Here is a 72,089-nt window from a genome sequence, read left to right as displayed (position 1 = left end):
AAAAAATTTTGAAAGGTAAGTGTCTTATCCAAGATCACACAGGACTGGAAACCTGAATTTGTTACTCAAAATTCTGGTTCCTTTTCTGGTATGACACAAATAGAACAGTGGGATTTGTGAGTAATTTCTCATAAAGAAGGAACAGAGGAGAGAGCCACACCAGAGTGTAGTGACTTGGGATTTCCAATTCCATAGGAAAAGAATTTAGCTATAGGTCATAAATTGTGTCAATGTGAGTGGGAATTGTTTGATTTGGCCAAATCTGCTCAACCTCAATCTACAAAGGTATCTGTGAAGTAGGGACTGGAGGCCCTGGGTCTCTGGTACCTAAGCCTACCGTATATGGAAGATGATGGATTTCTTTGTCCCATTCAAATTATTTACACAAAAATGGTATAATGAATTCCATGTACCTATCACCCAACCTGAACAGTTATCACTATTTTGCCATTCTTGCTTCATGGATCTTTTTAAAAGTAGAAATTGTAGGGCCCTGTCCCAAGTCTCATTAATAAGTGGGGTTCTGGAATCTATATATGGGTATTTTCAAAGCTCTCCAGGTGATTCTAAGGTGCTGCCGGGTCAGTATTGCCAAACTCTTGATTCTGCACCTGCCTGAAGGAAATAAGAAGGCTTCTCTGGTGCAGGTGGCATGGTCCTCCATGACTTATAGAAAAGTCTCGAACATGCAGAAGTTTATTGGTAGGGGACAGGCAGGAAATAATTCATGCCAGATGATTTGAATGGAGAGGCTGTAATGACAGGATGGAGGTGAGGGCAGGTTTAAGGAAAAGTTAAGGAGGTTGAGGCACTCAGAGAGTAGCAATGAGAGGAGGCCATTCCCAGCCGTAGGGTACAGAACCCAGGGGAGGAAATAGAGTTCCTACAGTCTAATGAGAGCTGGAACTCTAGATTCAGGGCTGCTTGGCAGGAGCTGTAATCTGGAGTACTGGGCACAGCTACTTCTACAGAAGCACAGGGCTTGGAAGATATACTCTTCCCACACTCTGACCTGGGTCTCTCATTGGCCAAACTTCACTGGGAGCCACCTGACAAGCCAGGAGATATACTATAGGGGTCATCCTCCTGGGGCCGAGAGCAGGGCAGAGAAAGGCAGAGAAAACATCCAGGAAGCAGAACGAGGTAGAAAATGGGAGCCGAGAATAATCAGCCAGGAGAACAAGTCAAGCCTTCCAAATTCTGACATAAGGGGAGATGGTGGATTCTTGCTGGAATAAGTCTGATGCTTTTCAGAGCTAGAAGAAGCCAAGTCTAAGAGCCAAGGGGTTGCCTGATTCTTGATAATATCAGCCACAAAACCTTGTCCTGGTGGCATTGATTATGCTTTGGTGTAACAGCCTGGCCCCAATTCATGTGTCCTTCCCGCAAAGTCAAGCTGTAGGGGGTGGAGGAGGACAGGGTGAGAAGCAAAAGTTCAAGGACCATAATCATTGCCTATTTTAGTTGTCACAGTATAAAAACCTGGATTAATTTTTGTATAAGCTAACATTATTTACTGGTCAAAGGGACATCAGTTCTCAGTGAAATGTAGTTAGAGGCGATTACTTTCTGTTTACCATTTATACTCAGTTTACCAACTAAAAGGGGAATTCAGGGGTTCCTCTCCTAGAATTTTATGAAGCCTATTTTCCCTTCTATTATTTGCAAGTTACTTAAAACCTGGCATTTCAGTTTTCAAAGCTACAAACACATGTATTTTTCCAGTTAAAGAGCAGGAAAAGAACAACTCCCCATGTCAAAGATAATCTTTTCAACTCTTTCTCCCCAAGGGATATATGCAAACTTGCACCTCTAGACTCAGGCAACATATCGAGCAATGTAATCCACAGATTTAAGCAACTGTAAAACACCTGAGCATTCAAAATATGCAGAAGAGCCCAGGAAGTAAGGTGAAAATCTGAAGCATCTCCTTTGAATTGACCAACAGGAGCATGTCCAAAAGAAGGGGTGGCCAGAATGACAATGGTCTTTGAGGGGCTCAGATTGTTGTCTTCAAGTTTCTGAAGAAATGGAATGGCTGATTATATGGTTTCAATTGGCAGAATAGAGCCAGCAATGGAAAACCACTTTTACCCAATAAGAAAGAAGTTGATAATTGTCTGATTGGCTCACCGCTCCAGGGCTTGACATATAAAGGGCATCCAATACTATTTGTTAAATGAATGGTAATCCCTGATACTGATCAATAGTGAAACTTGCTACTGTCAAGCTAGAGAGCTGTCACTAAATAAAGTCCCATGAGTACTTGTAGGGGACACTGTAAAGGGTATACCATATCAGATAGAAAATTGTGTTTATTTAATTTTTAGAATTAATAAATTCTGAAACTAATACGGCTGAGTTAGACTAGGATTTGGTTGGAGGTGGAGGGTTAAGAAAGTTATCAGGGCAATTCTTGGGGTAAATTAGGAGTAGAAGATAAATCACGCAAATTCCCCCAATGTGGGGTATAAAGGTGGCCTCTGACAATAGAGAAATAAAAATCTGATGTGACTCAAAATATAAGGACATATAATCCAATTAAAAATTGGCCAAATACCTTAATAGATACCTCACCAAAGAAGTAATGCATGGATGGCAAATAAGCACATGAAAAGATGCTCTGCATCCTTTGTCATCAGGGAAATACAAATTAAAACAACAAAGGTACTACTACTCACCTGTTAGAATGGCCAAAATCGAAGACACTGACAACACCAAATACTGACAAGGATGTGGAGCAACAGGAACTCTCACGCATTGCAGAATGCAGATACAGCCACTTTGGAAGACAGTTTGATTGGTTCTTACAATACTGAACAAAATCTTACCATACAATCCAGCAGATTCAAAAGAGTTGGAAACTTACATCCACACAAAAACCTGCACACAGATGTTTATAGCAACTTTATTCACAGTTAACAAAACCTGGAAGCAACAGAGATGTCCTCCCGTAGGTGAAAGGGTAAATAAACTGTGGTCCGTCCAGACAATGGAATATTGTGTACTGCTAAAAAATAAATGTGCTATGCAGACATGAAAAGACATGAAGGAACCTTAAATACATATTACTAAGTGATAGAAACCAATCTGAAGAGGCTACATACTGTATGGTTCCCACTGTGTGACACTTTGGAAAAGGCAAAACTATGGAGGCAGTAAATAGTTCAGTGGTTGCCTGGGGATGGGGGGAGGGAAGGATGAACAGGTGAAGCACAGAGGATTTTTAGGGCAGTGAAAATACTCCGTATGATACCATAATGATGGATACAAGTCATTATACATTTGTCCAAACCCATACAATGTATGACACCAAGAGTGTATCTTAATGTAAACTATGGACTTTGGGTGATTATGATGCATTGATGTAGGTTCATCAGTTATAAAAAATGTACCATTTTGGTGGTGTTGGTGGAGGTTATAATGGGGGAAGCCATGCTTATGGATATAGAGGATATATGGGAAATCTCTGTACCGTCCACTCAATTTGTGAACTAAAAACTACTCTAAAAAAATAAAGTCTTAATTTAAAAAAATATACTATGGGGCTCCCTGAGAAGGCTTCTGAATGTTTTCATTTGGTAGAGAAAAGGAAATCAGGAGTTGAGTTCACTACAGCCTGTCCCAGGAGTCAGATTTCATGAGACAGAGCAAAAGGTGATTTTGTAAGGTGCAGGCACAGGAAAGCCAAGAGGATTGTTTGGAAGTTGATCTTTCAGCGCCCAAAACGAAATCAGTCCTCCAAACTTCTAAGGGTAATGACACAGAAGAAACTGAATCCATTATTTAACACCAGCCATCATTACACATGCCTGTGATTATCTCTCTCCACCCCGTCTACCACCAAGTTTACACCTTTAAATATCCTCCTGATTTTGCACACAGATAATTAAAGAATGCAGTCTGATTGCTCATCTAATCTGTTCTATAGTTGTGAGTCAATGTATGGAATTTACACTCTGGCTGTGGTTCATCTCTGAGCATTCAAGTTAGCAGGGAAATTTTCCTTTTCTCTTTCTACTTGGGGTCCTAGCTCTTTAAATTCTAACCTTATTGGCAGGCTGTTGTCATGGAGAAAAATAACTTTAAGTAGCTCTTTGAAAAGCTTTGAGTTGCTGTTCTCTGCTATTTAAAGATCCCTCAATAAAGCAAAAAGTACACTCTGCTTCCATATAAGGCTCTGCCACTCCAAGACAACAGTGTCACTGGGGCTGGGTTCCACGTGCTCATAGCAGAACAAGACATGTCCTGAGAATCCGAGGGTCACATTTACTAAGTATGTCTGCCCAGCTTAGGAAGGCAAAAGAAAATCAGAAATCAGAACTCCTCTCTCTGAAATCTATTGACAACGAGGCCCCCGAGTCATTATGAGCTGAAGTAAATAAGACAAACCAAATTTTCCAATCCCCGTCTATGTACCACCCACATGGAAGGTCTGCTCTATGTGGCCTTAGACCTAATTGCCATCTTCCATTTCCTTGCCATCCCCTAGTCAAGTACTCAGTATCAAAACCTTCTTCATTTCAAGTCACAAGCATTTACTGGACACTTAGAATATGTTTAGCTCTTGGTTGGACACTGTAGGGGATATTAAAGTATAAAACAAAGTCTCAAAGGAGTAAGATCTGAGAGATAAGACAACACACGTGAAATAAATGAAACACCAAACACAGATGAAACATCAAGTGATATAGAATATTAGTGACTCCCAACTTTAGGGGCAGAATCAGCAAGATTCTGTCCTAAGTACCTGACTGAGTTCTGTAAGACCTCTGATATGAATAGCTTCTCCCTAATCCTCGATTTTCTCATCTGTAAAAAAAAGAGAGGTGATTTAGATAGACTCTGAAGTTTTCTTTTCTCTGACACTCTATGATTTTATTTAAAGTACCAATATGCATGGGTTAGCTGGTAATCAATACAAAAAGTCAGAGGGCTTCGTGGATAATGTGGGACTTTGGAGGACCACAGGACATTCCAATGAGTGCACAATGGCTTCGGCCATGGACTTTGGAATCAGACATCCTTGGATTTGAATCTCGGTTCAGTAACATGCTGGCTGGATGACCTTAGCCGCATAATTTTAGCCCTCTGATTATCCTATCTGTAAGTTGTTAGTAGGATTCAAAAAGACAATGTATATAAAGCATATAGTAACTGCTCAATGGTTATTATGAGCATTGTTTTCCTTTTTATTGGTGAAGAGAAGAGAATAAGAAATTCCAGCTGGAGCAAAAGATCTTGGGCAAATGCATATAGGCTGTAAGGAGCATGACACGTTGGGCGGAGAGGAAGAAACTGGCTTGACTCTGTTGGGAGGAGAGAGATAAGTTTGGATAGCACGGGTGGGGTTAGTTTCTCCAGTTTGTTGTGCAAACCATTTGGCTAAAGAAGACCTCTTCACTCCCTCCAAACAGATGCTTCCTCACTTCTCTGTAACCACACACTATTGAAATGGATGCCCCAATAGCAGCTGTTTAAGCAAGAGCTTTCTCTCGTCCTGCACAGAAAGAATCTAGATGGTGCCTTCTTATACAGTTGATCTGGTTATGCCAGGGTGCACCATATACAGCACGACCTACTTCAGCAGAGCAGGAAAACACACATCTCTGTACCACAGCTTTAAAGGAAGTGAGACCGTGTCTGGCATGGAGATGATTCAGCCTTCCACTGGGGTCAGAAATGCAGGGTGACAGCCACTTCCAAGAGAAATCTGTGCTCACCATTGTGTTTGCTGTAGATAAGTTCTATCCCTGTCCAGAAAGTGAACTCATTCTTCAATGAACCAGTGGCCAAATCTGGTTATGCCCAAGTTCTGGGTAGGAGTACATGGGAAAGAGTAGCACAGAGAAGTAGTCAGGAATATTTAAGGGGTTGGGGACGTAGAATATTTCGTCTTCATTTCTGAGTACCCAAGTATTTTAAAAGAAATCTGATTCTTGATTTCAATCTATTTACATTTGAGACCGAGGGAATCATTTAAACATTTTGTCTTCTTGGTTATCAAAGAAAATATTTTGCTCATTTGAAAAGGGGATTTTCTAATTTTTAAATGAAATATTGTGCTTCATCCAATACATATTAGGTTTTATAGGAATGACTTTAGAGATTGGATCTGACTTTGAGCTGTTGCTCTATCTTTGTATCACTTATTTATTCATTCTGTTACTTACTGAAAGTCTAATATATACAAAGAACTCTGCTAGGCACTGGGCCGTGATTCACGAGTGAGTAAAATCATGGGTTTCTGGGCTGCTTTGCAGAAATTTTCTTTCTATTGTTTTGGAGTGCGACCCAGGTATGTGAATTTTAGCAAAGCTCTAGTTGATTCTGAATGGTCAGACTACGCTTTTAGAAACACTAGTTAGTATAGAAGATGCAAAGATGAATAAGGCAATAATTCTGCTTCACGCAATTTACAGTGATCCATCGCCTACCCTTCAAGCAACCAAATACATTGTCCTGCTTCCCATTTCCATTCCCTCTGTGCTACCCCGCACCCCTACTTATTCATCCATTGTCTGTATATATCTGTATAGGCACAGACCTGGATTGTAGATAGGAAGATGAAAAAGAAAGGCCTTTGCCCTCTGGAAGCATGTATTTATGAAGCTCAAAATCATTCAACTTTGCCCTGGCAAAGTGAGCATGAGCTACCCTCTGACAAATATGCGTCTTATATAACAGACCTATGTAGGGAAAAGTTCCTTATACCAATTCGGTAGTCTCTTAAATGAGTATATGAGATTAATTTCAAAAAGTTCATTTGATGGGGGAGAAAGTGGAGAGGGGACAAAGAAAAAACACGGAGATTGCACATATTTATTTAGCCACTACTCTGTATCGAGCACTGGGCCAAGTTCTCAGAAGTATCAAAATTATAAGTGAGATGACATTTTCAAGGGATTGTAATATGCAGATTGTGTTGGTTAGGCTCCATTTGGCTCCCGAGAACAGTATAATAAAATAATAGTGATGTAAATAATAAAGGCATTAAATTAAACAATATAACAAGAAGCCGGGTGATGATCATTATAGAGCTGGTTCATCAGCTCTACATTGTCAAGAGCACTGGGTTGGCATCTCTAAGAGTTTCCTGGGCTTCCCATTTTGTTCACAAGATGGTTGTGCAGATTCAGACATTACATCCTTCATAACCTCATCCAAAGGAAGGGCAAAGGAAGAGCCAAGGCCATAAGAGGGCCTCCACATATATCTCTTCCCTTTGTCTTGGAGAAAATACGTTTCTCATAAGATACCAGTATATTTCCCCTTACAACTCATTGGCTACATCTGGGTCACTTGTCTCATCCCTAGCTGCAAGCGAGACTGGGAAAAGGAGAGATTGTTGGGTAGCCAATCAACATTTTTTTCAACAGAGATGAAATGATTATAAAATCCTAAGAACATATTATTTAACCAATTGCTCAAATACATGAGTGCTTCTGGAATAAAGAAAATGAAGGAATACACATGGTATGCAGGGGAATTTAAAGAGAGATAGAGAAGCAGAGACTGAGAAACCCATTAGAAGATGAAAGATGAGGTAGACTTAAATTGATGGAGAATAAAGGGGGCGGGTCTTTCAGGTAAAAAAATAAATCAAGAAAATAGGAAATGGTATTAAACAATCAATAATGACTAGAAAACATGCCACCTCAATAGCACCTAAGTTAGTCTTTTTTATATTTATATCAACGCTAGGATAATTTTCTTATTTTCCACGCTAGATAATTTTAACTTTAAATTAGTTATTTTATGTGTGTGTGTGAGAGAGAGAGAGAGGGAGAGAGAGAGAGAGAGAGAGAGAGAGAGAGAGAGAGAGAGAGAGACAGATTTCTCAAGAAGTGCACCAACTATTTAGACAAAAGTGGATGCAAGTTAGCCAGTTACATTACTGAAGTTTCCATTCTGTAATGCGGAATGGAAAGAGACAAGCATATCCCTTCCATTTGATGCCTCTCTTAATGAAGTTTTGCAAGTATCTATGAGAGGTGTACTGAGGTGAGGTGTTAGTGCTAAATATCAGTGATATTTCAAGTTTCGAAGGCACCAAAATGCTGAGTTATGGGAACTTTGCCAAAATCTATACAAGTGGAAAACAACCAAAGTAGGGGATATAATGTGTCTCTGAAATTTGCTGGTTAGATGGAGGCTAGCACAGCCTTCGGTAAAGTAACACTTGATCTAATGTAGTGTCTCTTTTCTAACTCCCTCTATTCTATATCTCATCCCCATATTTCTTTCCTTTATCTGTCTGGTTAAAGCTCACGATCATTTTATTGATGTGTTTGTTTACCTGGCTTTTGTTATCTTTCCCCTTACAAGAAAACCTCCCTGTGGGCACATATGTTCTTGTTTACCATTGTATCCCCAGTGTCAGTCACAGGGCCTGTGGACTCACAATATTTATTAAATAAATGCACGAGAGAATAAATGTTCCTATCCGTTAATTAATTTTCCAGACAGTTACTTGAAATCTTCAAAGTTGTCCAGCACTAGAGGTTCTTCTCTAAGGCCCATATTGTGTAACACAAGAGGAATGATATTTGGTGTGGAGCATGTTCAGCAAACAAAATACCTCACACCAAACATCACCAGGCAATCAATAAAAGAAGAAACAGTACGCTGGTACCAACCAAACTACGCCAGTGGTTAGGCTCACAGAAAGGGAAGCTGATTCATTATCAGTTGTCACCCCCTAGTGGTAACGATTATACTTATCAGGGCTCCACATTTCAGGTCCATTTCAAAAGGGAGAAACTCAGAGGCTTTTGCAGAAAAGAGCTTTTGCTACCAATTTCACAATCTTTGAATTACCTATAACACATACACACACACGTACTATGCATTGCACCTTCCTTTCATATTTTGGCTGTTTTGTTAACTCACTGGAAAACCTGTCTGGACGTGAAAACGTGCTTAAAATTCCCTTTGCTCCTTGTCTGCTTCTCATTTCACTTGCTTATGGAACCGTTTCCCAAGAAAGATTTAAAATAGCTATTTATTGTCAAAGTGTGTTATAGAATAATGTTGATTTCCTATATAAAATTTGACATGACATGAATAGATCCTCCAGAAAGCAAGAAAACAATGATGAAGTTACCCTAATGTTCGATATACATCAATTTTTTAGATGCATTTCAGCAAACTACATGTTTTTAAAAATACCTTAAATTCATCCAAATCACTACTTACAAATTAGTTGCAAAACAGCCGGTTGTTTAACTGAATTCAACATTCCCCTGCCTCTACCCAATCCTAGCCCCCAAAACACCCACAGAAACCTATATTTGTATCTATGCGTATAGATTGAGGAAAGCTTTTTAAAATAAACTATCCAAAATGATCTCTAATTCTGAGAACATTATGAGAGCATAAAACACATTTTTTTTCATACATGCATTTCAATTTAGTATTTCACTTTCCCTCTTAGTTCAAGAAAGTTTATGAGAGAGTTTAAAGAGAAAAGATCATCTGCTTATAGTACTTGTTTAAAATCCTTGCAGAGGGTGTGTGTGTGTGTGTGTGTGTGTGTGTGTGTGTGTGTGTGTGTGTGTATGTGTACGCGCGCGCATGCGTGGAAGCAAGCAAGCAAGCAAGCAAAATTTTTTTGAGCATAGGTTATACCATACATTGAACTTGGCATATAATGCCCCTAACGAAACTATAAAATAGACATTATTATTATCACCATTTTACAGATCAGCCTGCTCAGATATATTAAATCCGTGGCACAAGGTTACCGACTGTGGAGACTAGATCTTTCTAGATTCCAGTTAGTTATCTTTTTAACAATGCCTAATCAGTTAATTGGTACTATTCAACAAGTAGGAACCTAGTTAAGTGCAATGACATTGGTCATTGAGGGTGCAAGGCAGGATTCAAAAGGCTTCAGGAAATACTTATCTCCTACTGACTAAAAACTGATTGATGAAAATCATTCTGCCTTAAGTAGAAAACCTTAAGTAGAATACTTTAGTAGATTAACGACTAAAGTATTATAGGGCATCAAAATTGTTCTTCTTAATTTACATATTTTATGTGCTATTATTTGATAACCTGAACATATTCTAGAATTTTATGTAACCAAATCTCAGTTATTACTTCTTTTGTTGCCACTTGTTTTTATTTTCCCTAAATAAAAAGGATAGTGCCCTGTGCCGCTTTTTCAATCGCAAAAAAAAAACCAAACACATTTTAATTAAGGATTGTAGTTACTTTAGTATCAGTTAACCAAGATTTTATTCTATTAAATTTGTTTGGCCACTGGAACTTTCCCATCTTCCTACAGGAAAATTCCCATGGTCTGGAAAATTGGCTGTTTGCCTCCTGGCGTTACAAGTAACATGCTAATTGTAATATCTTCTGTAATACACCAGATGGCGGTGGCTCCTTTATTTGTATATAACTGAAGCTCACAAAGGTGTTCAGACTAGTGTATCAGTTAGGCTGGTAAAGAAAGGAAAGTTAGTCTTCTAGTATTACAATATAGAAAACCAAACACCAAAGAGGTAATACTTTTTATGAGCCTCCAGTGTAAAATCCTACCTTCCAAGCATCAAGGAAAAAGAAGCCCAAAATGCCAGAGGACTATCAGAATGGCTAGATTATCTTGTAACAATGCTAAAAAATCATTTTGATACAACTCATCTTTTGTTAAAAATTTCAGAAATGGCATCATATCTGAGCATGCCATTCATGCACTTGGCTTATGGGAAACAAAACAGGGTAGACTGAGTCAATACATGTTAAAAGAAATCAGTTTCCTTGTTTTTTTTTGCAGTGGAAGGATTCAAGAATTGCCAGGTGTCTGGTGGCTATAAAGGTCCACGGTAAAAATAACTTCCATGTAAGTTAACAGAATGGATGAGCATTGGGGCTGGTTTTATTTCTGGTGATTAGACTATTCTAGATCTCCTCGACTGGGCACAAACCATCTTCCCATAGCCTTTGTCAGGTGAGGTTAAAAGCCTACAGTACCACAATAGTTCTGGCTCCTGTTGTCCCTTAATCTTTTGAAAATAGGCTACTAAAATTCCTCAGCACTTAGGTTGGCAAGCCTTACACCGTTCCAGATCTCTAAACCTATTTCAGCACTTAACTCCAGCAAGCAACAAATACAAAAGGACTCAGAGAAATGCATCCAAGGCATCTGTGAGGCAAAAATAATACCTCTTCATTGGGAGTAACATTAAGAAGATTAAGTTCATCAGAAAAAAAGTTACCTCCAGACACTAGGAAACCTGCATTCTAGTCTCACCTTTACCTGAGTAAGTCCTTTGTTCTTAGAGGACCTCCGTTATTTCACTCACAAAGAGACACACACTCATCTCATGTCTAACAGTCAGTTCTTCCTGAATCTCCTTAGCAGGGCCTGTGGAGTACATAACTTACCCCCACCTAGCCCTGCACAATCACTCTCGAAGACAATGTATCTATTGTTTTTCCATCATATCACTTACCACCCTCTGAAGTGGTCTTAATTTATGTGTTACTGTCTATCGCCCCTTGGCAGGAGAGGAAAATCAAACTCATCCTTTTTCCTCTTTGGTTCTACACCTGGGGTCCTGGAAATAAATTGGCAAAAGACAAAGTAACAGGAGAAAAAAAAAAGCTTTATTTCATATGCATATGAAAGGGCCTCAAGAAATGAAATGAAAATCCCAAAAAGCATTTAGATCCAGGGGTTTACATACCATTTTAACAAAGAGCAATACATTTGTCGGACAATGACAAAACAAAGGAAAGGGGGTTTAAAAGTCTAGGAGCTGTAAATTGTGGGAAGGTAGATATATGGGGGAAACTAATGGAAGGTAAGAATTATTTTAGTAAAGTCTGTTATGCAAGTTCATCTTGGCAGTCTCCATCTCAGGTGATAAAGGTGTTTTGCTCTTCCTGGTATAGGAGAAGAGAGAGGGAACAATTTTACAAAGGGAATTTTATTTTCTGCCTTTAAACAGGTGGGGAAGGGTAGAGAGCTTTTACCTGCATCTGCTGTTTCTTAATTCAGCTCAAAACAACCTTTATGCCAAAGTGGCATATTTGGGGGTAGCATATTCTGATCTCCTTCACCTTCTAGAATACAAGCTCTGGACCATCTTCTAGAATGCACTCAGGAACTCATCTTGTTCACTGCTAAATCCAGAGTATCTACAACAGAGCCTGGTACATAGGAGGACTCAATAGTAATGTTGACTACATGAAGAGATGAATTTCCCCAATAAATAATGCTGAACACATGAAAGAATGAATTCATGATTTATGAATTTTTGCTCTCCTAAAAAAGTTTGCTCCAATGGATCTTGTTAGCAGATGGATTTATGAGAAGAGATTAAAACTGCTCAAGGGGGCTATCCGGAATTTGTGGTCTGCAATGGTGACACTAATTTTGTTCTGATTTCTGCTATACTTCTTGCTTGGGTGATCAACGTCCTATTGCACAGTCCTGGAACGGATGCAGACTCTCCTGCTTCATGTGAGACCAGCTCAGGGCAGTGTTCGGAGTAGATAAGGTCATTGTCTACTTTGGGTGTTTTTCCGGCTTGCTGACATTCTTGATGCCTCCATTCCACTGGCTTCCACTGTTGTTAATATACAAGAGAGAAAATTCAAGGTGACTCTTGAGCTATTTAAACTCCAGGGTAGATGAATTGATCAGGCCTTTCCTGAGAGGTCTTATTTAGAGCAGGAACAACACACAGTCCTTGATTATCTAAGGTTTACTGTACCCAAGACAATCTTCCTATGCGTTATAATTTAGTGGCAGACCAGCCCCACCAATGCCCTCCACCCACAACCTAACTTCTTTTGTTTCCCATTTGATTCTTGCTTCCCCAATTTGGAGGGAGGAAAAAGAAAATAAGATTTGGTGTTCTGACGGATCATTTGAGCAATCTTAGAGCTGAAAACTATCTGACTGATCGTCAAATACAGTGTTTCCTAAACTTGTCTGAGCATAAGAGTCACCCAAGGTGCTGGTTAAAAAAACAATTCTCAGGCCTCACCCTGCTGATTTGGATTCAATAGGATGAGGTGAGGCAAGGGATATCTGTATTTTTAACAAGTGCCGCAGGTGATCCACATGTTCAAGCAAGTTTGAAACACCAATCTAACACAACCCTTCCAATTACCAGATGAAGAAACTGAGGCTCAGAAAGGCCTGGGTGTTCGTCTGGTCACATGGCTCAAGAATCTTCATGTTCCTTGATCTGGATTCTCTCTTATGTCAACCTGCCTCCATCTCCCTAAAACAAAACAAAACAAAACAAAACAAAACCCAACTATTAAAGCCCACACAACAGGAGAATTGAGCACTCAAAAATGCTTCCCTAGTATTTCCAAAAAAAAAATGTTAGCTGACTTCTTTCAGTAATCCTTCATTGTGAAACATCTTTAAAAAACAAACAAACAAAAAACCCCAAACTCTCTACTTATAATGTACGTGTGGTCCAGATTAGCACAGAGACTTTAAAAGCAAGCTCTGCAAATGACATCTCAGGATGTTCTCTGACTTGGTCTTCTGGCTCTGTTGTGTCAGCCATCCATGTCTTCAATCCTAACCTGGATCCTCATCGAGTGTCACTTGGCTTATCTGGTGAGTAAAGAATCCACTAAGGTAGGTAAGTGTTCAGAGCAGTTTTTTCATCATCAGGAACTTAAAACAATTACTAATCTGCTTTCACTAATGGAATCCATCTGTGCATGAGCAATTTGTGTGGTTTTTCCTAAGAAGAACATCATATTCTCCATATACTTAAATGCTTAATACTTGCAATCCAAGAGACGGAAATATCCAGCCAGCCCCAGTTCTTATAAAACAGAGCTGAAAGCAGGTGATTCAGCTGACGTTAGATGACTCAGCCTGCCTTGGTGGCCAAAGTTGGTGAGTCATCTGTCTGCTCTCTCAGGAAATTCATTTCAGGAACCCCATTTCCAGGGACCTCCTTTAATTAAGCTCATTAAATTCATTAGCAACTCATTGGTTATTTTTGAATTATCATAGCCTTTTCCTTCATCCTCAGCTTTTATCCTCCTCAAAGAAATCCAAGGTGAAGTTGGAGATATCAAACAGTAAGTTCTACAAGGAACATCCCACATCTAGGGTGAACTTGTATTTCCTTTTGGTTTAATTTCCCTGGTAATCTGGGCTTTCAGGGGAAACCCAAAGTATGAAGCGGTTTTGCCTGGGGACAGATCCTTAGATTTGCTAAACCTCATGATGAATGAAAAGTGAGTTGAATAAATGCCTAGTTTGGGTTTACTGGGCAAGAGTTTAATGTAAATTTTAGAAGTTATAATAAAATATTCTGCGGACTGAAAAATTTTTATACTATTTGACATAAAGAAGTTATGTTTTCTATCTGGATTCTCTTCAATGTTATTGATATATCTGAAAGTCTTTCAGGCCCTGAACCTTATCTTAATTGGCTATTGCAAAATTGTTCATCTTCTGTCATTATAATAGTAGTAGTTGTTACTGTTGTTTATTGAGCATTTACTTTTTACCCACCATTGAGCTAAGTTGAAAATATGGAGGTACTAATTTGTTCCCAATGGTCTAAAAAGACAGAGGTCTTTTAAGAAATTTTAAAACATTAATTATTTGTTTAAGGCAGGGATTTAGAAAGAGAGCCCAGAAAAATGTTAATGGTCAATCTTTCTGTGCTAGATTTGTGAATACTAAAGCACTGATTTTAGTGAAATACTTTTGGAAACCAGACTCCAAGATGGAAAAGATGGAAGTTGCTCAAACCATTAGAGCAATACTGACAAACCATCATCCCTTAAGATTGCTCCTTACTAATGATTGAAAACATTCTCTGAGGGTTGAGTCAAGTAGCACATTGGCTCAAATTCCTCCTGGAACTGATGAGCACATGTCTGGGGCCAAATGACTGAGACAATATGGGAAACAAAAAAAAACATTCTCCTAAAATATCTTCTATTTCCCCTCAGCACCCATCACTGCTAATCTGGGCAAAGGCTGAACTCCTTGCCTACAGAACCCATTTTCAGAGAACTATGACTTCCAGCTTCGACCAGCACTCACTCACAAGCAATACTACTAGAAGCCCTAAGTGGCAAACAAATCACATGAAACCATTCTAAAACCATTTTAAACCATTCTTAAAGATTTCCCCAAACTTTCTCTTTGCAGATGGCAAAGTTGAGATTAGACAAGATGATCTGATGAAGATCAAGTATATTTTTGTGACGAACCATAACATGACCTCAGGTCTCCCATTCTTTCCTCTATATTCAAATCATTTTTTTTTTTAATGCCATCTTTGGATCTCAATACCATGATTGGAGTCTCTGTCTGCACTGGGTTTTTTTGTTTGTTTGTCTGTTTTTTAAGCAAACAACAGAAGAACAAATACTACTTAAGCCTTTAGCTAAAACAGCAGAATGGAAAGTTTATCAGATGGTTCTTTTTATGAAATCATCCTTAAAATATTACCCATTATTGGGTAGGTGGTTGGCTAAGTGGTTAGAGTGCAGTGCTCATAACACCAAGGTTGCCAGTTCGATTCCCACATGGGTCAGTGAGCTGCGCCCTCCACAACTAGATTGAAAACAACTTGAGATGGAGCTGATGGGTCATAGAAAGACACACTGTTCCCCAATATTCACCAATAAAAAATGATATTATCCATTATTACCTCATTTTTATACCCAGAAGATCATTCTCTATTTTGCTTTGTCCTCATTGAAAGATTATTTTATTGCATATAATCTTTGACCTAGAACTTCATCATAGACATACTTTCCCAAAATTATACTGGGCCCTACATAGTGGCAATGATTGAAAACATCAAAAACAGGAGACTTCTTTTTTAAAAATTACCTTAGAGACATACATAGACTATGTTGTTGTTCAAAAAAGAGAAGAAGAAAAGATCCCTACTTATTGATATAAGGAGATGTTCAGGATATGTTGTAAAGTGAACCAAGAATGTATGTAGGATGACTCCACATGGGTTTGTTTTATGTATATATCTTTATTTCTACATAGAAAATTCTGGAAGTATACCCAAGAGCAGTACTATTTTCACTATTCACACTATTACTTGATAATAATTTCATAAGTAATACCAAAGAGCAAGTGGGGGAAGGCTATCGTGTTTTTCTAAATCTGGGGCTGTTGGCCAAAATCAATAGATTTGACTTATTTGTAAAAAGAAGTTAATCTCCCAGGCAGGGCTGCTAGAACTGCAACCAGGGAAATGAGATAGAGACAGATGGTGAAACAATTGACTTTTATCAACTGCTTTGGTTTTCCCCTTTGGCCAAATACATTAAGAGCCATTTAAAAGGGAAACACTATAATTACACCTACATGATAAATAAAAACAGCAGCAAAATGATAGGATTAGACTCTTAATCCTTATTACCACCTCCTTAGAAGACAGGTGTGACAGCCACTCATTCAGGAATACACCTGAGGCCACACCTTGTGTGTCATATTACATCTTGTTTGTCAGATACCTTGTGCTTGGTATCACAGCAGAAAGAAAAATAACCAAAGAAATTCCACCCAACAAGATATCTAGGTGAGCTGAGCATTTGCATAGGCCCAGAAATTATGCCAATGTCTCTTTTGCCTTCCTATCTTGGCAGCTTGCACTTTGGTGAGGCCTGATGAACGATTGTTTATAAAGTATCACCAAACTAGCATTTCCTGTTTTCTCTAGAGTTCTAGCTTTTTGGCATATAAAGTTAAGGTTAAAAACCTCACAAGGGTCCATTCCATTCTATTTACATATTATTAATCTTAAACTGAGGAGGGTTTTCACCCTCCTCTTTTTAGGAAGATAGGAATTCATGGAAATACAATCTTTTAAATCCTTTCTTAAAAGCAATTTCAGGTCTATAAAACAAGAACCTTAAAAATGTCTTTGCTTTTTGATATAACAATTTGATTTACATCTGTAATTCCATCCAAACCACATAATCAAAGAGGTCGACACGATTCAGGTACGAGGATGCACTTCAAATTATTATCATTGTGGAATCATGCTTCCCTTAAATAGTAAGAGTTAAATCAGCTACAGTACATTCACATGATACAATAGTACAGTGTCATTGAGAATATTAATAATAAGACTCATATAAACTATGCACATACCATATCATCTAATTTTATTATTTATAATGTTAACTGTCACTGTTTCTGAGATTTGGGATGATGTTGTTTTTCTGTACTTTCTGAGTTTCCTACAATAACTATTTCTCTCATTAGCAGAAAAACATAAGTAAAAACGTCACTGATCTTCTTGAGTTTGCTCAGTTACTAGCACCTGCCCATTGAAAATTGGTGATTGGCTCCAATCAGCCGTCACCTAGGAGTCGTCAACATCACCACCATCATTCTAAGCATGCCACCAGAAGTGGAACGGAACCTGAGTAAACTTCTGTGGTAAGTCATGCCTGTGTCAGAACAACAGAACTGAAACTTTCCAGTTTCCCAGTTCCAATTATGACTTCTAGTGGTAGGCAAATATCTAGCTTCAGTCTGACTTCGTTTCTGATAGGCAAGGAGAGACTCCAAGCCCGTCAGTAAGAAAGAAGCTCATTTCTTCCCCTGACGTTATAAGCCATTTATTGAAGCTTCCTAAGAAGTTAAAAGAACGGCACCGTTCATGTTATTATATCCCCAATAAGTTGAACTGTGGAAAATGAAGATGTGGACATCCAAGGAGTTCTACCCCACAACACAGAGAGAGAGAGAGAGAGAGAGAGAGAGAGAGAGAGAGAGAGAGAGAGAGAGACAGACAGAGAGAGAGAGAGAGAGAGAGAGAGAGAGAGGAGAGAGAGATTAAGGTTGACCCTAACTTGTTACCAAAATTACATAAATTTGTTCATCTTGTTTACTTGAAAGGTCAAAATCTAGTTCTACTTGGAGCTGAGACAGGTTCACCAATTAAGCATGGGTGAAAGGAACACCAAAAGGACTCAGCAATCCCTAAGGAAATTTATTACAAGCAATCTCTTTACATGGTAAATACGCTTGTAACAATTCACTTTTTAATACAACAAAAATTGCTTTGAGTCCCTCAAGGCTAGGTGCTAAACAGCAATCAGTATTTATTTTGTCAACACCAACAATATGTGTAACAGGATTTCTCAAATGGGCTAAGGCTGAGATTGGGACATACCCTACCAGACATGCATAATAGGCGACAATGAGAACCACTCCCACTCCCTACTCTGTGTATCCACTGGTTTACAAGAGGCTGGCAATCTTCCTGGGAGAACTCAGTGTCTATAACTAGAGCTGACAGACACACACAGGCGTTTCTGGTTGGAGACAGAACCAATGGCACAGGGAGCTGGAGAACACAGACGTGAGCTAGAGCCAGTTCCTATCAGCCAGAGAGCGCCCACTGCGCATCTCTCTTCCCAACTCCCTGTTCAGTGACTGCACACTGGTAGCTCGAAACTGAGCATGGTGTGAGCATTTACACCGTGGAAAGCAACAAATGTTATAAACCAGGGTCCTTCGCCACCCCTACTGCCACCCCCACAAGCCAGATATTAAACAGTTACTAGCGTACCACCGCTAGAGCGCTTAAAAGAGAACACATTTAGGGAATGAAGTGTCTGCAGTGACAAGGTGCATTCACCAGTGTGATGTGGGGCTATTGCTAGAATGAGTTTCACCACACCAATCCTGCTGGCCGCTGTGGGCCCTGGGAGGGCCCCACTCGTGTTGGGCTGGAAAGACAGAGCATGAAACCCTGCACGTGTCTTTGAGTACATATTTATATCCCACGAGACCTTAAAAATCTGATTCCTAACCTCACAATAGTACTCTCAGTACTCTTGCTGAAGAGCTGTGGTAGAAGAGGTCCCATTACGTGAATATCATAATATCCATGTCCGGACATGGTTCCCACGAGGTCCTGTCCTCCAGAAAGACCAAACAGGAATTAATCACATAGGATCAATGGCAGAGCAAGCCAGGTGAGCGATGGTCTGAAAACTGGTTCTCTGACTTAACCTGGGGTTGAAGATACATATTCCTATACCACTCTTGCTTTTCCTACTGGCCACTGTGATGTTCCAAGAAGAGTGAATATGGAATTTTCCTGTATGTTAACTATCTCGTGGCTACTTCTCAGCAACCATGAAGACTGTTCTGCAGCTTTGATCGATAGCTCTGGCACCCACAAGCACAACAGAACCCCAACACAGGGGATCCCCAACAAAGGGGATTCCCAACACAGGAGCTGCCTTCTTGCATCTACAAGAATGTTAACAGGGAGGGACAGGAGCTCATTTCCTTCCTTATTTCATAGACTGGACATTAGCAAATGCAGTGATTAGCAGGGGTCAGTATTCCTCTGGGTTAACCCTGTGAAGTGAAATAATGCAAACATACAAATTACCGAGGCCAAATATAAAAGGAAAATTACAGTGGTATGAGAGCACACAGGCAAATACTGTTTCCTGTTGGGAGAAATCAGAAAACTTCCCAGGGGGAAACATATTTAAACTAAGACTTAAAGGCTAAGTAGGCTTTCAATAATAGATCTGGAGGAAGGCAAGAGTCTTTGGCAAAAGGTAATTTAGTAATGAAAACAGCATAGACAGAAGAATTGTTTATATTGTTTATTTTCCGCGTATTACCTATGATATTTTGACATTTTAAAAACCTTTCTGGCTGAAGAGAGACTGCCACTCCTGGGATTAATCAATTCTTAGAGATAGCAAAGGGCCCAGTAGGGAGCAAGCCTTTGATATGCAAACCAGCCACTCCAGAGCCATACCTCCTTTATCTGGCCCTTGCACCCAGGAAGAAATATTCTTCTGCCTTAATTGTCCCAGGGGAAGGTGCCAGGCAAGAGGACTCACCCTAAAGGCTTGGAGCCTTTTGACATTATTCACACTGGCCTATCCTACCCTGCCCCGCCTTGCCTTTCCCAGAAACCGTAGTAAAGGTTTTAGGGGCTTCCCCTGGCTCTTATCTTCTGCCACCTGAACCCAAACCTGGTATTCCTCACATGGCCCTGCCGGCTGTGGCATGCCTCTTTCTCTAGACCTGTGATTATAACGCATTTTGTTTTCCTGAGCTTCTCCCGTGTCCCCACTAGTGGCCGCACCTGACTGATCATTTCATAAAAGAACACGGAACAACTACAAAGGAAGAAAGTTCTGGGTATGTCCACGAGACTGAACTTAGATGTGCACTTTTACAAGGGGAGACTGAAGGGCGGCTGACCAGGTCGTGGAGGACCAGGACCCACACGATGAGGAATAGACCACAGAGGCCTCTGTAGAGAGGAATGGCAGGTGCAGGGCTATTTCCAGTTAGTGTGGTACTGGATGAGACTGGAGGTGGGCAACCAAAAGAAGTTGTCAGAGTCATCCGGATGAGCTGGCATTAAGACACCGAGAAGAAGAACAAGGGGTTGATAACTAGAAGATGGTAACATTAGTAGAGAAAGTGAACCACCTAGGCAGGTTTGGGGACAAAGATAGAGAGTTCGGTTCTGGAGTTACAAGAATAAAACCTCTGGTATAGGTTTTAGCATCAAGGGAAGGATTCCTACGTTACGACTGATTGTTGACAAGTTATCATTAAAGAGTCAAAATGAAAACCTGTTATAACATGGTTGTTTTGACTTGCATTTCTTTAATTATTATAGACTTGAAGATCTTTTTATTCACTCATTCATTCAACAAATACTAAATGAATTCCTACTATGTGCCAGGTACTAATCGAAGAGTGAGAGATATAGCATGTGCATCAGAGATAATGTTTCCTGACCTCATGGGTCTTGCCTTCTGAGGGGAGAAATTAACAATAACCAAATACATGAGAAAATATATAGTATATCTAGTGGTGATAAGTACTACCAATAAAAGTAAAGCAGGGTAGGGGAATACGAAATGCTGGTAGTTGGGGGTGCAATTTTAAATAGGGAAGGCCTCATAAGAAAGTGACATCTGAGCAAAGTCATCACAGGTGAGGGTGTGAGCCAAAACGATATCTAGGGAAAGGGAAATTTAGGCAGAAGGAACATAAGCATAAAGGCCTTTGGCTGGACCATAGCTGGCTCCCTCTTTTCAAATATTTATTGAGAACCTATAGTTGGTATTCTGTGAACTGCCTGTTCATATGCACATTTTGTCCTAGGTTGCTTGTATTTTTCTTGTGGAATTATAAGAGTTCTTTGCATGTTAAACAAATTAATCCTTGCCTAGCATATATATTACAAACATTGTCCTCATTTATATTGTGAGTATATAACCATATGTGTTTGTCACATTTACACATAGTTGCTATATCAAAGTATTATGTTTTATGTAATAAAACTTATCAAACCTTTCTTTATTGATCCTAGGTTTTGAGTCTTATTTGGAAAGATGATCCCCACTTCAAAAATAAAGACCAATGCATTCTTTTTCTTCTTTTTTTAATTTTCTGGATTAAAAAAATAACATTTAAAACTTGGATACATTTGAACTTACTTTGTAATAAGTAGAGTTTACTATTTAAAAAAACAAGGGACTCTTGAAATTGAAAAACTTCCAACACTCAAAACGATGGATTTCTAAATATGATGTAGCAGGCAGGTTGGATTGAAATTAGTTGGCGATGGTCTTACTAAATTCGACATTCACAGATGCCAACAGCCATTCTCTAGAGTCCCGTTTCCCAAACTGCTTCTGTAGTACTCTAGTTTCGCAGGGGGACTACAGGTGTTTAGCAAAAAAGTTTCCCATGTTAAAATAAATTTGTAAAACTTGGGACAATTATTTTTTAACGTTAGGACAATTGAGATCCTTTAGTATGTTTATATCATTGGGAGTCTCCAACAAGAGCACTTTTGGCCATTGGAACCCTTGTTTCATAAGGCATCTTGGGATCCAGTGTTTATATCTGGAGCAGTGATTCTTAGACCTGGTTACATCAGAAATATCTAGAGAGATTTTTATAACAGACTGTTGACTCTCATTCTTGATTAACTGGATCAAAATCAGTGAGGATGATATACGCAGGAATATTTTAAGCTCTTATTGACTGGTGTTTTGAAATCAGTAGTCTAAAGCAGCCTCTATCAAACAAGTTTCCACTACAGAATTAGTCCTACAAATATTTATTTGAGTGACTATTTTCTCAGTTCTCCCAAGGATGAGACATAGGAAGGAAGGTAATTCATTGCATACAATGGATTCCTGAAGGCATTATGGTTTCTCTCCCAAAACTCAAGTTGAGAAGAGCTGGTCTATAATATCATGTAAAAGCTATAATAGGGCTAGGTATGGTGCTTGCAAAAAAAAATAAATCTGTCTTATTATACCTTACCACCTCTTCATCTCATAGCCCTTACAAACAGAACAATAAACGTTGAATTCGGCAGCAAGATGGGTAATGGGATCAAAATTAACTTAAGTTTTATTGGACAGGCAAACTCACTCATGGGCTTCTTAAATTAATAGAATTCTCAGAAATTTGTCCTGATCAATCATTTTTTGTTCTTTCTACATATAACAATGTCTGATGTGGTCTGTTATAAAAGCTCATTAATAATTCAAAGTCATTTGTAGCAAGACCTAATTTTTTCCTTATCCTAACCTCATGCCCTTATCTTGTTTACAATTCTTTCCTCCCAATGGTGTCTCAAAAGAAAGTATAATATACTTCAGATTCCATAAACTCAATGCATTGTGCAAAACTAGGTACATTCAATTAAGAATGACTTTAATAATTTGAATAACCTAATGTGTAATTATAGTGCCAAATATTATGCTTATTATTATAATTATTTCTCTTTCCAAATCAACTGGGTTGTAAGCTCAAAGGGAGAATTTCATTATATTCTAATTGGATTCACAGAGCTGTGATCTCCTTATAACCCTAATCCCTATTACAAAGTGGAAAAATCATCATTAAATTTGATTTACACATTCCTTTTGGGTAGTGTCATCTATAGCACCCTGATGGCAAGGATTTTCTATTAAAATCTCTTTCTGAGCTAAGAATTCTAGTCATTTAGAATAACCAAGATGAGCACATCTTACATCTGAGTCAGTTAGTATAAAAATTAACACTTTCATTCCTAGCTATCAAAACTAATATTCTCGAAAAGCCTAAATCATTAAAAACCATAATTTCCAAGGCAGAGTCTGAGAAACACTACTCCTGTGAAATACTCTGTGAAGAAGGGGTTTTAGGGTCAAATAAATTTTGGAACTGCTGAAATTCATAATATATCTTAGTATCTTAGCTCCTTTAGAACTCCTGCTGTTTTTTTGTTTGTTTTTTTTAGGTTTCTAGTCAAAAATTTTCAAACTTATTAGACGAGAAATTCTCTTTGCACATCTTTATTTAGTGACATCCTACAGAACACAGTTTGGAAATTGCTGGGCTAGAGTAACCTTTATGGAACATCTACCATATGTAGATGTTAGTTTTCACAATATGTTAGTTTTCACAAGAAATTCATTTAACATTATAGTAAGTCTCTTCCTAGCTGGTACCAATGTATTATGAGAAATCATCCATGAACCCGGTCAAGATATTTACCTCTTCAGACAACGAGTCATAGGGAACTCCTTAAGAGACCGGAGGTGTGAGTTGGGAGAGAGATGGCAAGCATTGGTGTCATAGGAGTCTGAGCCAGCTGTTCACGCAACTTAGTTTAGTCTTCAACAGCTGCTGGACTTCAGTCTCATAGACAGCCTTTTCTCTTTCTGTGACCATGGAGTGCTCTGTAAACACCCAATTTTATGGTTTCTTGGATGAGATAATACCTAACTCATGGTGCATTACTTAGGTTGCATAGTCATGTGGGGATCTGTTTCAACATTCAGTCTCTACTAGGTCCCAGCAAAAAGCTAAGAATTATTTTACGAATGCAAAATTATTGTTTTCAGAAGAGAGGATGACCTTGCTTTAAAATCCTAGGGAACTGCATTCTGATTCTCCCATTAGGGTATCTCAAAGCTCCACACAGCATCACTAGCTGCCAGGTCTAAGTCAGAAGGCTCGCACAGCAGTAGTCTCAAATTGCACAGTAGCCTCTGCAGAGGCTCAGCTGCAGAGCCTCTTTGATTTTAGAACCTTTCAAAACTGGCAAACTTACAGATCATTACCTGGTAATGCATCAGAGCAGCATACTTAAATGGGTATATGCTGCTTTTAAAATCCAAAGAAACCCACCAAATATTGTACTTTCCTAGTGATAAGGGTGTAAAGTGTAGCAATTTGTCTTCCATGTCTTAGGACATATCACATTTCCCAGGCCACTCAACCCCTAGAAATTTCACAAAGATGACATGCCTTGAATTTTATGCGGTGTTTCTCCCACCTCCGCCATGCAAATACTTTCAAGGCATCTAAAGTACCTGTTACTTCCTACTCACCTGGTCTAATCAGCATGAGTCATCCACATAATGGACTAACATGCTGTAGAGTCCCGAGACAACCTTAGTCTTTGTAGACTAGATTATTGCTAAAAAACAGAATGTTGACATAGCTCTAAATGAAGATAATGAAGGTATACTGCTGTCCTGGCAGATAAGAGCATACTGCTTCTGATTTTTGTGTTATTCAGAGCAGAGGGGGAAATGGAGCCCACACCTGTAACATCTGCAGTTGTAACTACAATAATCCACTATCATTATTCTAGATTCATCTGTATTCTGCATGGACCAAACAGATGAGTTAATGTTGATGTGAAATGAATCAATAGCCCTGCAGCTTTCAAGATTCAATGGTGGCACGATCTTTGCGATCATCTCAGAGGTGTAGTATCAATTATTGTTTACTATTTGGGGGAAGCAGTTCCAAGGACTTCTCCTTGGCTTTTGCTACCATAAAAGCCTTTACCCCAAAGGTGTAAACACCTAGGTGGGGATGCTGCCAGCAGCTAATTAAATCTATTTCAATCATGCTTTCACAGATTAGCACAGTAGGTTTTGCATATCTACTATGCCAACTATGAAATGAATTTAGGTTAAAATTCCATTTTCCACCTAAACTCCAACCCCCTACTCTAACTGATAGATCTCAGGGAGCTTTTAGGTCCTCCAGGATTTGCATCAGCTCAGAACCAGTGAGGAGTAATTCCAGAAAATTTGGAAATTTTACTTTACCTACTGTGGGTTAACTCGGGCAAATGGACACAGAGTCCTGTGGGAAAGGCTAAGTAACAGATTTATAGTACATAATTGTGCCAGTGTTGTAGGATCCTTCATCAAGTTAACTAGATATCCCTCCATTCACAGGGCCCTCCTGTGAGCTGGCTCAGGTTGGAAATTGGGGATGCGAAAATGATTGCCAATGACGTAGGTCATCAAACAAGATGGCTACCTATCTATTTTAGTCCAAGAGATAACATAATCATCTAGGTGGTACCAAAGATGTCTGTAGTTATAACCATTCTGATTACTGCCCTGGCCATTTTCCCACCCATTACAGTAACCACATTTACTTTGTTTTGGAAGTTAAGTGACTACCACTTGACTCCTACCACTTAAGGATTCCATCATCCTTGCTACATACAATTAAAGAGCCCTTTTCCGTGATAAGATTTCCCACCATCATCTCTGAACTGCATACAACAGCTACTTCAGAGCTTCCCAAATGTACCTAAACTCTTTCTCATTGCCTTGTCCAATGCCATGTCCAACGGCCCTTCTGAGAGGATATAGTGAAACAGGGGGGAGGAGGACACATGTGATAGATTCACTCCAATATTCCTATCCTCCTACACCTTTAGATTCCTTCCTCGATGTTATATCAAGAATATCCCAGCAACTCAACTTTATTTAACATAGGTCACCACTGATTCCAGTTTCTATCAAGTAATAAACTGTAAAGTCACCTCCAGCTACTCGAGATAACACAATGAATCCAGAATTTCTGTTAAGTACCTACATCATGAGAAAATGTTGGCCTATTTCTAACTGGTCTACTATACTTATAGTCCATTCCCACACTTATTCTCCAAGTTTCTGCCAATATAAATCATCTATATTATGTAATTCTTTTGGTATTTAAACTACCCACTAAGGGTTACACTTTGTAGTTGTTCCCCCATAGCATGCTGAGGATCTCACTCTGGTTACCAATCTAAAGACAATGTGGGTGGATGTGGGTCTTAAGTAAAATCAGCATTCCCTTTCAAAGTAATTGCCTAAAATAATGTCATAATAGAGCCTTCAAGCAAGAAGTCAGCCTCTTCCAACAGGAAAGGAAGAAGAGCTCAGTGGGATCTGAGGTATTTAGATTTATCCATACTCACGCAAATTTGCCTATCCCAATTTTCAGGGTCTCAGGAAAATTCCAATACTCTACCAGTACTCTAATTTTCACAAAAGATAGCTACACTAACACTGCAATTCAGCAGCCTGCAGAACCAAACTTTGACTGCAGTTTGAAGATACAGTAACACCATAATTACAAGAGATAATGTATTCTTTTAACACAGCCATAATTATGATTTTCAACTAAGTCTAAACCCAAGAATTTAAAATCCTAAACTTGCAAATTCAGTTAGAGTTTGCCATAGTCTTTTTATTATTATTCCTACCAGAACAATCAATTGTAGCAGTGGCTTGGTTTCCCAAGGACTTCCCCTCAATAAATATTTACTTAAATAAATCAAAATAGATAAATACATATTTTGCCACTGTATGTCATGAACTATCACTACCAGTTAGCAATCACTTTAAACTTAAATAGGACAGATTCCCATCTTTGGAAGTTTGTTTCCCAGAGCTACTTATGTTACAAAATGCTTTATCACTCAGGTTTAGGTGAGAAAAAAAATGAAACAACTCTAGAAGGGATTAGGTGACTACAAAACCTAATTAGGGGAACGAGGTTCTCATAAAACCACTGGAAGGGCTGGAAAGGAGAAAGTTATCACTTATTTTGGAAAGACCATCACTTGTTTTCAAGTTCACTGCCAACTTGTAGGAAATCAAGATACTACTCCTGCAGTCCAGGTCAAGAATTCAACAAGTTGCCAGAGACAGAAAAGATTGCCAAGTATTTTATTTGCTTCCCTTTAATTTCAGCTTCCTTGAAGTTATGTGAGGCCACTGAAATGTGAAAAGATGTGTGCATCATTTCTGGACTCAGAAAGAGAAATCCCACATGTTATTCTCTAGTCTCTTGATTTCTGTGCCATGGTTTGCTAGACAGATACAAGTTTCAGTTTGTGTAGTTAAAAAGACTGTGGAAGACCCATCAGCCTGAATACTTAAATAACCATGTGAAGCAGAATATCTCATCAGCCCGTGATGGACATCAAGTATTCAAAAGAAAAAAAATACACATTTTTTTTTGTGTTAAGCCTCTTAGATTTCAGTGTTAATTTATTGCTGAAAAATAACTTAGGTGTGCTGACTAATCTGGAAGCTAGTGGTCACAGCTGCCTGTAGCACTGAGGTAACAGATGGCAGGGAATCTGGAGGTTGTTGCAAAATTCTGTATCTGCCAAAACTAATGTACCTATATACCAATTGTTGCAAAGAGAATAGCAACCTGTGCCTTCCAAGTCTCATATGAGTGCTTCTTTGGGGAAGATCTGAACTGGGACTTAATTTGCAGGGGATTCTGAGCAATATAATATCAAGGCTTCTAGTCCCTGCTATCTGGGGATCTCAAAAAAGATGGCAAAATTATGCTGAGTTGGGGAGAAAAAAAAAACAACACTTGTGTACTGTTGGTGAGATTGTAAACTGGTGCAGCCATAATGGAAAAAAGTACGAAGATTCCTCAAAAAATTAAAAATATAACTACCCTATAACCCAGCAATCCCACTTTTGGATATTTATCCAAAGAAAGCCAAAACATTAATTCAAAAAGACATATGCACCCTTATGTTCACTGCAACATTATTTACAATCGCTAAGATATGGAAGCAACTCTTTTTTCAATATTTATATGTTTAAGTTTGTTTTTTTATTATGTGAAGCATTTAAAAACCATAAAAGAAAATAATAAAATCATAAAAGAAAGCAATTCAGAGAAGTCTGTCCTCTCCTTTCTTTTCTCTCCCTTCCCTTAGAAGGGGCATTAATTTTTATTGGTTTTTAGTTTATCTTTTGTTTATATTTGTGCTACTCTTTAGTTTATATTTTACTAACAAAATAGGTCTATTAGATCTCAAATTGTTTCCTTTTGAAAATATACATTTCCCATTCTTCCCCTGTTTACACAAAGGTAGAGTACAACACACAATGTACATACTGATTCTGATTTAGATATTTTTTTTTTTTATATAGAGATGCATTGTAAGAGGAAAGTATCTTTCTAAAGAAAATTACACTTCTTACTTGCTCTCCAGGAGTTTCAAGTTTAATAAAATTAGGAGACTCAGGCTATAATTCTTTCTCTGCTACTGTGTTTCCCCCAAAATAAGACCTAGCCAGACAATTTTACTATACTATGCTAATTTTACTTATTTTACTATAAGACCAGGGATATGATATGATATGATACGATACAATATGATACGATACAATATGGTATAATAATATAAGACCGGGTCTTATATTAATTTTTGCTCCAAAAGATGCATTAGAGCTGATTGTCCGGTTAGGTCTTCTTTTCAGGGAAACATAGTACTAACTCTCTAGGTGCTTCTTGGAAAGTCATGCTGTCAAGCCATGTCTCAGTTTCCCCAAGTATAAACAGGAGGGGGACTAAAGATCTCTAAGTCCTGTCCAACTCCAAGGCAAAAACGCTACAACGTCTGAGTTCTGGATGAAGAAGTACATCTAACCTGAGTTAGATAAATACTGTGGGGGTTCAGAATGTGTCATCCCCAAAATATGACTCTTTGGCATGTTGATTATTTTGAATTAGAAGATACTTTGACTCTCCTTTCTCCCCCTGAAAGCAGGAGATAACTCTTCCATGTGAAAGGCACCCTTCCTGCACCAGGAGTGTAGAAAGCATCCTTATCATCAGACACAGGGAATTTAGGGCCACCAGGCTGTATAAACAAACCTGTTTCTTCTTCACCATTTTATTACCCCTAGCCCAAACCCCTTTGCCAGTTCTTCATAAATCTATTGTTTCTCTGTCTAAAAGATATAAAAGCTTTCTGCTTTGATCACTTCTTTGAGTCTTAGACCTTTATGGAACTTCCATATGTACATACATAATTAAGATGGTTTTTATCTTGCTAATCTGTCTTTTATTACAGGGGGGTCTCAGCCAAGACCCTCGAAGGGTACAGGGAAAATTATTTCTCCTTCTCTACAGTAGGTCTGAGGAATATGAGTACATGTCCAAGGTTTTTATTAAGATGAGCTGATTTTCATTTTGTTCTCACTTTCCATGCCAACCTGTTAGAGGTAAGGGCTGCAGGAAAGAACTTAAATTGGATTAAACATAGCATCAGCAGAGAAATGAGAATGGACATTTTGTTTGTGTTTAGAGCAGGTTCTATTTTTGAAACACTATTGAATGTTTTATCCATTGGAATCATTACTGGTATTTTAAAAAATTACTAGGGCAAAAAGTACGAAAATAATCTTCTCCAAGCACTTCATACAAGATGCACAGTAATAATCAGCATTAGGCTCATGTATGAATAAACATTATAATGATGCAAAATAAGAAGAAAGAATAGTATGCTTAGCTCAAGCAGATTCAAGGAGTTGATGACTAACGTTGGAAATTTTAAGGAACAATATAAGTGGTCATTTGTTAAACAAAGTAAGTACATTTATTGAGGTTGATTCTCTTGAAAGAAGTACATATTTTAATATTATTTCCAAGAACTCTTTTGCTAACAAAATAAGTCTATTAGATCTCAAATCTTCTGAAATTCTCTAGATTACTGAGCTACAGAGGGTCCTTGCCTTCAAAGGTTCTTATCATTGGTTTGGAGAAGCACATGAAATATAATAATAACCTCAGGCTGTATGATTATTTGTCTTCTCAATTCCCTACTTTCTGTCTCATAACATTTCAATGTGAATAGGAAAAGTTCATTTTGAGCTATAAGTTGCCATCTAATATTTTAGGATCCATGGCCTCTCAAAAAGCTTTAATCCATTATTTTTTTCTATTTTCTGTCATCAAGAGATTGGAAGTAATAGGCTCTCTTATCAAAATATCAGACATGTATTTTTTGTTTTGTTTTTTGGGTTCTTTTTTTTTTTTGGATTCAGTATTAGGAAAACATGGAAATATTTCAGATGATAGAATTCTTCAGAAAATGAATACCTAGAGAAAATGCTTCTCTTTCTCTTGTTAGGAGAACATTATTTGAGTAAAAATAATCCCTTTTTCTACCAAAAGTCATTTCTTATATTTTATATCTTATATTTGGTTTGCTCTGTGTTCAGCTTATTACTGTTTTAGTTTCATAGCAGTGTTTTTTTTGTGTTTTTTTCCTGGTAATCTTCTACCTAACCAGGTGGAAGCCTGACACTTGACCTGCTCTGGGGATGGACCTGTGCTGGGGGAGGGATTGTGAGGTTTGTATAGCTCAGAAGGTGATCCAAGAAATAGCATCCAGAGTGAACTAAAATTAAAAACCAGAGAAATTGTGTGAACAAAGTGTGACTCAAAACGGCAAGATAAGAAAAAACCTTACAGACATGCTGTGAGTCACCATATTACTGAAAACCACAAGAAAAAAACATTCAATGGACATAGAACCACAGGTGACTAGATATTGGAGTTAGCAGACAAGGACTTTAAAATAACCATAATTAATATATTCAAGAATAGAGAAAATTGGTTTTTAAATGGAAAAAATTTTCAGGGAATTATCTTTTGTAAACCAGAATCAAATGGAATTTTAGAATTTAAAAATGTAAAATCTGCTTTTAGTGGTTTAAAAGAGTTTAGATACAGAAGACAGGATCAATGATAGGAAGAATAGCCAATAGAAAATAGAAAATAGAAAATATCCAAAATGAAGCACAGAAAAAAATAGGAATGGAAAATATAGAAAAGAAACACAAGATATGTGGGACACAGTAAAAGGTATAACACACATAATATGAGCCCTAGAAGGACAAGAGATAATGAAGCAGAAGTAATATCTTGAAGATAAATTGGCCAACACTTTTCCAAATTAAAACAAATCATATCAAGATGTCCAGGATTTCTGGTCAAGATGGCAGAGAAGGTAAATGCTATGCTTACCTCCTCTCACAACCACATCATAATTACAACTGAACTACAGAAAAACCATCATTGAGAATCCCCTGAAGTCTAGCTGAACCAAAGCCCTACAAGTAAGGACATACAGAAGAAGCCACCTCAAGACTGGTAGGAGGGGCAGAGACACAGAGCAGGTGCGTCCCACACCTGCATGTGCCCATTAAAAATCAGGAGGGATATCTCGGCTGCGGAGGTTCCCCTTCCCCGACCCCGAGGAGTAAGGGGTCCCAGCACCACACCAGGCTCCCCAGACCAGGGTTTCAGTGTGGGGAAGAGAAGTCCCCATAATTTCTGGCTGTGAAAGCCAGAGGAGATTGTGGCTGAGTGAGCCAAAGGGCAGCTGCAGTCCCAGGAGCTCCTTTTAAAGGGCCTGCACACGAACTTACTTGCAGATAGACTTACTTGCTCTGAGCTCCAGCACTGAGGAGCAGTTTGAAAGGTGTTGGAGACATATGGGGAGGACCTAAGCTGTCTGGCTTCAGAGCGAGGGCTGGAGAGGCAACTTTCTCCCAGATGGAGGAGCTAGAGGAAGCCCTTGTTTCTTTGTTTCTGTAGCCCTTCCCTCTCCTGGCATGCAGACACTGGCAGCCGTCATATTTGAGTCTCCATCAACGTAGCCCCGCCCTGAAGATTCAGAGACTCCGCCCCACCAAACTTTTGGGCATACCCAAGCCGCTTCCAGTGGCTTTTCTCTACAAACTGCCTGCCTTGGATCATGCTGCAGACTTTCCTAAAATCTCACAAATATTTAAAGACCCAAACAAGCAACATCTAGCTTCAGCATGTACTATAACTTTGGCTGAGCGGCCCAAAGCCTTGCACTAATGACAGCCAGCTTTTGTTTGTGGCTTGGTCTCTCAAGGCACATCTAAGCACAGTGTCGGTGGTGAATTGTTTTGTGGCTCCTGCTAGGTGGCCCCAGACAGGGCACAGGCTGCAGGTGAATTTCGCTGACAGCAGGTTCCCTCCCAGGAGGTCTCATGGCTGGCACATCCAGTGGCCAGCTTTGGGTCAATCTGGAGCATCACTCATTCAGCTCCAAGGACAACACACCCAAAGGGCAGACTGGGCAGGCACCAGAGTCCTGCTAAAGTGAATCCTGCTTTGTAGGGTCATCCTCTGCACCACAACTCCTTCAGTGTAGTCATGACCAGTCCTCAGAACCAATCGGCCTGAGGGTCAATCCCTCCTACTGACATGCAAATAGCAACCAAGGCTCAGCTACAAGAGGAAGACACACACAACTACATAAGGGATATACCAAGAGCACCCAGTTCTGGTGACTAGCAAGGCTGTGCCACTGGGACCCACAGCATACTTACTATATAAGGCCACTCTACTAAGACCAGGAGGCATAACAGCCCTACATAATACATATAAACAAACACAGTAAGTCAGCCAAAATGGGGAGACAAAGAAACATGTCCCAAATAAAAGAACAGAACAAAGCTCCAGAAAAAGAACTAACCAAAATGTAGACAAGCAATCTACCAGACATAGAGTTCAAAAACCTGGTTATAAGGATGCCCAACAATCTCAATGAGAACTTCAACAAAGACACAGGAAACATAAAAAAATGGAGACAGAAAACATAAAAAAGAACCAGTCAGAAATAAAGAGTACAATAACTGAAATGAAGAATACATTAGGGTAAATTAACAGATTAGATGAAGCAGAGGATCAAATTAGCAATTTAGAAGATGAGGTAGCAGAAAACACCCATCAGAATAGCAAAAAAGAAAAAAGAATCCACAAAAAAATGAGGAGAGTTTAAGGGGCCTCTGGGACAACATCAAGTGTACCAATATCCACATCATAGGAGTACCAGAAGGAGAAGAGAGAGCATAAGGAATCGAAAACCTATTTGAAGAAATAATGATGTTAAACTTTCCTAACCTGGCGAAGGAAATGGATTATTCAAGCCCAGGAAGCACAGAGAGCCCCAAACCTGATAAACCCAAAAAGGCCCACACCAAGACACATCATAATTAAAATGCCAAAGGTTAAAGACAAAGAAATAATCCTAAAAGCAGCAAGAGAAAGACAACTAGTAACTTATAAGGGAGCTCCCATAAGACTGTCAGCTGATTTCTCAACAGAAACATTACAGGCCAGAAGGGAATGGCATAATATATCCAAAGTGATGAAAAGCAAGGGCCTACAACCCATATTACTCTACTCAGTAAACTATCATTTAGTGTCGAAGGACAGATAAAGAGCTTCCCAGACAAGAAAAAGCTAAAGGAGTTCATCACCACCAAACCTGGACTCTTGGAGGAACAGCTTTAAGACAGAAAAACAAAGAAAAGAAAAAAAAAAAGATCAAAAACCTGAATAATAAAATGGCAATAACTACATATCTATCAACAATCACTTTAAATGTAAATGGATTAAATGCTCAAATTAAAATTCATCGGGTGGCTGAATGGACAAGAAAACAAGGCCCTTACACATGCTGCCTACAATAGGCTTCACTTACAGACTGAAAGACACACACACAGACTAAAAGGGATGAAAAAAAAATCATGAAAATGGAAACAAAAAGAAAAATAAAACTGGGGTAGCAACACTTATGCCAGACAAAATAGACTTTAAAACAAAGGCTATAGCAAGAGACAAAGAAGGACCTAATAATCCCACTTCTGGGTATTTATCCAAAGAAATCCAAAACGTCACTTCAAGGGGACATGTATATTCATATGTTCATTGCAGCATTATATACAATAGCCAAGATATGGAGGCAGCCTGGGTGTCCCTGACTGACTGGCTGGCTGAATGAATGAATGAATGAGAGGTGGTACATATATACAATGGAATATTACCCAGCCATAAAAAAAGAATGAAATCGTGACATCTGCAACAACATGGATTGACCTAGAGGGCACTGTACTGAGTGGAGTAAGTCAGAAAGAAAAAAACAAATGTCATATGATTTCACTTATAAGTAGAATCTAAAGAAAAAAATAAACAAAGAAATGAAACAGAAACCAACTCATGGATACAGAGAATATTTTGATAGTTGCCAGATGAGAGGGGGGTTGGGGGTGAGTGTAAAAGGGGAAGGGATTAAGAAGTACAAATTGGTTGTTATACAGTAGTCATGGGGATGTAGGGTATAACATAAGGAATGTAGTCAATAATATTGTAATAACTATGTATGGTGTCAGATGAGTACTAGATTTATCAGGGTGATAGATGGGAGGGGTTTGAGGGACAGGGTGAAAATGGAGAAGGGATTAAGAAATACAAATTGGAAGTTACAAAATAGTCATGGGATGTAAAGAAAAGCATAGGGAATTTGGTCAATAATATGGTAATAACTATGTATAGTGCCAGGTGGGTACCAGACTAGTCAGGGGGATCACTTCTTAAATTATATATCTAATCACTATGCTGTACACCTGAAATTAATACAAAATAATATTGAATGTTAACTGTACTTGCAAATTTAAAAGGGGGAGGAAGGGGAATAAGAGGTTCAAATCTCTAGGCATAAAACAAATTAGTCATGGGGATGTAATATACAGTATAGGGGATATAGTCCATAATATTGTGATAGCTTAGTACGGTGTCAGATGTTTGCTGGACTTATCATGGTGATCACTTCTTTATAAATGTTTAATAACTATGGTGTACACCTGAAACTAATGTAATATTAGGTATATTTAATAACAATCTTTAAAAATTAATAATAAAAAATACAAGCACATACAAAAATATTAACAAAGATATCAATACACAAATTCATGAAACTCTGCCACCAATTCAAGAAAAAACCATAGGCAACATAAGTATAAACAAAACCACACTTAGACACATCATGATAAAAATGCTGAAAACCAAATGGCAAGGCAAGGGAGAGAATCCAGCTCCATACTAGAAGACCAGACACTGGGAAAAGGCCCTCTAAAAAGAAGATGGACTTACCTGGATGATCCACTGGGTGGTACACTTGGCAGTGTATTTCAGAGATGGAGGTGCAAGCTCTTAAGAATAAAGAAACAGTATATAGATGATGTATTACAGAATTGTACATGTGAAACCTATGTACTTTTACTAACCATTGTCACCCCAATAAATTTTAATTAAAACAGGACACAGTATAATCTTGAGCTTTACTCTTAGTTTACTTGTATTAAGAAACCTAAGAAGAATGATAAAATCCCAAGCAACTTTTGCACTAATTAATTTGAATCACAACAGTTTTTTCTCTATATATTATAGCCAACAAATTAATTTATATAATTTATTGTGTGAGAAACACTGTAAGTTTCAGGAAGGGTTTAGTTTTTTGCTGGGCATTCTGAATCACTGAGGACTGCTATCTCTGACTTTCCCAGCCTGGAGCCGAACCTTGGAAAAATTAAGCCAAAGAAGGGAAGACTCAGAGAATATACATATTACCTAGGGGCACCTTTCCCCTTTCTCTCTCTTCCAAGAGTGCATCAGAAATTCTGATAAGGGAGGGTGAGGAGAGGGCCAGTAACAGCATATTGAATGACTCCCCACATATTTATGTATCCCTGATTAAGAAGCACTACTCTATATTGGTTCAAATGAATCGTCCAGGAATCCTATTACAATGTAGGTTCCAATTTAATAGTTCCAGGTGGGTCCTTGTATTCTGCATTTCTTACAAACTCCCAAGTGATGCCGGGAACTGCTGGTCCACAGACTATTTTGAGAAGCAAAGGTCTGGGTGAAGCCCAAGTCACCTAAAAATTGGTCACTCTGGCTGTTAATTCAGCTGCTTTATGACAGAGGGTCTTAAATTCTCCTAAGAAAAGAGGGGTAGGTGGGTGCCCAGTGATTGCACTTTTAAAATGTTTATCAAAGTATAATTTGAACATTGCTATAGTTGCAGAAGATGTTACTGCATGTTCCTTAGAAGAAACAGTTCCACGGCCAAATAAGTTAAATAAGCATTTGTACTCAATTTTCCCCCTCTGGGAGATTCACGATGCACATTTACATTTTAATGATTGTGAACCATTTGCAGTAGGGAAACATGTTTAACCTGATAAATCATTTATTTGACTATTAACATTCTGAGGAACGAGTGTTCCATGGAACAAACTTTGGGAAATGCAGCCATTTCCCAACTACTACAGAGAAGTAGTTTTCTAACTTTGGTATATATTGAATTAGCTGGAGAGCTACTAAAGGACACAGATGACAGTACTTGCTGAAGTAGGATAGGTCCCAGGCCTGTGTATTTTCACCGAATTTTCCAAATGAGTATGACTGCCAACGTTTGAGCATCACTGCTATAATGTCAGAGCAGTTTCTGGTACCACCTGGGAGACCTGCCTGTTACCCAGCTTCCCTCTTGCAGAGCCTATGCTGTCCTGGGATGTCCAGCATCAGATACAAACTGCCTTCATCCAAAGAAGAACACTCAGACCAGATGGGGTAGCCCAAAGATTCCTTTATATAGTCTACATATTGAAGGGATTCCTCCAAGTCTTCTCACTGTAACCTCCTAGTCAACAGTGGCTATTCCTTATCCCTGCTCCAAGTCAGAGCTCACAAGAAGGATTTTCTCTCTAGGACCAACTCATTGATGCATCGAACCAATCTTCACCAATCAGGATTTTGGCAGTATTCAGTGAACAACATGGACAATACAGTCCCATGAGGCATAGGGGACAGCCAATAAACAAGTAAATGAATAAATAATTTCAGATCGCAATCAATGCTGAGAAGAAAATAAACAGTGTCACGGGACACGATAACTGAATCAGGGATTCAGTTTGGATACTGAAGTGGTCCCGAAGACTGTAAGAGGTCAGGATAACGTGGACACCATTCCAGAGACAACAGTCACTGGGATTGACTTTGATGGTTCAGAAAGCTTCACCAATTACCCCAAATATACCTGGTCAGGAGGCAGCCTATATCCCTTGTACCTACTACAGGGACTGGCTCATACAGGACCCTGTGAATATTGGTGAATAGTTGGATGGATGGATGGATGGATGGTTGGATGGATGAATAGTTAATTCTAGTAATTTTGACAAGATCCATCTGGTGAGACCTTAAAGCAGGACTTGTCTAAACTATTGGGCCAAACTGAGCATTCACTCTGATGAACGGCTAGCTAGCTCCTAAATGATAAGGCAAATGGTAAGATGTTCTGTACCTGATGCTGAAGCACAAGAAGGAAACAGACTAAGTATGAACAAAACCTCTTTTATGCTACAGAGTCAATAGCTGCTTCATTGTAGTCTACCTTAAATTCACTCCAGACCCACTTAAAAGGAAGTAGTTCCCCTTCCTTCACTACTTGAAACAGATGTACTATATCCATCAGAGTTCTTAGTGGCAAACAATAGAAACTGATTCTAGATTTATCAGAAAGGAATTTAATAAATTGGGATTGTAAGCTCACATTACCTGTGGAAAGGATGGATAACCAGGTGAAGAAGTACTACCCAGCCAGGAACAACGTCAAAATTATGCAACTAAACGGTCCAGTGAAAATACCAGGGTCACTGCCAGTGGGCACAGACATCACAACTTGCCCCAACTAAACTGAATGTGGGATCCCCATTGTCAGAACTGTCGTTGCTGATGCGTCAGGAAATGGGATAGAGCTGCTGTCTCCACTAACTTCCATCACCAGCCCGGATTCTGTATACCTTGCCTCCTTGAGTCATTTCTTCCGGATCAAAGACTGAGGTGGACGTGTCTACATGTCTAATTGGCAGTCCAAGTCACAGACCTTCAGGAAAGGATGGCAAAGAGAGGATGTGGTATTTTCAGGTTTGCTAGTAGGAAAGTGCTCTACCCTATTAGGTGAAGAATGTCCCTGCAGAATAAGAAGGGGGTTCAAATGCTGAGCAACCAAAAACAAGGATACCTTTTGACTGCCACTAGAGTAGAGACTCTCAGGGGAAAAAAAAGCCAAGAAAAAAGCTACATTGACCCTACTGGATAGTGAAGACACAGGGCCCCAAGAACCAAAGCAAAGCAGGTGAAATAAGGTCCAACAGCAATGCATAAAAAAAGGAGAGGTCCAAAGAGTGTGCTAGAATCCAGATTTACCAGTAGCACTGGTCTTTTGGTCTCCATATATTGGACTCGTGTCACAATTATTGGTTAATTCCAAACTTGGGGAGGGAATTTTGTTTACTGACCCACCAATCCCCAATAGCTACTGTTGCTGTTTGTCTTTCTGACACTCCCTTTTCTAAATTTCTGTATTTAACCAATTCGATCTTAAATAAACAAAGTTATCAGATACTGACTCTGCCAGGCATCGTGCTAAAAACTTTACATAGATCATCTCATAACCCCAATTACAGAGAAAGAAAATGAGACTCTAATTTATGAAATGAATTGCTTCAAATACAAAACCTAGCAAATGGTAGAGCCCAATATCTTTCTTTAAGTTAGTATCTAGCTGTTTTCTTAGGGAGGTTAATAATATCATTTAAACAGGTTATAGCTGATTCCTTGCCACTTGGACTCTTTAATGTAACTTCATAACATTCTGCTCTGGTTCATTATATTTTGCTATTTTAATATACAGGGAAGAATTGCATTATTTTATTTTCCACTTCTTGGGTAGGGGGTTGGTAGGGAGGAAGGAAGACTTCATGGTTGTTCCCATTTACCTCCTACATGGCCAAGGCACGACATTCTGTCTGTCCATCTTCCAGCTGAGGAGACTGGACCACAGGTACAGTAGAGAAGTTGTAGTCAGCCAATGCCAGCTCTCCTTCAACTGCACTATGGTTGAGGGGTGGCAAATAGATTGCACTTCATGCCAAATGTGATTAGCTGGTGTATTCGTCTTGCATGTCTGCTACGTATGACAAATTACTACAAACTTAGTGGCTGAATACGGCACATAGTCATTATCTTACAATTCAGTAGTTTCAAAGTTCAAAAGAGGTTTTCCTTGGCTAAACTCAAGGTGTCAGCTGGGCTCATTCCTTTCCAGAGGCTCTGGGGAGAATCATTTTCTTGCCTTTTCCAGCTTCTAGAGCCTGCCCACATTCCTTAGCTTGTGTTCCCTTCCTCCAAAGCCAACAGTGAGTGACAGGTCAAGTCTTTCTCGTATCGCTTCACTGACACTGACACTCCTGCGTCTCTCTTCTATCTTTAAGGACTTTTATAATTACACTGGGCCTACCCAGACGATCCAGGATAAGTTCCTTATTTGTGGGCTGGCTGATTAGAAATCTTAACTCCATCTGCAAACTTAATTGCCTTTTGTCATGTAACCTAACATACTCATAGGTTTTGGGGATTAGGACATAGAATTTGCGGGGTGGGAGCATTCTTCTGTCTACCACTGCTGGTAATGGTTGTTTCTGAGGCCATGTTTATATTCACTAGGAAAGATAATCATGGTCAATTAGCAGTATTTCCCCATTCAGAAGGAAATGCCATGTATTTTCCATCCTACCATAGGTGCAGGCTAAAAGGAGAATTTCAAAATATTTACTGATAAGAGGAGTGACCATCCATTCTGAGTGCTCCAGAACCAGCCGGAAGGGCCGTTCCAAGGGAAGCGCTCCAATGATCTGCCTTCTCTTCCTGTAGCTGGATCTACTTGTCCCTCACTTGCATGCTGAGCTCCCTCCCAGGCTCTAGGTATAACCCTGTTCTTCACGATCTTTCTCACTGGATCTCCCAAAAGGCTACATAGCAGCAGGCCTGGTGCTAGGCGCTGAAGACACCAAAATAGGATAGGCACAGTACTACAGGATGGGAGCAGACCCAAGAAGCTCACCCTCTAAATGGGGAGACAGACAACAAACATAGCCACACAAGGTGAAATAATGTTACCCCTTGGGCCTCACTGGTTCTGTGCTTTCCACCTCCACTGGCTGTGCTCACACAGCCTAAAATGCTCTTCTGTCTTCAGTTGCCCCCAGTCTTACTTCTTCTTCAAACACCACTCCCTCTTTGATCCTCCCCAGGTGGAAGAAAACCCACGTTCTCATCGTTCTTTCTTTTTTTTAACATACCTGAGGCTACTGATGTTCATGTGCTCCACAAATAATTAGTGAGACCCACTCTGTGCCATGTACTGCACCTGGCACTGGGGACATAGTGGGGATGAAATATAGAGACAAGGCCCGTTGTTCATGAAAATGACAGGCTATTGAGGGAGGCAGCAGATATGAATCAAAGAATCACACCGGTAGATCTAATGGGGGCACTTGGGATCTTTCTGACAGTGGAAAGGTACATGGTGTTCTGAGTGTAATGAGGCTGCCTTGGGGAAGTGAGTGTTGACCTGAAATCTGAAGGCTCAGTAGAAATTACCCAGGTGGACAACAAAGAGAAGGGCATTCCAGGCAGAAGGCATAACCTGGCAGAACAGCTGTGTTGGGGGAGAGCAGGGTACTTGTGATGCTCTGAACGGAAGCCAGTGGCTAGAGTGGAGTAAGCCAGAGGTATGGGACTGAAGGGGGTGAGAGAGGCAGGCCAGAGCCAGAGCATGCAGGCAAGCTCAGGGTTTTGTTCTGAGCACCAGTACTGTGTGCCTACCTATTTGCCCACAGCCCCCGTGAGTGCCTTTGTTTATGCTAGGGGGACCCTCACTTTTTATAAGACTTCTGGTTTCCTCCATCAGCCTTCTGTGTTTAGGATTATATAAGACATTTTAGTTACGGTGTCAAGTTACAGGCTGACTTGCATAGGAATAAAAAAAGGTGGTGCCCTCCTGAGAAGAGGAATGGCCACTATATCTTAAACAAAGAGGAGCTGAGATACAGAATCAGCTTTCTGTTTCTGATAGCTCTGACGTGAATGCAGTGCCCCTCTCACCAGTCAGCAAACCACCAATCTGACGTGCGCATTAAACTCTAACAGACTCCTATCTGAAACTTGGGAATTCCTTGGCAAATTGCGGTGGCTCGATTATAAGGTGGATGGGCAGAGATGATAGAGTGGTGACATTCTTATCCCCCTGGTGGTTCGCATGAAATAGGTGTAATTATAAATACTAAACTGAATTTTAGGACATTGAGAACCATTGTATAATCAAAATAGTCATACATTTAGAACCATTTTCCAGTAATCTTGTTAAGGAGATGGCTCCATATTGTGCAAAAAGCACTGGCTGAGATTCAGGATGACAATATTTTGGTTCTTGTTCAATATTCTGGTTCTTGGTTATGAAGGAGCCCTGGACAACTTTTTAAAGCCACTAGAAGCCCCACCTTCATGATAAAATATGGTGAAGTCACATTCTTAAGTATTGTCGGAAGGCAAAAGTTTAGTATAATTAGGACTACTTGAAAAATGCCTGCGGAAGGAAGCTGACGCACCACACACCATCTCCTACTAAGTCTAACTTTGCCAAGTTCTCCCCCAGTGTTGGACAGAATTGCTGTTGACTCAAATGAACACCAGATGAAATGGTTGGGCTGCACTCAGGAGCCTTGTTGTAACCAAAAACGCACCTTCTCTTTAAACACCGAAACTACATTCAGTGAGGTGAGCTGCTTCCTGAGAAGCACATGGTCCTGCCTGAGGGAACAGTGCCAGGTATACATGCCCCATTTCCCCAACTGCTGTTTCTGCACCTGTTAAGAGAAGAAAATGATACCTCCTCATCCCTGACTACCTCTAAAGCAGCTACGAGGATAACTGTGGATATATGTTATAGGACACTCCATAAAGCTCAAGTCAGTGAAATAATATCTCCAAAATCTATTTGTCACCTCAACACTAAGTTTTATGCAGCCAACATTTACGATAATGTAGCATCAGTGCCTATGGCAGAATCCCTGAGCTACAAGTGTTTTTGGAGGGATCCAGTCCAATTTCCCATCCAAAGAAGGGTCCCGTCTACCACAAAGGAAAGAGCAGGTAGAGACACGGAGCTCACTTTTCAACAAGGTGACCTATTCCATATTGAACTTTGACATTTGTCATTCAATGACTTGATATCTGCTTCTTTAGAACTCCCACTCACTGATGTTAGTAATGTCTTTTGCAGCCACACAAAATATGTATTCTTGCCTGTGACAGCCGTTCAGATATTCAAGGACAGCAATCATGTCTCTTTTCACAGGACATGCCCTTTGTCACAGGACAAAGCCCTCATTCACCATCCCAGAATCCCAGACACCTGCCCCACATCTATGAAATTTACCAGTATCCCCATTACACGGTGGGCAGGACAGCAGGGCCTGCCAATGCATGAGTTTCCTCTACCGGAAAAACTCATTTCTGTCTTAGAATAATAGCTGTGAAGCCAAAGGAAACATATCACAGGGCTACAGGTTGAAAATCCCTTTCTTAAATGAACATTTCAGATGGGTCCACTTTTACTGATACAAAACATGAACCAAGAAAAAAGCAAGAAAAAAATTCACCACCTTATTTCCACAAAGAGGAATCCAATTTCTAAAGTTTCCCATCATTTAATTTTTTGAAATGGCTCCAAGCCCTGTCTTTGGGATTCTGTATGAATACCATCTCTGGAATTCGTTTTCCAAGGATCCAAACTGAGCCGAATCAAGATACTGGGATTTATTTATGTTTTCTAATGCCCAGAGATCATCAAGAATGTGCCAGTTATTTCTTAAGAACATTTTCGCCTGGTGAACTTATTAACACGAGCTAAACAGATGAACAGACTGAGGTCATCTCCCTAATAGTTCTAACAGCTCCTGGACAAGTGGAGTCCCCTACATTTTCCGAATTCCACAGGTCTTAAAAGACCAATGGCTGAGTTATTCTACTGGTGATATACTCCTGTTATCTATCCTGATCACTGTCTGAGCATTGCAAGGACTAGGACGTGCAGCATATAGAGGCTGAGATACATGTACACACATACTGTGAAACCTGTTCATGATTTTGGCTAAGTTTAAAAATACAGTGTCGGAAAATTACTCATAGTTGTGGAGGAAGATGGGAGAAAAGTGCCAAATGGGCTTGTCATGAGGACTTCTCAGTGTCAACATATATAAAAAGAACTTTTAAATGTAGGCATTATGATAAACACAAATGATCAAGCTAAATTTTCAAGAAAGCGTCTAGGTACAAGATCCTGGTGGCTAAATGTACTACTGTATAGCTTATTCATGAGGACCATTTTGTTCACTGTTAAGGGACCAGCATACTTGGCTCCCCAGAAACATTTCAACTAGACAAAACAACAACACATTAGTCAGAAATATAGCTTTATTATTATAATATTTTATAATCTAAAAACTTTCTTTTTAATTCTTGGAAGAGAATATTCCAACTTCCAGACAACTGACTGACCCTGAAAAATACTGGAAAACAGTGTCTAAGCAATCTGAACTTTGCAGTTAAGAATAAGTAATCTCATTTGGGGAAAAAAGAATGAAAAACAGCTCAAATAAAGATTTTGTCCTTACAAAATAAATAAAATTAGATCCATTCTTCAGTTTAACCTTGAACATGTTTTCCCAGAAACTTTGGTGATTTCTTCCAAAAAGCAACTCTAAGGTTGACTGCCCAGATGGACAAAGAAAATATTTAAAAATAAAACCGAAGTAGGACGTGGCCAAGGGCCATCACATGTAAGTGGGGTATCCCTTCGAGTGAGCCAACTTCATGTTTGAATAGCAAATTTATGTCTTTAAGAAGCACAACATACATAAAGCATTTTCTTGTGTGAGGGTCAGAATTCTGTTGGGACTTTCAAAAAATTAATAAAGAAGTCTTAACATCATTTGTCTTGTGTAATGTATGATATTATGCTGCTTTCTGAAGATCACTGGGTACCACTGTCAAAAAGAGCTGTCATGAACCCTAGGCATATTAAATGAAAATTGAAAATGTAGGTTACATTTAAAAAATTGGGGAAAAAAATCTGACTATACCTCCTTTAAAAATAAATTGTAATTGCACACACACATTACGGGACAATTAGCATGCAACAGAATCAACGAGTCAATTTTTAGTACATAAAAGGTTAAAGGACAATCATGGTATAAATATCAATAAATAAATAACCATGGAGAAGGTTAATTCTCCAAATAAATAATAATTATAACATTACAATTTTTACAATGTTAGCCTAAACAGTGATATTCACAGCAATATTTTTCTCACTTGATAGTTGCCTATACACCACATGAATGGTCCACCCCAACGAGCCAAAAGTCAAAGTGAAGATTCAAAAGTCACCATTTTCACTATGACAGGTTCAAAATGTTTGTATAGTAGTAAGTTACACTTTTCAATTTACTAGCATTTTAAGTAATTGCTTTATTACCTATTTTTAATGCACTGCTAATCTGATGTTTATTGCAATAACAATAATTCTACTATGTTAATTAGGTTACAGTTTTAACTTTTAAAATGAGAGAATTCAATTTACATGAACTAACATATATAGTTTAAAAACTACCCACCACACACACACACCTTTTCCATGAGTATTTAAAAATAAATTCTTAATATACTTGACATATATATTTTGTTTGTGTTATATATATATGTATATATGTATATATTTGGGGACATACTAATTCTTATTTCCAAATGGATGCCAGCACTTGTAAACTCTGCCGATTTGATGATAATGCTAAATTTTTTTTAAAAAGTAACATGGAAATGCTTGAAAAAAAAATCATAAAGCAGGTTCTTAACAGATGGTTCTTTGTAGGAACAAAGGCCATTTCAGGGACAGAGGGGACAGGTTCTGATTCTGGATCCCACATGCACTGTTTAGGTGAGAAATTACTTTAGAAAGCAGTGTACCATGAACACTTCAGATAGCTGGCTGAAAGGTAAGAATGTATATTTTAGTCATAAAAGGGCACAGGAGCAGCAGGAGGTGGAAAAGTTAGGCCAGCACGGAGACAGTGATGCCTACAGCTATCAGATAGAGAAGCTGCTGACACTGCCAGGAAAGGAGGTCTTGGGAGAGGGTTGCAGTGTCTTGGGATGGCTCACAATGCAGCACGTGTGCAATCCGAGGCATTCACCCATTCAGACCCTGAGCTTGTGGTGGGTCAAAGCGTGTATGGCCTCCCCAACCACAGCGAGAGACACAGCTTGGGGAGGCAGCAGCATGATCTTAAGGTGCAGAATATCCAGCCAAAGAGGGAAGAGATGCACCAAAAAGCTGAATAAACATGCATGCAGAGACACAAAAAACCTGAATCAAACAAACTGAAAACACTCCATGGAAATGAGAACTGAGGTCTAACTAAACAAGTCCCTGAAGCAATCTAAACATTCAAATCTGGATTAACCAGAATACTCAGGGAAACGGGAATCCTTATTTTGAAGGCTTACACATTAATTGAGGGGAAGGTTAAAAAGAAATAAAAATAGTTTTATTTCACTGCAGTGAAGAGAACTTTCTATTCCCAGTCTGTGTCTCACAATTTAGAGAGCAGTGGACACAGATGAAGTTTTTTTCAATGCCTGACATCTTGTGTGACCTTGGGTCTGAGAATTAATCACTACTGCCTAGAACACTAGATGCAGAAACTACTGAAGACTGGGCTAATTATTTTAGAAGTTGGAGCTTTGTTCTACTAAAATTTGGGGATTCTGGTTAATCCACATGCTTGTACGGACAGGAAATAATTATATACCCTTGTTAGACCCTTTGCTTTCCCATTGTGTCTTACTATGGGATGTGCCCAAAAGGACATTATTGTTGGCCCCTAGAACATTCCCCAAAACCCAGCAATCGTAGTCCAGAGGCACCCACCCTTCTAGATGATGTTCACGAGCGCTGTTGGCTTTTTTTTGGCCATTTTGGGCCTGATGTTGCCTTTCCGACTGAACCCCAGAGGTTCGCCTTTCTTCGGTAGTCTGCAGAGTTCTCTTGGGGACTCGGCCTGTTCGTGAATGGACTTAGCAGGCTGCATGCTGGCTCTGTCATCCTTGGCTTTTTTCAGGTAGCTCCTTCCCTTTGGGTGAAAATGGGTCTTGAGATCAGGGTGGTTATACATCAAATGTGGGTGCCCTCGGCTTCTACAGATGGTCAGGCAGGAGGAGGGAGATGAGCAGAAAGATTTCTTTAAAACCTTAAAAGATTAAAAACTATCCACGGCACAATCACTCCTGCATGCTAGAGAAGTGATAATGCACCAGTAAAACAAATAACATACATTGTATTTTTCTTCCAAAAATTCCTGTGGCCTTCATGAAGTGATCTCATGATACTACATTCCCAGGGAGATATTACTAATCCTAATTACCAGTAATAAAAACTGAGGCATAGAAAATTTAAATGACTACCCAGGAGAATACATACAGTTGGTCTATGGAGAAGATGGGCGGAGAACCCATACCTCAGGAGTCTTTAAGTAACTACTAGGGGACTCAGATCTGTATTATAACTATCACAAAGTGCATGACTCATAGTATAAACTTATGTAGGTATAATGTAGTACACATACTACATTAATAGTACTACAGAGCTATTATGACTGTATTGTATCTCAGTCAGCGAAAGTTATACCATATAATACTGTAAAAATACTCCAATAGTCCTATCATACTGCCATATACAATAGACTACTATTAGGTCAGTACAAAAATAATTGTGGTTTTTGCAATTATTTTTAACCTTTTAAACCGTAATTACTTTTGCACCAACCTAATAACATAGCTAAAAGTCAAACCCACATTTTAGAAAGTTAGGTGCATAATCGGGTAAATTTTCAATGGGAACTCTCAAATCCATTTATATTATGAATGTCTTATAAAATGCAACAGGAAAACATAGTATATAGACATTATCAAATGGCCCAAGTATAAAAAGATATACATACAGGCATTTGGATTTCCTATTTGAGGAGATATCTGTAAGCTAAAGGAAAACAAGAAAGAAACATTACTTCACTTGAAGGTTGGATTTGATTTCTAAAATCTTGCTTCTATTTTAAGAAATTGTTTTCCCATCAAGGAAGCCAGTAACTGCTATTGGGAGCATTGCCCATGGCACCATCCATCGCAGCAGTGAACAAGCACACCTTATGCTCAGCCTCTGTTTACTCAGGCCTCTGTGGCTCCCTGTTCTGAGATTTCCAAGAAGCCAGTAGCTGCAGATTTCAAAATTTCAAAAGGTCAAAGAGCCCTCCAATAGAGCAACATGTGAAGAAACATGTTTTTAAAAGCTGTTTTGGAATGATGTGCCATTATTTCTTGACTGATTCAGGATGTATTTGCAGCTCATTTACTACAGCTGTGGTGGATCACAGTGCATCAACTAAGAGGGAAATTGGCATAACATGTTTACTGCCTAAAATACATCATTTCTAAAAGGAGAACATATGAAGACCAACCAATTCCACAGTTGTCCCTAAGGCCATCTATCACTGAGATTATTTTCCACTCCCAATAAAATATCTTCCTTTAAAAAAAAAACCTTTTATTTATTTAAGTGTGTTTTTTCAGGATGCATCAGCTCCAAGTCAAGTAGTTGTTTCAATCTAGTTGTGGAGGGCGCAGCTCACAGTGGCCCATGTGGGGATCAAACCAGCAACCTTGTTTTTAAGAGCACCGCACTTTAACCAACGGAGCTAACAGGCCGACCCCAATAAAAATATCTTCATGCACTTCTCTGGCGAAGCTAGGAATATCATTTCCAGAATAAATTGATAATTATCATTTTGTGATCCAGATGTCACCATCCACTTTACAGGCAAACCCAGTGTAATCCCAACCTTTTATTCCTGACCTTCCCCACGTGCCTTCACTAAAAGAAGTGGCAGGCAGACGGATGGACGCTGAGGATGACAAAGAAAATGTGGGGGAAAGGCCATCGCGATGCTGAGGCCCAGTGTGGCCTAGATACATGTCCCTGCTATACTCAAATAACCTGAGGAACCAAGCTCAGCATAAGAGGATCACTTGCCTGGTTCTTTTACCTGCAGCTTGATCTTTAGTCAGGAGCAAATCAGAAAGAAGTTTTCTTAAACGTTTGAGGCAAGATTTGCCTTCTGCTTTTTGACAACCAAAAGTCAGCATTATTGTTGCCATTGCTCACACTGGCTGGATTCTACGTGAGATTAGTAAATATGAACAAAAAAAGGTACCTTCTTGCATGAAGGGTGTGAGGTATGCAATACACAAAGAAGGTAGGACATATGGCTCAGATACATACCAGGCAGGCAGCTTCTGGGAACCCCAAAGCATCAGCATTTCTACCTTCTTGCCCTCCTGCCCCACCACCACCAGTAAGTGTTTCTCAACTGGGCTCCTTGCATAGACTTTAGTGTGTGTGTAAACTAAAAAATCTAGAATCTTTCTTCCTTTAAATTCCTGCCTACTTTTTTTTGTATTATTATTGAGGCATAACAAAATTTTTTTCATTTTATAGTTTGATAACTTATATGTATACATAATGTCCTTTGGAATTTTATGCGAGAGAGAGAGAGAGAGAGAGAGAGAGAGAGAGAGAGAGAATTCTAGAATGCTTCCCTGCTTTCCTCTCTGGGGAAAAGGCCAACAGTGTTATCAAATGTTCAAAGGAATCCCTGACTTCCAAAATGTAGTTATTAAGGTTTTAATAACTACAATCTTAGCGCCTATGAATGTCACTGATGGACCTCAGGAAATGATAAGAATTCACTATATGTCTTATAGAAAGGGAAACGCATAAAAATAGGTAAAGATGAGCCATAAACCTCACATATACCATGTACACATATACAGGTACCATAAATTATGCATATCTATATGTCACGTGCTGGGTAAAATACTGACCATGGGAGTATAGCAAGCAGAAATAACTCTCAAAACAACTATGAGGTAAGCATTATAATCCCCATTTTACAGATAAGGAAAGTAAGACAGAAAAGTTCAGTAGCTGGTTCAAAGCCTCAACGTTTTAGCACTGTTTGGGCGGGGCTTTAAACCCAAGTTAGCACATTCAAAGCCAGAGCAAGCCTTCACTCTGCACAGCCTCCCTAAACAGTGTTTGTTTGTGTACATTAAGTTTAAGAGCAAGGAAGTATATACACAAAACGTTAAGTGGAATCCATGGCTGGATCAGAATTTCTCCAGTGATCCTATAATTATGAGGTTTGGGGTGGATGGCGGACCGGTTATCACACACTAGAGAATTTCATATACTCTCTTCCCTGTGAACACAAGAGGCCACTGTTCCTTCTGATGACAACAGCCACAGGCAGACAGAAAGGCTCTTCCTATTTAGCCCATCCACCTGCCTCCATTTCTCCTATGCTACTTAGTCTTCCTTTTGTTTAGGGAGGGACGGGTATGAAGAAGGGGATCAAGAGTGTCCTTGATTGAGGCTCCAGGGTGGAAAAATATAAACAACCTCGCACTGAGAGCCAGTCTAAACATTTCTAAAACATAAACATGGTGTCGTCTCAGGTTGTTTCAGGCTTGGGGACACTGGACACCCAGCCCTCATCCAACCTCCCCTTTGTGTAAATAGCAGCCCTGCATACTCAACTGTTCAGGACAAAACCTTAGATTCATTCTTGATTCCTCTTTCCTTTACCCTCTAACCTAATCCTTCAGCAAGGCCAACTGGTCTTGTCTATTCTACTCCCAGAACATATCCTTATACCCATTCCTTCTCTTTACCTCCCCTCTATCCAAATGCTATCCCCTCTGACCTGCCACATCATAATCAACTTCTAAGCCATCTCTCATTCTTGTACCCCTCCAGTCAATTCCCCACAGAGCCACCAGAGTCATTCTGCTGAAACACAGATCACCTCCTGCTTAAAACCTTCCAATGGCTTCTCTCTGTGTTCTGGAATAAATACAAATTCCTTACGTGACCTACAGACCACAGTGTGATCTGGACCCTTTCCAACTCTCGGACTTCATCTCCTACCACTCAAATGTGCCATGCTTATTCTCTCCTGAGGCACGTGCAATTCCTATTCTTTTGCCTAGAACATTCCACTTCCAAATTTTCAGAGCTGCCTTCTTCTTGTTATTCAGGTCACAGTGTAAATGTTGCCTCCTCAGCAAGGCTTTTCCTGAAAGCATGTCACTAGTGCTCAAGTGGACATCTCCAACACATCATCTTTTTTTCTCTATAGTAGTTGTCACTATACAAAATTATCTTTGCTATTTGTTTACTTGTTTATTGCATGCTCCTCACTGGGAGCAGGGACCTCATATATCTCACTCACAGAAGTTTCCTCAGCACTCAGTAAGCGTTGCGTCCCCAATAAATGAGTGTTAAATGAATTACTGCTAGTCCTAATTTAGCAACCTGCAGGAAATAAATGCATCGCTTAAAATAAGATTATCCAAGCTGTTTCATGACCTTTCATGGGAGCAGTTCTGTCAGTGATTTTGGCAGATGGGATATTAGGTCACTTTGTGTCTAATTCGACAGCGTTTTTTAGAGCATAAAGACAAAATATCTGAGTAAGCATAGTACATTTTTAGAAACCAGCCAGGTGAAAAAGAACATAAATGCTCAAGGGGATTAAGGGAAAGATACAGATGCCAAAACATTATTTCAGAAAAAGGCACTAAATGTGAGGGGGGAGGAGATATTTTTAGAGCACAAAAGAATTTCAAGTTAGAAGACACCTCAGAAAGAATCAACGTATACATCAATCTAGAAATTTCATTGCTATCTGGAGATGGTAATGAGGGAAAGAGGAAAGAGGAGAGAGGGCAGGAACTATGGGTGGGTGGAAGAAGGGAGATAAAGAAGACTGACAATTTTTTCTGTAGTATAGCCGTAGTGGAGATGGTAGAGCCGGGCCAGGCTGGTGATGACTTTTCCGACTGTTCTGCAGGACGGAGCTGAGATGTGGGAGGCAGAGATCAGAATGTTCTGCTCCATCCTGGACACTGGGGCCAGGAGCTCCCCTCAGTGGGACTGAGGCCCCAGAAGCCCAGGCGTCTCAGTGCTCCGGACCTTCACTAAGCAGGGCCAACGGGGTTAATAAAGATGTGCCAAACTTCTCCTGCTAAAACATCCAAGCTCTTCTGTGTATCTAGAGCCACGGATACCCTGGGAGGCTAGACTTAGTACTTTCATAACATCAGACATGGCTCCTAATTTCATAGGTGAATGTATCTGATTACAATGAAATAGACTGAGTAAAAAGGAGACATGGTCTTAGGGTTGGTCCATAGACTGTCTCACAATGTGGTATATCAGAGTCCAAAGTAGAGTTTAAAAGATTACACATCAAAACAGGGGAAACTACATCTGCTAAATCTTTTCAGAAATCAAACACCTCATTCTTGGTCTTCTCAGGGTGATGTACTCACCTTCCACTAGAGTTCACCTCCCTCCAGCATGATCACGTCCTACTCACAGGCAGCTCTCACTTCCACATTCCCTGCTAAAATCTTAACTGCACTTTGTCTGAATTAGTCACTTCTCCCCTAGGTAAATCAAGTCTGATGAAGGCAGATGTCGTCATGTTTGGGACACAGAGAGCCTAAAATAAATATTTATTAGTTTCCTACCATATTTGTATGTATGTGTGTATATGTGCATATGTGTGTCTATATGTATTTATGTGTATATAGGTGTGCATGTATATATGTTGTGTGTACATGCACACATACATATAATTTTATATATACACATCTGACTAGAAGAGTAGAGACACTGTTCAACTTTTGATCGCATGTTACAGCACGATGACAAATAATGACTGGCTATGTCTTTTAAAAGATGTTCAATTTTCAAGCTGGAAAAATAAACTGAGAGGAGCAAGTGAACAGAGAAATATAAATGAGACAGAGGACTAATGGGCTTTCTTTCTTCCTCCCTGCCTTCCACTGTTTCCTAAAATCCTCTTGGCTTAGTATAGTAAGATTTTACATATCTTACCTCTGGGTTACTTATAAGCCTAAAGACTGAAAATATTAAGGCTACATTTTAATTTCAGAATTCCTAAACACCAAAGTCAGGTGATAATCAGAGAATTTAAGAGGCCTAAAGACCTTATAGTGCAATTAGCCCAACTGCTTCATCTTAAGAATTATAGGCCTAGGAAGACAAACTGTCTTGCCCAGTCAAGAGGGTGGGAATGATCTAGAAGTCAGGCCTTTTCACCTCACATCTCAGGTCTGTGACCTCATGCCACAAGCCTCTCCTGAGAGAGGGCAAGATGGAAGAAGAAAGGAAAGGACTCACAGTGTCCCTCCAGCCACAGTTAGTTATGACTGGACACTCTCACAGTTTCCCAAGGAGGTAACACAGTAATCCAGGAGAGAAGTAAAGGTTCCCTCTCAAGAAAGTTACATGTGGAAGACCAAAGACACCTACCTGGAAAATAATATGTCATGAAGCTGAAACTGCTTTGAACGCAGAAACCTCACAGATGCAACAAATACACTTCCTTCCAGTCTACTTTGCTCCTGACTGGAAAGTTCTGGAGCCTGCATTGCCGTACTGTTCTAAGGCTAAGTGCATATTATTACAAGAAGCACTGGGTGAGATTTCTTCATTTCTTTCCTTCCTCCCTCTCTCCTTTCTTTCCTGTTGTCTCTCTCCCTCCCATCTTCTTTCTTTTACTCACCTGCCTTGTTTCATTCCTTCTTTTATTACTTATGTTTCCTTTTCATCTTGGCTTCCAGAATGCTCAAACTAAACTTTATTTATCAACCAAGAGCAACCTAAACTGTTGGTTAGCATAAATGTTTCCTATTTATATATATAGTCCATTTTGGGGTAGGTAAAAGAATTATTTAAAAATCTTCTGGGAAGGAGGTAAACATAAACTTCAATCAATAATGAAAATGTTATAAATAAACCACTTTGGGGTTTCAAAAATACTTTCTTTGGCTTTGTTGTATATACCACCAAAGAAACTATATAGAGGGCACCTACAGTGTGCTAATTTGTACCTCCTCTCTGCTCTCCAAAGAGACCAGGAAGCTTGATCAAGCCACTGTGAAAGTCTGGACCTTCATCCATATCCAGGATTCTCATCTAGACTCTGGTGGTTTCTTTAGCCCCTGAAACTATATGTAAACTTATCACCTGTGAATTTTTCTGTCTTTTTGAAAATAGACTTAAAGCATGTTTAACATATAGAGACTACTGAACAGTGTTTTCCTTTCTATTAAAGAAGAAAAAGAATGTGGTTAAATCTTGCTTTGCTCAGAAGGGCCAAAGCTTTCATAAGATTCGCTTAAAGAGCTCTAAAACACAGTATCTTCCAATCTACTCGAACACCAAGGTTGGGACAGATGATTTCTTCGCATACTTCAAAACTCTGTTATTCTACAAATATGAAAATACTTCTACCCATTCATCTTGGCTCTGCTTTGGAGAGTGAAGAAGAACTGGAGACTGTGCATCGCTTACTTCCAGGTGTCTTGGGTTCACCTATATCACTTCCATAACACAGGTATGGCCAGGGCGGTGCTTTCAAATGATGTCAAGAGGGTCCCTACAAGTCCCTCCCCAGCTCCCTTTGCTTCTGTTCTTGACCCGATCTCATACTCAAGCACCTCACACTTGGTGGCTGGACCTGCGTGACTTACCACGTGCTCACTGATGTCTCGGCAGAGGCCGTCCGCCTGCTGGCTTTGATAGTACTCTAACTGCTTTTCCGCCAATTCTACCCGTTGCAACAGGTTCTCAATAAAGTCCTGGAGCCGAGCTTTCCCTTGAACCTCCTTCTCGGCTGCTGCTTCGAGGAAGTGGTTGAATGTAACAACTTCTCTGCGAGGAAAAATGTCAGAACACAAAATAGAGAAATGAGACAAGAATTCATTCATTCAATCCGTATTTATTGAGTGTCTACTATGTGTCGGGTACTGCCTTAGGCAGTATGGCCACAGCAATGACGAGAGATAAAAGTCCATTTTAGTGATTACATTTAGAAATTACATTTTAATAGGAGATAACCATAGAACATATACAAGTAAGTATGTATGTCAGGTGGTGATAAGTGCTAAGGAGAAAACTGAAACTGGGTGCAAAAGGACAGAGTGACAAAAGAAGGGAAAGAATGAGTGATATTTGAGAAAGCAAAGTCAGGGACAACCTTTTGGATGGGGTAACATTTGAACAGACACCTGAAGGAAGAGAGGAATAAGCTATGCAGCCACCTGGGAACAGCTCCGAGGGAATGTGCAGATGGGTCTGAGGTACAGCAAGGAGGCCTGTGTGGTCGGAGCAGAGTGGGGGAGGGGTGAACAGTGGGAGCAGGGAGCCAGGTAGGACCTCAGAATGAAACAGCCCAAGAAATGCCATCTTGAAGTAGATTCAAGATCCGCTGGGAAAGCTGTTTTAGCTGACATAAGAGAAGCAATGTGCAGGCTGCCTTTCCCTAAAATGTTGAGCAAAGTACCTCAAACAATATTCCTTTATCTACATAATTCCTTGTGGAGGCACAAATCCAGAATATTTTTAATAACTTTATTACTATTTTATATTTTTTATTGATAATGCAAGAATGAAAATAATGCTTTTCTGATTTATAACTAATAAAAGTTCTTTATAAAAAATTCAAACACATAACAATATATATAAAAAATATCCTCTGAAACCCCATTATCCTGAGACCGCCACCATTAACATTTTGGTAGTTATCCTCATAAGCATTTACACACACACACACACACACACACAGGTGCTTGGCCTTTTTCTCAGGCCAAGCTCCAAGTAACCAGCACTACCAAGAGGTGTACAGTATTACATCTGATTTGCCTCACTTAATAAGAAATCATGAAGATCCTTTCAGCCATCCCCTCTGTATGCTCTGCCACCCCCACTGAAGCTAATGAATTCCATAATAGTACTACCTGTTGGATATAGTACTTCTTTTATGTGTCTTCAATATTTTTCTAAACCCTCGAGGAGTGGCCCTTCATTTTTCTGGCCATGCTCAGCTTACACAGAAGCAAGATTCTAAACACTCTGATAACTGTCCGCCTTCTACCCTCCAGGCTCTTTCATTTTAGGTAAATGAATCCTATTTTTCAAATCTTACCTCATGCAGTTGTTCTAGATAGTCAGTTAAATTCATTGCCTTCCCTGCATCTTCTCAATCTCCATTTGATCTTTATTTTCCACAGAGCTCCATAATTTCTTAAAGAGTAGAACTTCAGGGAAGTCAGGCTCAGGAGTCACAGTTTCGTAGAAAGTCTTTGCCAAATAGATGATCGTGGCTTCCAGCTCCTTTCTGAACAACTAGTCAGTGAGCTGTTTTTACAATTAGTCATGATTTTTCTCTCACAAATATGTCACATTTAGCCATACTGAAACTTTTTCTGAGACATGCTACAGAGTCAAACGTCTCTGCAAAACCTTGGGAATTATCTATTTACAAAAATAGAAGAGACTGGTTCTCACAATGATTCGCTCAAAGAATTGTTCATTACCAGCTTCCATTTTTCTAGTTTCCTATCCAAGATGAAACATAAACCCCAATCCCATAATAATTCCATTATCTTTCAGTAGTCAAAAGATATTCACATCAGAGAAATAACAGCCCTTCTGTAAAGGAGTTTTCTTTCATCATCAAGTCTGAAGTTTATTTCCAGGTGTTTCTGAACAAGCCCTGAATAGAAGATGTGCACTTTCCAAGCTGTTCAGGCCATGGACACAAGCCAATTTTCATGCTCCACTGTCATTTGGCTTTGATCCGTCTCCTAGGTGAGTCACAAACCTTAACTACCAGCAAAATAGTGGCAGGTTCGTCTGAGTGCTACATTCAGCTGTTTCACGGTTCCTACCGAGTTTTCCCGAAAATAAGACCTAACTGGAAAATAAGCCCTAGCATGATTTTTCAGGATGACATCCCCTGAACATAAGCCCCAATGCATCTTTTGGAGCAGAACTTAATATAAGACCCAGTCTTATTTTCAGGGAAACACGGTAGTTATGTTTGACAGTTGAGAGCCTTTGGACAGAGTATCTTTACAGTTCAAAAGCACCACTGAAAACATAGCCCAGAAAATAGCTACTCCTTCTTCTTTCCAACACTAAGGTTTCAATTCATTCAGAGTCCAGCCCACTGTGGGTACTTCCTGGGTGGTATTTAGGATAACTGAATTATGAAAGTCTCCAAATTGTACTTAACAGGGAAAACAACCAAAAATCCAACACAGATAAAAACAAAAACATAGATAAATGAGCCAATGTTTGTTTTTTTCCAATTCATTTTGGTTTATAATATTTACTTTATCTCATTACAGGAAGATTGCATACTTATCATGGAAAATAGGAAAATTGACCTATTTGGAAGATCAAACTGAGCAAGGGATGAATCAGCTTTTTTTTCTCTGCTCTAAGCCCCTCACTCAACACGATACATGACACATAATAAATATTCAATAAATATTTGCTGTAATTAATGTATTAAAAGGACAAAGGAAAAACAAACAAACAAACAATCAAATGACCCATAATCCTACCACCACCCGAAGGTAACTACTGTAAATATCCTGGTATATTTTTTCTAGTCTTTTTTTTCCTTCTGTGCATATTTACTATTCTTGGGCTCTCAGGTTGTACAATTTAGAGTATAAGACAGAAATATATGACAGCTTAATCCCACAGGATTAGCATCTCAAAAGAAAACAAATCTGAATGCAATACAGCTTATGATTGTGGCTGTATTTTTAAATCATGTAATGTTTTGCTATATAGTTCCATATAAAACTTTCACGAATTAACACTAATGCTCTTAGCTGATAGTGGAGTGTTATGCCATGTTGTAGAAGAAAAGCATCTTTTTCTAATTTCCCCCTCATCCAATTATCTTATGCCCTGAAGCTGAGAAGTTAATACCCTGTGTCTTTTTCAACTAACCTGGCACCAATGCTAACCTAATTTCAGTTTATGGATGTTTCACATCAACTAAAACAAAAGGTTAAAACAAGCCTGATGATTTAATTTTAAAAGAGAAGTTACATAAGGGCTGGAAAAACTCATCATACTGAGATTGTGGTTGGGTATCTATATTAGATAAAAACAGTAACAAAAACCCAGTGATTAATTGTGGAAGAGCATGTGTGTACAACTTCAGATTCCCCTGTTACATCCTGCTAAATCTGGATTAACAATATCCAGAAACACCTCTTATTTCCCCAAGGATTTGGGGAATTTCCTGAATGGAAAAGAAAGAAGTTTAACTACATTACATTTGTAACCTCTTTAATAATTATTCTCCAAAAAGTAAAATATCCATTGAAAGTACAAGAAAGACCAATGGATTTCAATGCCAGGGAGGACAAAAACTCGTTAATATGATTTCAGATTCCATGTTGCAATTAACCCTAAACAAACTACCAAATGTCGAATTTGGCATAGTATCAAAGCAGAATATCCACTATTCTCTGAAAATGCTATTAAAATAGCCCTCCATTTTCCTACTACATATCTGAGATTGGATTTCCTTCATCTATTACTTCAACCAAAATAAATTTGCAACAGATTAAATGCAGAAGAACTAACAAGATCCAGCTGCCTTCTTTTAGATCAGATATTAAAAATATGTGCAAAACTTAAAAACAATGCCACTCTTTTCACTAAGTGGTTATTGGGAAAATCATTATGTTTTTCGCAGAAATATTTGTTATCAAGTAATGGATTTCTTATTGCTCTTTGTAAATGAAGTAGTGTTTTTCAAATTTCTAAGTTTTAATTTCTAATACAGTAAATATCAATAGAAAAAACCTACACAAGCAAAAGCTTTTTGGGATCGTCAGATTTTTTTAGGCATATAAAGGGAAGTGAGGCCAGAAAATTTGAAAGTTGTTGCCATACTGTATACCAGAGTGATCTAGAACTCAGACTCTGGTGAGGGTAAACAACATGGGCTAGCACATGAGGAAGAGGCAGCCACAAGCCATACATTTATTTATTCCATTATCTAGTCACTCGGCAAATATTTATTGATGCTACCAGGTACTGGGCTTAGTGCTGGGCCTCTCATGATCCCATGGCTACATTCATGAAGCTTAGTGTCTAACCTAGGGATCAGCTGTTCCCGTAAAGGGCGGGCGAGTTATTGTCTCAGGCTCTGCAGGCCATTCGGCATCTATCACAACTGCTCAACTCTGCCTAGCGCGGTCATAGATGACATGTAAACGAATGAGTGTGGCTGTGTAACAATAAAACTTTATTTTTTATTATTTTACTTTATTTATGGACACTGAAATTTGAAGTTCCTATAATTTCCATATGTCATGAATTATTATTTTTCTTTTGATTTTTTTTCAACCATTGAAAAGATAAAAGCCTCCTTAGTTCACGAGCTCCACAAAAACAGGTAGCAGGCAGGATGTGGCTGGTGGTGCGCTGAACCCTGACGCAGTAAGCAAAGCAGACATTAAAAGGAACACATACTAAAATAAATGTGTAATTACAAAGCTGAGCTGAAAGTGACTAAGAAAAAGAATAATATGATGCTATCAGACAGAAGAGCAGAAAGACTTGTGTGGTTTTATTTTAGGTTCTCAAGCCTGTGATTCAGAATACAGTGTGAAAGCTGGAGGCCAGATGAGAAGATAAGTAAGGGCAAACCTGAGTGAAATTCAATCAGGGTGTGGGTATAGACCAGCTTTGGGGAACTTAACTGATTCTACGCTACTTTCAGTCCCATCTTTGACTTCTTACTTATTTTTTTAGAAAGATTAAATGTCATTAAATCCAAAGTTTCCAGTTTCAAAATTCACTGGGAAATATGCTTATTTAAAGCAATATTTGATACTAAAGGAAAAAATACCAGTATAGTACAAGCAACGGGCCTGAAGTTCACTATTTTGCCGAATGACTTGCAGACCTGGAAATCTGTCAGTATCCTGAGATTCACAGACATTCAGGAACAAAGAGTACATAAGGGAGCACTAAGTGAAAATGCCCTTTTGGTACAACCAAAGCTTTATTTAGAAAAAAAATATTTGTTCATTCATGCACTCACTCATTTACAGGAAGGCCACAACGTCTAAAAAAATAGATATTATTTTTTCAACCCCCTCACTTACTTTTTCTGAGGTGGGTTAAAGACAGGTTAATTCAGAAAAATCAAAGACGTATTACCATGTGGACAACATTCTCTAGAAACGGGTAGAGACAGAAGGAATTGCACATTAATGGTGGTGTTCGTTTCTATTTTACATAGTCATTGAACTACGCATGTTAATGAGGGACAACACACAGATCATACCACATATTTCAATCTACTATAAAACACCACTTATTTTGTCTATTCCCGTGTGTTTCCAGCTTTCATGGCCATCCTGTAGCCGTATGTTCCTCAGGCCTCGTTCATGCACAACAAGTCCCTCTCAATTCCAGCCTCAGTGAACACTCTTCTTTCAGCTAGATCCTTACTTTTTTTTTAAATTAGTTTCAGGTATACAAAACAATATAATAGTTAGACATTTACACCCCTCACAAAGTTGCCCCTCTATTGTCCCTCTGACATTATACCTATCTATTATAATTCCATTGACTCTATTCCCTACGCTGAACTCCACATCCTGTGACCATATATATATATATATACTCAATTATAGTTGACATTCAGTAGTATTCAGCTTCAGCCTCAGGTGTACCACACAGTGGTCAGGCATCTATAATGTCCATGAAGTGGTCTCCCTAATAAGACAAGTGCCCATCTGCTACCCTACAAAATCTTTACAACATTATTGATTATATTTCCCAAACTGTCTTTTGTATTCCAGTGGCAATCTTGTGGTTACCAATTTGTGCTTTCTAATCCCCTCACCTTCTTCCTCATCCTCATTCTCCATCTGGCAACCCTCAGTTTTTTTTCTATATCTTTGAGACTGTTTCTCATTAGTGTGCTCATTTATTCTATTCTTTAGATTCCACATATAAGTGAGATCATATGGTATCTGTCTTTCTCTGCAAAAAAGAAAAAATAAAGCTGGACCACCTCCTTATACCATGTACGAGAATAAATTCAAAATGGATTAAAGACTTAAATGTAAGATCTGAAACCATACAACTCCTAAGATATAGGAAATAAATTTGCAGACATTACCTTGAGTAATATTTTTACAGATCCTTACTTTTGCACATGCTGTTACTCCACCACAGTCTCTCCTACTGCCCTTCCTAAGCCCCCACTCTTACTGATCTTTCCCATCTCAGGACTCTCCTGCTAAGAAGCTCTCCAATACATATGGCTGTTACTGTTGACCTACTGTTATTCCCACAGAACTTTGTACCCTTTCACAGGACACATTTATCCCATTCCACTGTAAAATCAGGGAGTAAAATCAGGGTTCCTGTGATACCCCCAGCGTCTAACATGAACCTAGCACACAAAAGGGGCTCAACAAATTTCTGCTGAATGCACGAAATGTGCAACTACATCTCTAGTTGAAAATCTTTAACTTTTCTTTCTTTTTTTCTTTCTATCTTTTCCCAGACTAGTACTGGAAATAAAACCAATAAGTGAGTAACCTTGCAATACAGGTACCTCCTACAGGAATGGGGGTGGGATCTAAAATTGATGCCGCTCTTCTTTCTATTCTTAAACAACACTTTAATATCAGCTTCATGTCCCAAAGGCAAAGCACTACCAAGTTATTTAAATTTCATTTTACATTACTGATTTATGAACCTCTTCAGAGGTATATGAAATGGTAAAAATACCTCTGGCTAAAAATAGTCCAGCCATTGATCACAGAGCACCTCAGACAGGCCGTAGTGTCAGCCAGGAGGCAAATCCCAAAGCTAGACTCTACCACCTCTGAGCACTGGGAACCTGGCTGCAAACTCAGAGTTCAAGGACGGCTCCTGTGTACCCTACGGGGCCCCACAGGGTAAAATGTGTACCTGCTCCACATCTGGGGCCAAGTCACCTCTCTACTTGTGTCAGCCCTTTACCTCATCTCTCTTTTTTGGCTTCTTTGAATAAACCAAAAGTATATATATTTCTCACTAAGGATTTACAAAGTAATGAGAAAGTCAAATTATTCTTATTGGTTCTAAGTAGCTCAACACTTACATTCTAAGCCCTTCATGCCGGAGAAGGATGGGGGTGTCGGAGGGAGGGAAGGGAAAGAGCAAGAGAGAGACAGGGAAAAACAGAAAATGTCCCTGAGTCTCCAAATTTTACCACATGCCACCCCTCAGAGAGCATGTTTGACATCTAGCTTTTTCTCCATTAGTTTGTAAGCCTGCATGGAACGTAGCCTGGCAAGACAGGACCCTCATTTATATAAATGCATTAAAATGTGGAGCAAATAGACCCCTCCTTGTCCCACTGAATGCGACATCTAACATCATTTTTCTTGGCCTGCTTCCTAGCTATGGATCAGTCTGGAGACCAAGTCGCCTACTCACCGCTTTAGCTGATCAAAAATGGGAAAGATGAATTAAGCAGCAAGAGGGTTTTTAGTTGTACAAAGCAACTTTGCAAGTCAAGTTTGCTTTTTAAAGGCCAGCATTCCACAGCCAGTTTTGGACAGAAACCTAAAGGGACATTACCTGGCTCAGGGCACCTATCTACATCTCTTTTATCACACCCCTGATGATCTGTTTAATGTCTATTTTACCTTCTGATCTATTTCTGCCATGAAAGCAGGAACTGGACTCATTTGGTTGACCACTGTCTGACTAGAACTAGAACAGTACCTGGCACTCAGTGGGCACTCAACAAAGATTTGCCTTCTGCTGACTCCTTCTGCTGGGAAGAGGGCAAATGATGAAGGAAGAAGGGAAAAGATTATATCTATCAGAGTTCGCAAGGGAGCAGGATGGAAATTAAAGATGGAATTACAAAGAGACCCCTCACCACAGTCAAAGGCTGGCAGTGGCACATGCTCCACCCTAACTGGCCGTGGATTTGCAGAGAGTCAAGCTAAAAGCCCTTGTTGGAAGTTAAAAGCCCTGGGCTAGTTTTCAGGAAGCTTAGTATCATTATCATATTTACTGACGCAGCCATTACCCCATTTCCTAACACCTTTGATGCCAACTAACATTTCCTTTAATCACATCAGAAAAATAAATGATGTCACCCTGGCAGCTTTCTCAAAACAGCAAAGAAGCAAGCCCATTCCAAAATGGGCCTGACTCAGTATTACTTAAATCTTGATACTTTGGGCAAATATCACATTTTCAAAAGTCTGGCTGAGATACAGTGAATGGAAAAAGCAATCAGCAGTGAGACAGGGAATTTGGGTTCCATTTTTAGCTTTGCTACTAAATTTTTATTTTGGTGCTAAGTCATTCCACTACCCTGGGTCTTATTTTCTACATCTGTGAAACGAGGGTGTTATCGTGAAGGAGCCAGGAGTACCTTCCAGTACTAAAATCACACAGTTCCCTTATGGGTCATCTCTAATAGTCACCTCCCTGCTCTCTTTCAACGTCACTATCCAGCCACCAGTGCAAACCCTGCCCTTCATCCTCACTCCTTCAGTGTGGCCTCTTCACATAGAAACATCTGTTCTCTAACTTTTTATCAACTTAGAAACATGGCTTGCATTTAACCACTGTTCAAACTACCCTAGGGTTGAATATAGGTGTGTTCATGGGTATTTTTATTCTTCTTATGTAGAGTGTAAGCTCCTTAGGGAAAAATATCAAGAAGGTTGTGTTCTCCCCACACACACAGGGCTCAACACATCGCAGGTGCTCCGTCTGGACTTTCCAACCTCACCAGCAGAAGAGTGTGCAAGTAAATTGAGGATGACCGTTATCACACCGATGTCCTCTAAACCCCAGGTGAACTCCACCAGGAATCAGCTACTACCCACATCCATCCTTTCTTGTTAAGGGATACCTTACGGCAAGGTTGGCCAGGATTGATTTACCTGATTACCAGCAGTGCTACCCTCCAGTCCTGAATACTCTTAAATAAGTAAATACCTGTTTCCATGGGACTTTTAAAGTTACGGGGACTTTGTGAAGACAATGAACAATTTCTTTTTCAGATTTGCTCTGCAGAAACATGTAGTAGCTCTTTACAAAGGTACAATGAGACTCACCAGCACAGAGGTACAACATATTGCCAATTCAAACAATCTCCTCTGTTACAGAGCACATATATATATATGACTCCTACAACCAAGGTGCTTCAGTCTACAGATGGCCTCAGGGCAAAACCGGCCCTTGAGTCTTCTATTTCAGTTTGAAAGAAAGGATTTTAAAGTTGAAAGAAAAATCCATACGCAACAGAACCTCCCGTGAATGTTAAATACTGATGTTTATTTTTGTGTTTTTTTTTAAACTGAATCTACCATTTATGTCTCAAAGGGTCCACAGAGTTTAACTCGATTTCGAATGGACTGTAAACACCTGCTTTCTCTCACAAATGGGCCTTGAGAGCTCATCTGGATGGGTTTAGCAGGAAAGCACAGCCCCTGGCATGTTCCTTGGACAAAAAGCAGCTTCCCGTATCTGAAAGGTCACTTCTTTGGTGGAAGACTCAGCTCTGTGAGTGAGTGGTGAGGAGGGAGAGAGCATGGTCCAGCCAGGCCGATCAAGTCAAATCAACCAGTTTCAATGGCGTGGGAGATTGGCAACTGGCTCCCTCTGCATCCCTATCGTGGGGGGGGGGGGTCCTGTAGACACTGAGGGTGAGGGCCAGCATTCTCTCTCAGACCAAGAGCTCCACTGTCCTGCAGGGAAACAAGACTCTTTCAGTCCTATTTTATGTACAGAAAGAGTGATTATTTGTGGTTTGAATACAGAAACCGATGGGGCAGGCCAAATGAAGGCTTAAAAAAAATGAAGCCTTTGTTTATTTTATGTTTAAAAATTGAAGGCAGTTTCACTGTATTTTCATTTCAAGTGTTTTGTTTTGTTTTGTTTTAAATGGCATTGCTTTCCTTTTTCTGGTAGTCCAAAAAATATCATACTAAAAATGAATTCATAATTTACCCTCAGATATACTCACAAAAAACATGAAAAAAGACATATGTACAAGAATGTTAACAGAGGCACTATTTTTAAAACTAGGAAAATGGAACAAAACCATGTATTCATCATAGCAAGCAGATTAAATCAGCCATGGTGCATCCGACCATGGAATATCAAGCAATAGCCAAAAGGAATGATATAATTTTATATTCAGTGCAAGAAAGATAGCTACAACATACTATGTTAAAACAAAAACAAACTCCACACACAAGTGGAAGAAAAGTATGTGTCATGATTCCATTTGGGAAAACACAGTAACTGTACATGCATATAAAGTACAGATTGTATGCACACAGGAAGGCTCTAGAAGGACATTCACTAAACTAATCAGTAGCTGTCTCCACAAGATGGGGTGGTGTATGCTTGGAAAGGAGGGAGGACTTTTAACATATACAATTCTACCCTGTTAATTTTTTTTTTTACAAGTATGTATTAGTTTTTCAATTGGTCCTCAAGTGACAGTACTCAATTAACCGTAACACATTATCATTATTGACCCATGCATGGCCCACTTTTACTTGTTAACCAATTCTTTTCTAATAATAAAGCATCCTTGAACCCACCAACACAAGTAAAAATTAGGTCCTTGACCATAACCTAGATCTAACCATATGTTCCTTCCTGTCACCATATTATCTTCTCATACTCCAGGCAACCACCACCTCAAATCGCACATCCATTATTACTTGTGTAAATAATAAATAAAATACAACAAATAAGTAAATGCAAACAATTAATTTGGTTACTTTTTAAATCGACTGCTCTTTAATCAAACAGGAATACCATAAGCTTTTCTCTGCACATAGGGCAACCACAGCTGCCATTTTTCCAGTGGAGCAATGTTAGCCACCCTGGTCGCCATAATGGGCATTAACTTCCCACCAAGGAAACACCAGAAGCCAAGAGAGAAACATTTTTCATTAGCGATCATTTCTCTAAGAGCAAAGTAAATCAGTGGCTCATTCAATTCCGTCCTCACTCCATAATTTAAAAAATGTCTAGTTGAGCAGATCAGGCTTTTCCTCTACGTAGAAAGTAAGCATTTAGTGATACCAAGTGATATATAGGGTTTCTCAACCTCTTACCAAGTGGAAGAAGCTTGAATTACTACTGTATTTTAAGAGACAACACAGATAGAAGCCTGCCACGAGGCAAAAAAAGGATGAACTTAAGTCAATCTCTATAATGGAACTCAAATTATTTAGAAACCTTCCTTCTAGAATGTTTTAGTTTATCAGTTTTTATGTCTTTTCATTCCATGAATTCTGCGCCTCTATTTAAAATGAAATCCAACATTCTGCATTTGGAAAATACACTGCATTGTCATGTATACGTTTCTACTTTGGGTTGAATCCATACTTACTGATAAGGACATGGTTTTCCAAGTATAATTTTTAAAGTATTAGTTTCTCTGATCGCCTATAACTTGTGAAAACCAGTGTCAACTCTTTGCAAGCAGGCATGACATATTATTTTACAAAAAGAGAAGTCTCAAACTTAAATCACAGAAGCACAGCAATACCAGAAAGTTACCTCTGGGTTTCCTAATGTCTGCTTCTTCCAAATAAAAATTGTAATGAAATGGATTTTCAGTTCTTGACTTCATTACAAGAAGACTGGAGACTGTTAAGAAGGAAAGTTCCCCAGCATGCCCTTCTGCCTTCCCATTCAATTCCCTGGCTCACCAGTGGGTGCTGGGAATGGAACCCACCACAGAAACAATGCGTTACTCCCCTCTCTAATAACATTATCTGTACGTTACAGTTTCCCAGGTGAAAAGGAATTAGATGTTTTGACTTTCATGTTGCCACGTTGCAGACCATACAGCGAGGGTAAAGAATATTAGAAGCCTTGTGCCTTCCACATTCAACTATATCAATGAGAAATACAGCCAAGGTACCCGCAAGTAATACAAAACCAAACCTTGCTTAACATTTGCTTGTAACTCAGGGGGAAGGAGCCTAAAGAAATCGGGTTAGCATCCTGTTTCAGAGCTACTTACTCTTCTTTCCTGAGAAGTTCCTCCTCGGATTCTGTCAGGCGCTGCCTCAGCCCAGCGATCATCTCCACGGCCACGTCCACCTGTCTATTCAGGGCCCGCTCTCGTCTCTGAACTTCCTGCTTTTTCTGAGTCAGCTGGACAAAAGCTGCCCGAACTTCCAATAGTTCGGCAGTTTTCTGGGCCAACTCTTTGGTGAGTTTATCGATTCTCTTTTCGATGGTCCTGTCCACAGCCTCGACCATCCGATTGAATTTTTCTCTGACATGGGCCTCGAAAGCAGCTTTGGTGTCTGAGGTGGGAGGTCCAGGACAAGATTGCGGCCCATCCAGCGAGTCTGTTCGTAGGTCCACAGCAGTGTAGGTCTGCACGTAGGACACAGGTCTCTCTGCCACCACCTCGAATGGCTTCCTGTCCTTGGAGTGTTCGTGCGAAATGCTATATAAGTTAACATAGCTTGGTTTCTGCTTCACCACATTGCCACAGCTCTGCAATTTTCCCTGTTTCAGAGGTTCTGAGGAAGTAACTAGGTCTGTATCTTTGAGGGATGGAAAAAGGCTGCATTTTGTCAAGAGGGTTCTCTCCTGGTAGCTGTGACTGAATTCCAGATGGGCCCTCAACGACGACAGGCTTCTAAATCTGGTATGGTCTCCACACCTCGGGCAGCGGAATGGCAGGCACACAGCAACATTCTCAAAGGATTCCTGCCAGGGGTATCGGCTGTCCTCAAAAGCCTTCTGTTGCATTACTCTAAAAGTCCTGGGCAGGGGGGAAAAACAGATAGTTTACATGTCTGTCTTAAAATGCTACTGAAATGACTGTTGTTGCTCATCTCCATGAGGGCAGAGGCTTTTTGGTTTCAAATGACGTTTGCATAAATCTTATGTGAAAATTAAAACCTACAAACCCTGAGCCAAATCCAGCCTCATCCATCCAGGTCCTTATTGTCTACTGCTCTTTTTGCACTAAAAGGCAGACGTGAATAGCTGAGACAGAGACTCTGTGGCCTGCAAAGCCAAAAATACTTGCTATTTGGCCTTTACAGAAAAAGTTTGCCGACTCCTGCCTAGAATAAAAAAGATGGGTAATATTCGTTTTCACAGGTCAGAATACTGGAGCAAGGAGGTAAAGTAATTAACTGAAGGCCAGATGGAAAACGGCAGATTCAGAAGCAGATTCAGGTTTCCTGCCCTCCTGAATTTAGTATACTAACTGCAAAACTGTGCCCTATTTTACTGATAACCTGATAAGCATGAATACAAAAAAATGAGGAAAACTGAGCATGAATTATCAGAACTGACCCTAGGAGAGCAAGCTCAGCTCTCTTTACTCAAGAATGGGAAAGACATTACTCAAACTAGGTGCAGTGGCATCTAAGCAATCAGCTGAAAAGTTTTCAACCTGCGATTTTTGCCCTTAATTTTGTCCTCTCATGATTGCTGTAATAACATAAATCAAAGTATTACTATAACAGCAATAGCCGCCATACTTCAGATTTACTAAAATTTGGGAACCCAATGTGTCAAATATTATTTGACCTTAGTGGCCAAGACTTTATTAACATAAGAGTGTTCTGGATGGATTTGCCTGGTCTGTGGTCCTGTTTTAAGGATCAACCTCTAGGCATTAATGACAACCTCTAGAAATGGCCAATGTTTGACCAGGTAGGTATCAGCATAACTCTTTTAATAACAGAAAGTTATTATTTCCTTGTAGGAATTCATCTTAGCCTTAGCAACAGATGACTGCTAGCAACCCAATTCTGCAAGCAGCGCGTATCCATTTCTTCCAGGAATGGTTTCTACTTAAATGTAAGAAGCATTGGGCTCCCAAAAGAGGGAGCTTAGCTAAGGGTCTAGGCTCAAAAGTGGTAGTACTGGGCCCCCAACCTCTTCCAAAGCAGAGGTGCAAGTGGTCCCCAGACAATTAGGCAAGCTTCCAGGTTAATAATAAAAGCCTCTGGCCCCCAGGGGGGGAATCTCTTCCTGTGCTACACCAGGCTGTTTAACCACCGGTTTTCTGGGATGGGCTACATATGCTGATAAAAAATGCAGAGGAGAGGTGAAGGGGAAGACAGGGTTGTAGGGGTCAGTGGGAAAGGGGAGGCGTTCCCTATGGGGAAATGGGTAATCACGCACTCCGGGAGTACGCAAGCTTTCAAGGGCCCAGCAGAAACCCCAATCCACAGGGTTGGCGGAAACAGCCCTAATATGCGATGCCTGAGCAAGGCAGGTTGGCAGAGACCCTCCTGCGGGGGGCTCCCGGCTCTCCCCGTGCCCGCCCCGCAGCGTGCCAGCCCCGGAGCCGGTACGTGCGCACGCGAGTTCCTGCAGGTCGGGGCCGGGAAGCCCAACTCCCCGCGGGGTGAGGGGACGGGAACTCCTGACCAGCCCCTACCGGCCCCCTGCGCCGCGCCCCCGGGGCCGGGCCGCAGGCGCCCAAGCCCCGCGGCCGCCACTTACCCGACTTGTTGCTGTAGCTGCAGGCTCCGCTGCTGCTGCCGCTGCCGCTGCCGCCGTGGGTGCTGCTGCTGCGGGAGCGGAGCGGTTTTCAGCAGAGCCGTAAATCAGGCTGAGCCAGGCCCGCTCCCACCCGCGCGCACCCCGGCGCCGGGACGAGCGGCGTCCAGGGCGGAGCGTGGCGCGGGCCGGCGGGGGCGGTGCACTTGGCTGTTGGGGACCCCGGGTGTCCGGAGGGCGAACGCCTCGGGGCTCTGGGGTCCTGGAGGGCTGTGGTCCCTCGGATGACACCCACCTCTCTGCCCAGGCGCCGAGAGCACCGTCTTCCCTCCCTAAGCTGTGGAGCGGGTTGGGGCTCAGGATTCCACGGACACCCGGGGAGAGATGCTGGGATCGCTCCCTGGGCGAGGGAAGGGGCAAAGCGTGCCAGCCTAGGAGGCGCTGCGCCTTCTGCAGGCCTTGGCATGCTTTTTCGTACTTTACAGTTATTGGGGAGCGGGAGAGTGTGGATGAGAATGAAGCATGGCGGGGCATCTTCTTTAAAAATCTGCCGGCAGGGAGGTCCGGGTATTTATATTAGGACCTCTTCATCCTAAGCAACCGGAGAGGTCATAAAATAACCTAGGAAGTCTAGTCTAGCCTTCCTGGTCGAGTGTCCTGGTGCTAAGTTAACCGGCAGAACTAAATCTAGTAAAGTATATGGGTTGTGAATAAATAAAGCAATGAGGTCCCCCCACTCACACCCCTATCTCTAAGGAACAGGCCCCTTCCTTCTCTTTTTAGGTTTTTGTCAACCTAAAAAGAGTTTTCTTTCCTTCTGAAGGATCCTAATGACTCAACTTAAAAAAAAAAAAAATCTGGGCATATTCCTAGTCTAACTCTTGAAATACGAAACCAGGATAAAAGTTGTTGGGTTTTCTCGTCAAAAGGAGACATTGTTCATCGATAGACAGTTACATAAATGCATCTTCTGGACTCCACAGGATGTCTGTTCTCAGAGTTTACTATTACTCGTTTCAACACTCATTTCCCCTCCCCTTTTTTGGACAAATGAGTCATCACATCGATGTAATTAAGAGTCCAAGCTCTAGAGTCAGCCTTGATTCAAATCCTAGTTCTAGGATTCAAATCTGGGCACTAGGACTTGCATCACGTTTCCAGACTTTTCTGTGCCTTGGATTCCTCATTTATGACATGGATATAATCAGGACCTACCTCATAATTTGGTGGTGAGGGTCAAATGAGGTGATGAGGGTAGAGCACTCTCTGACCCAGACGTGCACTGATAATATCAGCTATCATTTTCATTTCTGTTACTAATATTATTAACACAAGAGAGGGCCTACACACCTATACACCAAAAATGTGCTCTTGAGAGGTAAACCTCTAAGGTTCAGGCTCCTCTAATTTCTAAGACAACATCCTTGCCTTCTCCTTTCTTTGAGTTTCTCTCCTGTATAAATGAATGGATTGGGAATTTTCGAGGGCCTTTTCTCACCCTAAAAGTATGAAGAATATTATTAAATAATTATGGAGAGGTTGTTCTGTGCACGGTCTAGAGCTGAGCATTGTGGTAAATTCAACTTTGATTGACAGTCATTTAGGACCTTAAGGTTTACACTAGTTGTTCTCAAATTCACCCTCACTTCCACCCCACCCCCAGCAGCATGACCATTACCTAGTAATTTGTTAGACTAGAATTACAGATTCTCTACCTCAAGCCAGATATACTGAACCAGAAATTCTGGAGGTGGAACCCAGCAATCTGTGGTTTAAAAAGCCCTTCAGGCGGTTCTGATAAATGCTAGTTTGAGAACCTCTGATTTACGCAGTACTTCATACATTGTCTACAACAAACACGAAGGTGTGTTATCTCCATGATCAGTATGTTTCTCTGTGCTGGGCCCTGTGCTAAGCACTTTCTAATCTCATTTCATTCTTTCAACACCTGTGAGGTGGGGCTGGACCTGGTGCAGTCCGTTTCAGCCACATGGGTATCCCTTTACTTCTTCAAAAGAGTCCAGCTTTTCCCATCTCAGGTCCTTCTTTTCCATGTTATGCCTACTCATCCCCCCGGGCTCAGCTTCAATATCCCCTCTCCCAGGAGATCTTCCCTGATACTCCCAGGCTAGGTTAGCTAGTTAAATTGATCACAACAGAATGTATCATAATGAATTGGTTATTGGTGTAGTTACCTATTTAATGTTTGTGCCCACTGTTAAATTGTAAACTACATGAGTCAGGGACCCTGTCTGTCTTACTCCCCAATATATTCTTAGTATCTAACACAGTATTGGTCACATAGAAAGTGCTCAATAAATATTTGTTGAAGGAATGTTGAAGGAATGTTCAACTAATGAATCCCCTTTCTATGTAAGAGGAAGCTGAGACTTAAAGAAATGAAGTTACTTTTCCGAGATCACACACTTAGAAAGCATTAGAACCAGGACTTCAAACTTTTAGACTTTTCACCACTACACTCATTGCCTTTCCAATTTATGATTAAGAAAATAAAGTTCAGAGAGATAAATGACTTGCCTAAAGTCATACAGCTAATAAAGAATAGAATGAGGATGAGAATTCATGTCTTCTAGCATTTATGTTCTCCTATACCCCATTATGCAGCTTTATTCTGCCCTCCATGAACTTACAGTTAGTGGGATGGGACAAGGCACACATATAGGACAAATTAAATTCATAGTAAAAGAAGTTAAGTGAGACATATCTTCAGAGCCTGGTATCATGCCTGGTATATAGTAGATGTTCAGTAAATGTTTACTGAATGAATCATGATCATAACTTCTGCCTTTTGTGTGTTTACCACATGTCTCATTCTACTAAGCACTTATAAGCATATACACTGTTTCTCAAAGTAGGACCCTTGAAGTCTGGAACCTCGTTAAAATGCAGATGTTTGGAACTTTAACCTGATGGATTGGGCTCTATGAGCATGAGTCTCGAGAATCTGCACTTTCACCTATCTCCCTAGGTGATTCTCATGCCCACTAACGTTGGAGAACCACTCCCTCATTACCTTAACGATCCAAGACAGACATTGGTAGTCCCTTGTACACAAGAGGAAATGCTGCTCAAGATGTAATGCAAGTTGCTGAACATCACACCACTAGTAAGTATCAGAGATAGAAGGATTTGAATCTACTTTTGACGCCAAAAGACTGTTCTTTTCACTGCCACTGTGGAAGGAAGGAGGGAGGGGAAGAGTAAAAGAAAGTGGAAGGCAGAATGAAAGAATAGGCAGGAAAGGAGGAAGAGAAGGACAGAGAGAGGAAAGGAAGGAGGGAGAGAGAGGCCAAATGATTAATAGAGACAGTAGATTAATAGAGACAAAAGAACCCATCAGGTAGGGTTGTCAGAGAATCCTTTTTGAAAGACCTGGAAACTGAATGGAGATTTATGAGCTCCCTTGACCCTCTGCTTGTTTGATAACATTCACTCCTTATAGCCAGAGGATGGCCTTTCAAACTCAGGTTTCTTGAACCAGAGAGACTGTTTAAATAAAAAAATACATTAAGTATGATGATTGCATTTGCCAAAAAGCATCCTTAGAAGGACTGAACACCAACCCTCTCAGGTGTGAGTAAGCTCCCTCCATAAAAGGCCTGCAAGGGTGCCCGGGGTCAGATTCCTGCTACCTTTTCCATGTCTACCACAAGCATCTGTGTGCAGCCA

General features: G+C 39.9%; 1 protein-coding gene across 2 annotated transcripts; it reads right to left on the bottom strand.

Annotated features, from left to right (window-relative positions):
* Positions 1 to 11,598: 11,598 nt before the first annotated feature.
* On the bottom strand, positions 11,599 to 69,831 carry ZNF365 (zinc finger protein 365). 2 transcript variants are annotated; one of them, XR_013994942.1, is made up of 7 exons: positions 68,403 to 69,473; positions 65,944 to 66,699; positions 53,573 to 53,753; positions 46,894 to 46,931; positions 45,825 to 46,090; positions 13,134 to 13,247; positions 11,599 to 12,584 (listed from the first exon to the last, which is right to left on the bottom strand). XR_013994942.1 is itself a non-coding variant. In XM_081073556.1 (5 exons), exons 2-5 carry the CDS (start codon positions 66,684 to 66,686, stop codon positions 45,829 to 45,831), a joined length of 1,224 nt encoding a protein of 407 aa, XP_080929682.1. In that variant the 5' UTR covers positions 66,687 to 66,699; positions 68,403 to 69,831; the 3' UTR covers positions 43,292 to 45,828. The 2 variants fall into 2 exon arrangements, 1 of the variants encoding a protein (XP_080929682.1); XM_081073556.1 differs by lacking the exons at positions 11,599 to 12,584; positions 13,134 to 13,247 and having other exon boundaries at positions 43,292 to 46,090; positions 68,403 to 69,831.
* Positions 69,832 to 72,089: the final 2,258 nt, after the last annotated feature.

This window comes from Rhinolophus hipposideros, assembly GCF_964194185.1.
Source record: "Rhinolophus hipposideros genome assembly, chromosome: 15".
NCBI lineage: Eukaryota > Metazoa > Chordata > Mammalia > Chiroptera > Rhinolophidae > Rhinolophus > Rhinolophus hipposideros.
The sequence above is the reverse complement of the archived record's forward strand: the minus strand, read 5'-3'. Positions and strand labels throughout refer to the sequence as shown.

Coding starts and splice junctions, on each gene's coding strand:
- ZNF365 (XM_081073556.1), bottom strand. CDS start 66,686: ATGCAACAGAAGGCTTTTGAGGACAGCCGATACCCCTGGCAGGAATCC. Junction 53,754..65,943: donor GAACTTCTCAGGAAAGAAGA/GTAAGTAGCTCT, acceptor TTTTCCTCGCAG/AGAAGTTGTTACATTCAACC. Junction 46,091..46,893: donor AATAGGAAATCCAAATGCCT/GTATGTATATCT, acceptor GACCATCTGTAG/AAGCCGAGGGCACCCACATT.